Consider the following 60,948-nt stretch of genomic DNA (forward strand, 5'->3'; position numbering starts at 1 on the left):
CTGCCCCCTATATACAAGAATATAACTACTATAATACTGCCCCTATATACAAGAATATAACTACTATAATGTGAATTCGGGTAGAAAAACAGACATGGTGCACATCTACAATCTTGTATAATGATCTGATTGCTTCTCAGCATAATATCAAAAACTAACAGGTTGTTAGTATACATTTTTGATCAAAAAGTACAAGCCCACTCGCCACGTCAAGGCCACCTATTTTGAGTGGGTCCCTAACGTCCCTAGCATAAAATGGCGCAGCACCGAGCGGCGACCACCACCGCCGCAACACCAATGCCCACAGTGGGGAGCGACCCACCGGCTCTGCCGGTGGGTCGTTTCCCCCCGTGTGGGCATTGGCGTTGCGGCGGTGGTGGTCGCCGCCCGGTGCTGCGCCATTTTATGCTAGGGACGTTAGGGACCCACTCAAAATAGGTGGCCTTGACGTGGCGAGTGGGCTTGTACTTTTTGATCAAAAATGTATACTAACAACCTGTTAGTTTTTGATATTATGCTGAGAAGCAATCAGATCATTATACAAGATTGTAGATGTGCACCATGACAGCTCTTCTACCCGAATTCACACTAGAATTCTATCCCCTCCTTTTTCTTTGTTTTAACATGTGCTGCACTCTTCCCCACCCCCTCAGCCCAACCCTATATAAGCAGTAGTTAGCTGCACATGGGCCATTTCTTTCCTAGCTGCCTCCCAGTCTGACTGGGAGAGTATGGTAAGTGAGCTTTTACATCCCTGTTCACACTGGTGTGGTGCTGTGCGGTGTCCGTTGCTGCCGTGGCGCCTTGTCTGCGGGGGGGGGTGCGGCTCACAGACTGGTTTGAGTGGCATTGGGGCTGCTCTGCCGGTGGGTCGTTTCCCCCCGTGTGGGCATTGGCGTTGCGGCGGTGGTGGTCGCCGCCCGGTGCTGCGCCATTTTATGCTAGGGACGTTAGGGACCCACTCTGGATAGGTGGCCTTGACGTGGCGAGTGGGCTTGTACTTTTTGATCAAAATGTATACTAACAACCTGTTAGTTTTTGATATTATGCTGAGAAGCAATCAGATCATTATACAAGATTGTAGATGTGCACCATGACAGCTCTTCTACCCGAATTCATAACTACTATAATACTGCTCCTATATACAAGAATATAACTACTATAATACTGCTTCTATATACAAGAATATAACTACTATAATACTGCCTCCTATATACAAGAATATAACTACTATAATACTGCTCCTATATACAAGAATATAACTACTATAATATTGCTCCTATATACAAGAATATAACTACTATAATACTGCCCCTATCTACAAGAATAGAACTACTATAATACTGCTTCTATATACAAGAATATAACTACTATAACACTGCTCCCTATATACAAGAATATAACTACTATAATACTCCTCCTATATACAAGAATATAACTACTATAATACTGCTCCTATATACAAGAATATAACTACTATAATACTCCTCCTATATACAAGAATATAACTACTATAATACTGCCCCCTATATACAAGAATATAACTACTATAATACTGCCCCTATATACAAGAATATAACTACTATAATACTGCTCCTATATACAAGAATATAACTACTATAATACTGCTCCTATATACAAGAATATAACTACTATAATACTGCCTCCTATATACAAGAATATAACTACTATAATACTGCTCCTATATACAAGAATATAACTACTATAATACTGCCCCCTATATACAAGAATATAACTACTATAATACTGCCCCTATATACAAGAATATAACTACTATAATACTGCTCCTATATACAAGAATATAACTACTATAATACTGCTCCTATATACAAGAAGATAACTACTATAATACTGCTCCTATATACAAGAAGATAACTACTATAATACTGCTCCTATATACAAGAATATAACTACTATAATACTGCTCCTATATACAAGAATATAACTGCTATAATACTGCTCCTATATACAAGAATATAACTACTATAATACTGCTTCTATATACAAGAATATAACTACTATAATACTGCCTCCTATATAGAAGAATATAACTACTATAATACTGCCTCCTATGTACAAGAATATAACTACTATAATACTGCTCCTATATACAGGAATATACCTACTATAATACTGCTCCTATATACAAGAATATAACTACTATAATACTGCCCCCTATATACAAGAATATAACTACTATAATACTGCCCCTATATACAAGAATATAACTACTATAATCCTGCCTCCTATATACAAGAATATAACTACTATAATACTGCCTCCTATATACAAGAATATAACTACTATAATACTGCTCCTATATACAAGAATATAACTACTATAATACTGCTCCTATATACAAGAATATAACTGCTATAATACTGCCCCTCTATACAAGAATATAACTACTATAATACTGCTCCTGTATACAAGAATATAACTACTATAATACTGCTCCTATATACAAGAATATAACTACTATAATACTGCCTCCTATATACAAGAATATAACTACTATAATACTGCTCCTATATACAAGAATATAACTACTATAATACTGCTCCTATATACAAGAATATAACTACTATAATACTGCTCCTATATACAAGAATATAACTACTATAATACTGCCCCCTATGTATATAACTTACTCTGGAGACTTTCAGTCCCGGTTCGGGGGATATTCGGGACAGGTCGGCGGTGTCACTGAACACTTGTATGACCCCCATGGTGAGCAGAGCGTACTGCACGTTGATCTGCTGCTCTAGAGATATCTGGGGGATGTAGAGGTCCAGTAGGCTGAGGAGAGAGGGCGGTAGTTATGTTGTTATACAGGTAGGTGTCACTCTAGGTGGGATATAGTCTGTGGTCACTTACCTAGTTTTTGCCTTGGATAGGTAACACTGTACACGCTGTGCGGATAGGTTCTGCTCCACTTCATTGAGTTTTCCATCATTTGGCATAATAATAAGTAGAACCAGCTGGTCCGTGTACGGGACCTCGACAAAGACAAGTCCTCGGTCCTTGTAAGTCCTGTACTGACCCACTCGATGCATCATCGGGACTGCGACTGAATGTGACTTGGAAAGTTCCTGACGTGTCCCTTTGGTGAAAGGGTTCTGCCATTTTGCTGGTGAAATAAAAGGAGACATAATGTGACACGATATCAGAAGCCACGAATACGGCCTGGGGATTATGTAGGACACGAGTCAGCGCGGGGCAGTGGGGTAACATGGATTGTCAGCACCCAGGGCAAGGCAAGGTTCGGACCGTGGACCGGTAGTTCCCCCTATCCACGAAGAATTCAGATGTAAAACTGTCATGATTTTTTTTTACGACATTTCGATTCTTTTAGATCCACACTGTCCATGAAAGGTAAATCAAGGCTTCCATCTCATCTCATTGCTTTGTGTAATGGTCTTCACACCGCAGACCTCCAGATATTGCAAAACTTTAACTCCCAGCATGCGCGGACGGCTGAAAGCCTGTCTGCCTTCTCTTGAGGATCCACCCTTCCCCTGAAAGGTAAACTAAGGCTTCCATCTGATCTCATTCCTTTGTGTAGTTGTCTTAAACTGCAGTCCTCCAGATGTTGCAAAACTTCAACTCCTAGCATGCGCGGACAGCTGAAAACCTGTCTGCCTTCTCTTGAGGATCCACACTTCTCCTGAAAGGTAAATTAAGGCTTCCATCTGATCTCATTCCTTTGTGTAGTTGTCTTAAACTGCAGTCCTCCAGATGCTGCAAAACTTTAACTCCCAGCATGCCCGGACAGCCGTTGGCTGTCCGGGCATGCTGGGAGTTAAAGTTTTGCAGCATCTGCAGGACTGCAGTTTGAGGACCGCTGCACAAAGGAATGAGAGGGATGCCTTGATTTACCTTTCAGTGACAGTGTGCATCCTCATGAGAAGGCAGACAGGCTTTCGGCCGTCCGCGCATGCTGGGAGTTGAAGTTTTGCAACATCTGGAGGACTGCAGTTTAAAGACTACTGCACAATGGAATGAGAGGGAAGCCTTGATTTACCTTTCAGGTATAGTGTGGATCCTCTGGAGGCTGGGGTTATAGTTTTGCAACAGCTAGAGGCACACTGCTTGGGAAATACTGCCACACACCATCACATTAGCAGTTGGCATTTGATGAGCCCTTGTACTGGTCTTGCATGGGGACCCGTGGCATCACCATTCACCCACCATTGCTGGTCATTTCCTTTACAAGTCTATGGGTGCCCCCATGGGCGCCCCCTCTGTGACTCACCATTGAAGCTTGCATAGTCCAGCAGGACCATCTTGGTTTGGCCATCCAGGTCGCTGACCAAGTCTTCTATTTTGCCATCAGTCCGGCCACTGACTTGCTCGTTGATCTTCTGCTCGGCATTCTGGGGGTCCGTAAAGTCAATGCCCTGGACGGAGGACTTGTAGTAGTTGGCCACGTCCTGCTTGTATTGGGGTAAAACCTTAATGGAATCGTCTGGGAAGAACCAGTTGGAGATGGTGAATTCTGCGTCTCCGTTTTCCGTCCTCAGTTTGGCCAGGAAACTCTTGTAGTCCTCCTTCAGGATTCTGCTGCCTTGGGTGTCGTTGAGACACATGGCCCCCAGGATCTGCTGACGGGTGGAGGATCTCGCCCCGAGACCCAACATGGCCAGGGTGGTGTAGATGCTGATGGGGGAGATGAAGACGTTGGGTGGGGATCTGGCCGTCTTGGAGGACACCAGCTTATAGACTGAGATGGCGAAGGACATACTGGCCTCAGATAAGTCGTCTCCTTCCCATTGACCACCGGGATGGTCCTCCTTGGGTTTGGCCTCTGTGCCGGCGATGGTCATGGAGATGGAGAACACAAGGAGCAGAGGCGGCCACATCTTCTGTCTAGAGCAAAGAACAATGGTCCCTATGAGAGGAGAACAGGGATGTGGACAGACATTCTGAGGGGCAGGGGCTGAACTTAAAAAAAGGGGCACTTCTCATAAACATTTATATACAGCGATCCCTCAACTTACAATGGCCTCAACATACAATAGTTTCCACATACAATGATCTTTTCTGGACCATTGTAACCTGAAACCAGACTCAACATACAATGTACTTGGAAGAACTGACCGATCAGTATGGGCATTCACTGGTAAAACACCTGTATTACTGAAGTGTTTTAACACTGACTGGTGTCTGGTAGCGCCCCCTACAGTACAGGGAGGTATTACATGTTCTGTATTCTTTACCTGTATTACTGAAGCGTATGCACTGACTGGTGTCTGGTAGCGCCCCCTACAGTACAGGGAGGTATTATATGTTCTGTACTCTTTACCTGTATTACTGAAGTGTATGCACTGACTGGTGTCTGGTACCACCCCCTACAGTACAGGGATGTATTACATGTTCTGTACTCTTTACCTGTATTACTGAAGTGTATGCACTGACTGGTGTCTGGTAGCGCCCCCTACAGTACAGGGAGGTAGTACATGTTCTGTACTCTTTACCTGTATTACTGAAGCGTATGCACTGACTGATGTCTGGTATTGCCCCCTACAGTATAGGGAGGTATTACATGTTCTGTACTCTTTACCTGTATTACTGAAGCGTATGCACTGACTGATGTCTGGTAGTGCCCCCCTACAGTACAGGGAGGTATTACATGTCCTGTACTCTTTACCTGTATTAATGAAGTGTATGCACTGACTGGTGTCTGGTAGCGCCCCATACAGTACAGGGCGGTAGTACATGTTCTGTACTCTTTACCTGTATTACTGAAGCGTATGCACTGACTGATGTCTGGTAGCGCCCCGTACAGTACAGGGAGGTATTACATGTTCTGTACTCTTTACCTGTATTACTGAAGCGTATGCACTGACTGATGTCTGGTAGCGCCCCCTACAGTACAGGGAGGTATTATATGTTCTGTACTCTTTACCTGTATTACTGAAGCGTATGTACTGACTGGTGTCTGGTAGCGCCCCCTACAATACAGAGAGATATTACATGTTCTGCACTCTTTACCTGTATTACTGAAGTGTATGTACTCACTGGTGTCTGGTAGCGCCCCCTACAGTACAGGGAGGTATTACATGTTCTGTATTCTATACCTGTATTACTGAAGTGTATGTAATGACCGGTGTCTGGTAGCGCCCCCTACAGTACAGAGAGGTATTACATGTTCTGTACTCTTTACCTGTATTACTGAAGCGTATGCACTGACTGGTGTCTGGTAGCGCCCCCTACAGTACAGGGAGGTATTACATGTTCTGTACTCTTTACCTGTACCAGGGTTAGCTGCTCCTTTGGACACCAGTTGAGGGCGACTCTATTACTTTTTTAAGGACACTGTGTGTACTGTACAGGACCCTGAAGAAGCTCCTGTCCTCTACATAGACCAGTGTTTCCCAAGCAGGGTGCCCCCAGCTGTTGCAAAACTACAACTCCCAGCATGCCCGGACAGCCTTTGTACAGCTCCCAGCAGATCTTTCTTACTTTTATATATAAGGATTTGCTTTATCTGTATTAGTTATCTACTTATTTTTCTTTAATCCTCACTTTTTCCTATTTTTGGATGACATTTTGGGGCTTCAGAACCAATTACCAGGTTTCCATAGAGTTATGGTCTCAACATACAATGGTCGTCCTGGGACCAATTAATATTGTAACTTGAGGGACCACTGTAAATGCCCACGTAATGATGCCAGACTGCCCAGCACTGCCTAGGGCACTTTTAGGAGGAACATCAAAAGGGCAGGGGCTCGAGCCCCCATTATAGTCAACTTGTGCACGTCCCAGGATGAGAAGGTTGGAGCTCAAGGAAGGCCAAGAATGGACCTCCAAACCGTAGACCTCCAATTGTATGGACCACCATACTAATTCCTCCGTATAAAGGGAGCGCCACCTTAAAGGGGTACTCTGCTGGAAATTATATATATTTTTTTAAATCAATTGGTGCCAGAAAGTTAAACAGATTTGTAAATGACTTCTATTAAAAAATCTTAATCCTTCCAGTACTTATAAGCTTCTGTTATGATCCACAGGAAGTTCTTTTCTTTTTGAATTTCCTTTCTCACTGACCACAGTGCTCTCTGCTGACACCTCTGTCCATTTTAGGAACTGTCCACAGCAGGAGAGGATTTATATGGGGATTTACTCCTATTATGGACAGTTCCTGAGACAGACAGAGATGTAAGCAGAGAGCACTGTGGTCAGGCAGAAAGGGAATTAAAAAAGAAAAGAACTTCCTGTGGATCATATACCAGCTGATAAGTACAGGAAGGATTAAAAATTTTAAAAAGTAATTTACAAATCTGTTTCATTTTCTGTCACCAGTTGATAAATTTTTTTCCCCAGTGGAGTACCCCTTTAAAAGGATTTTCCAGTATAAAAAAAAACAACAACAAACAAAAGCTCCACCTCTGTCCTCAGGTTGCATATAGTATTGCAGTTTCATTTAAGTGCCAGGTTGCAATACCACACAACCTGAGGACAAGGAGTGGCACTGAAGTTTTTGTATAAAAAATATAATAATATTGTCAAAAAAATTATAAAAAATAAAATAAAGCCCTTACCGTTCTCTTCCAGCCGCGCTCTCAAGCAAAACTGAGAATGTGGATAAGTTTAATATTTATATTACTGGAAACATGGCCGCCTTATCAGACGTATACACATGTCATGACGACCTGACCCCCCCAAGGAAACTGTCACCACTGCCAGAGGGGGTTAATAAGTAACGTCAGGAGCGAGGGGATATTAAAGGCAAATACCCGACCGTATCATCACCACCTCTGTACGTTTTTATTTTGAGAAAATAGAGCAGTGTTTCCCAACCAGGGTGCCTCCAACTATTGCAAAACTACAACTCCCAGCATGCTGGGAGTTGTAGTTTTGCAACAGCTGGAGGCACCCTGGTTGGGAAACTCTGATCTAGGGGATGGTTGCTCCCATTTGAGCCCTTTGTGATGTTGTGGCAGCAAAGGTTCTCCATCAGATTCAGGTGTCTATGTCATAGCAAGCAGCACAGGTTCACCATCAGATTCAGGTGTCTATGTCATAGCAAGCAGCACAGGTTCACCATCAGATTCAGGTGGATATGTCATAGCAAGCAGCACAGGTTCTCCGTCAGATTCAGGTGTATATGTCATAGCAAGCAGCACAGGTTCTCTATCAGATTCAGGTGGATATGTCATAGCAAGCAGCACAGGTTCTCCGTCAGATTCAGGTGTCTATGTCATAGCAAGCAGCACAGGTTCAGCATCAGATTCAGGTGGATATGTCATAGCAAGCAGCACAGGTTCTCCGTCAGATTCAGGTGTATATGTCATAGCAAGCAGCACAGGTTCAGCATCAGATTCAGGTGTATATGTCATAGCAAGCAGCACAGGTTCTCTGTCAGATTCAGGTGTATATATCATAGCAAGCAGCACAGGTTCTCCATCAGATTCAGGTGTATATGTCATAGCAAGCAGCACAGGTTCTCCGTCAGATTCCGGTGTATATGTCATAGCAAGCAGCACAGGTTCTCTGTCAGATTCAGGTGGATATGTCATAGCAAGCAGCACAGGTTCTCCATCAGATTCAGGTGTATATGTCATAGCAAGCAGCACAGGTTCACCATCAGATTCAGGTGGATATGTCATAGCAAGCAGCACAGGTTCTCCGTCAGATTCAGGTGTATATGTCATGGCAAGCAGCACAGGTTCTCCGTCAGATTCAGGTGGATATGTCATAGCAAGCAGCACAGGTTCTCCGTCCGATTCAGGTGGATATGTCATAGCAAGCAGCACAGGTTCACCATCAGATTCAGGTGTATATGTCATAGCAAGCAGCACAGGTTCTCTGTCAGATTCAGGTGGATATGTCATAGCAAGCAGCACAGGTTCTCCGTCAGATTCAGGTGGATATGTCATAGCAAGCAGCACAGGTTCACCATCAGATTCGGGTGTATATGTCATAGCAAGCAGCACAGGCTCTCTGTCAGATTCAGGTGTATATGTCATAGCAAGCAGCACAGGTTCTCTGTCAGATTCAGGTGGATATGTCATAGCAAGCAGCACAGGTTCTCCATCAGATTCAGGTGTATATGTCATAGCAAGCAGCACAGGTTCACCATCAGATTCAGGTGTATATGTCATGGCAAGCAGCACAGGTTCTCCGTCAGATTCAGGTGGATATGTCATAGCAAGCAGCACAGGTTCTCCGTCAGATTCAGGCAGATATGTCGTGGCAATCAGCACAGGTTCTCCGTCAGATTCAGGTGTATATGTCATAGCAAGCAGCACACGTCCAGCGTCAGATTCAGGCAGGTATGTTGTGGCAATCAGCACAGGTTCTCCGTCAGATTCAGAATTATATGTTGTGGCAAGTAGCACCAGTTCAGCGTCAGATTAAAGGGGTACTCGACTGGAAAACCTTCTTTTTTTTTATTAACTGGTGCCAGAAAGTAAAACAGATTTGTAAATTACTTCTATTTAAAAATCTTAATCCTTCCAGTACTTATCAGCTGCTGTATGCTCCACAGGAAGTCCTCTTCTTTTTGAATTTCTCTCTGCTGACACCTCTGTCCATGCCAGAAACTGTCCAGAGTAGAAGCAAATCCCCATAGCAAACCTCTCCTGCTCTGGACAGTTCCTGACATGGACAGAGGTGTCAGAAGAGAGCACTGTGGTCAGACAGAAAAGAAATACAAAAAGAAGAGAACTTCCTGTGAAGCATACAGCAGCTGATAATCCTGCCAATACTTAAGATTTTTAAATAGAAGTCGTTTACAAATCTGTTTAACTTTCTGGCACCAGTTGGTTTAAAAAAAAAAAAAAAAAAAAAATTATAATAATAATAATAAGTTTTTTTGAGTGGAGTACCCCTTTCAGGCAGATAGGTTGTGGCAGGCGGCACAGGTTTAGTGTCAGGTTCAGGCAGATAGGAAGAAGAAAGGGAACTAGAGGAGGAAGGCCGGGGCACACGGGGGAAGATGGAGCACTGATTGCGGCCAAAGGCTGTCTGGGCATGCTGGGAGTTGTAGTTTTGCAACATCTGGAGGTCCACAATTTAAAAACCTTGGTTCTACAGCAGTGTTTCCCAACCAGAGTGACTCCAGCTGTTGCAAAACTACAACTCCCAGCATGCTCGGACAGCCAACGGCTGTCCGGGCATGCTGGGAGTTGTAGTTTTGCAACAGCTGGGGTCACTCTGGTTGGGAAACACTGCTGTATTGACACCTCAAGGCTCCTCAAATCAACCTGTCATAAAGGTTTTGGGAGCCTCGCTGAGCCCCACAGTCCCCCCCCCCCCCCGTGTTGTGGCCTCCAACAATGAGATTTCTCAACATAATAGGAATCAATAATAACGAATATTTCTAATTAGGGGCTTCACCAATTTATGTTTTCTTTTTGGAATAATCAATATTATTGAGGATCTTTCTGACTATGAAGGAGAATGAACATCCAATTCTACCTAAATCTTCTACCTTCTAGTAACCGTCCCCGATACCTATAAATATCACAGGCGCTTTTTTGCTTATTTGCTCGGTAAATGATACTTTGTAACCTGGAGATGAAGTAAACAGATAAGAGAACGTCGCTGCCGTCAGTTATGGACGAGGTAAAGGAGGAGAAGAAAAAGAGGACATAGTGTTATATAGAGAGGTGATAGCTGCAACTACAGCACACATGTGATAGGCTATCCTTCATATAAGATAGAGATAAGGCTATCCTTCATATAAGATAGAGATAGGTATAAGGCTATCCTGCATATAAGATAGAGATAGGTATAAGGCTATCCTTCATATAAGATAGGGATAGGTATAAGGCTATTCTTCATATAAGATAGAGATAGGTATAAGGCTATCCTTCATATAAGATAAGCATAAGGCTATCCTTCATATAAGATAGAGATAGGTATAAGGCTATCCTTCATATAAGATAAGCATAAGGCTATCCTTCATATAAGATAGAGATAGGTATAAGGCTATTCTCCATATAAGATAGAGATAGGTATAAGGCTATCCTTCATATAAGATAGAGATAGGTATAAGGCTATCCTGCATATAAGATAGAGATAGGTATAAGGCTATCCTTCATATAAGATAGAGATAGGTATAAGGCTATTCTCCATATAAGATAGGGATAGGTATAAGGCTATCCTTCATATAAGATAGGGATAGGTATGAGGCTATCCTTCATATAAGATAGGGATAGGTATAAGGCTATCCTTCATGTAAGATAGAGATAGACATAAGGCTATCCTTCATATAAGATAGAGATAGACATAAGGCTATCCTTCATATAAGATAGGGATAGGTGTAAGGCTATCCTTCATATAAGATAGAGATAGGTATAAGGCTATTCTCCATATAAGATAGAGATAGGTATAAGGCTATCCTTCATATAAGATAGAGATAAGGCTATCCTTCAATTAAGATAGAGATAGGTATAAGGCTATCCTTCATATAAGATAGATATAAGGCTATCCTTCAATTAAGATAGAGATAGGTATAAGGCTATCCTTCATATAAGATAGATATAAGGCTATCCTTCATATAAGATAGAGATAAGTATAAGGATATCCTTCATATAAGATAGGGATAGGTATAAGGCTATCCTTCATATAAGATAGGGATAGACAGAAGGCTATCCTTCATATAAGATAGGGATAGGTATAAGGCTATCCTTCATATAAGATAGAGATAGGTATAAGGCTATCCTTCATATAAGATAGATATAAGGCTATCCTTCATATAAGATAGGGGTAGACATAAGGCTATCCTTCATATAAGATAGGGATAGGTATAAGGCTATCCTTCATATAAGATAGGGATAGGTATAAGGCTATCCTTCATATAAGATAGGGACAGGTATAAGGCTATCCTTCATATAAGATAGGGATAGACATAAGGCTATCCTTCATATAAGATAGGGATAGGCATAAGGCTATCCTTCATATAAGATAGAGATAGGTATAAGGCTATCCTTCATATAAGATAGAGATAGGTATAAGGCTATCCTCCATATAAGATAGGGATAGGTATAAGGTTATCCTTCATATAAGATAGGGGTAGACATAAGGCTATCCTTCATATAAGATAGGGATAGGTATAAGGTTATCCTTCATATAAGATAGGGGTAGACATAAGGCTATCCTTCATATAAGATAGAGATAGGTATAAGTCTGTGAGACTATTCATAGTATTCTGAATATTGGGCAGACTAGATGGACAAAATGGTTCTTATCTGCCGCACATTTTATGTTTCTATAAACAATGGTTAAAGGAGAACTCCGGGATAGAAAAACCTATCGCTTATCCTAAGGGTCCAAGGGTTATCCTAAGTGTCAGATCATGGGGGACCAGCGGTCGGACCCCTTACAATGTCCTGTACAGGGCCCCTCCTGAATGCAGCATGTCGACCACCGCTCGAATTGGCCAAAACGCCCCCTCAATGTATCTCTATGGGAGAGTTGGATATTCCCGAGGACAGCGCTCCGGCACTTCCATAGAGATGCATTGAGGGGGCGTTTTGGCCAATTCGAGCGGTGGTCGACACACCGCATTCAGGAGGGGCCCTGTACAGGAGATTGTAAGGGGTCCGACCACTGGACCCCCGCCCCCCCCCCCTTATCCCTATTATTAGTATAGGGCATGCGTTTTTCAAGTGTACCTGTTGCTTTAAAAAGCTTTTTGTGCAAGAGGCCTGTCAGAAGTTTTGCTCAGTTGGGTTCATACTCCAACCGATGGCTAGAACGACTGGAAGAGAAGCGTGCAGCTGAATGCTTCTCTCCGATCTCTGTGCCGGCATACGAGATAATCACACCTTGGTGGGAAATACCGACATATCCGGTAATCATGTGATCCGGCTCCACCACAATACGGATACCGGATTAAATGAACCATTTCTAATTCTTCCAGCCTAGATGGTGGCCAAAGGATAATCCATTCATGGTTCTGATTCATGGAATTTATACAAAGACATTTAGTGACAAATGAATAAAAACAAAAGGAATTCAACATGGAAGGAAACACTTTATTGTGCAGAGAACAAGTCGGATCCATTCTGCTCCGAAACATTATATGAAGAAGAACCTAAACCTGGGTCGGATCCATAATTCTCCCCAATAACAGAACGGTCTTCACTTGTTTATTGTAAACCAAAGCAAAGAATGGCCGATCAATACGCAACTCCAGAGCTTTAGGGAGAGTAACGCCGCGTGTGACCTCAGCGCCGCTGGATTCTGTAGCATTCTCGGCAATCTTCACCTGAGTCTTGTGGTAAAGCTACAAAGAGTAAGAAGAGTCCAGTCATATATACCGTCCCTGTGTACAATGATATAACTACTATAATACTGCTCCTATATACAAGAATATAACTACTATAATACTGCTCCTATATACAAGAATATAACTACTATAATACTGCTCCTATATACAAGAATATAACTACTATAATACTGCCTCCTATATACAAGAATATAACTACTATAATACTGCTCCTATATACAAGAATATAACTACTATAATACTGCCTCCTATATACAAGAATATAACTACTATAATACTGCCTCCTATATACAAGAATATTACTACTATAATACTGCTCCTATATATAAGAATATAACTGCTATAATACTGTCTCCTATATACAAGAATATAACTACTATAATACTGCTCCTATATACAAGAATATAACTACTATAATACTGCCCCCTATATACAAGAATATAACTACTATAATACTGCCTCCTATATACAAGAATATAACTACTATAATACTGCTCCTGTATACAAGAATATAACTACTATAATACTGCCTCCTATATACAAGAATATAACTGCTATAATACTGCTCCTATATACAAGAATATAACTACTATAATACTGCTCCTATATACAAGAATATAACTACTATAATACTGCTCCTATATACAAGAATATAACTACTATAATACTGCTCCTATATACAAGAATATAACTACTATAATACTGCCTCCTATATACAAGAATATTACTACTATAATACTGCTCCTATATATAAGAATATAACTGCTATAATACTGTCTCCTATATACAAGAATATAACTACTATAATACTGCTCCTATATACAAGAATATAACTACTATAATACTGCCTCCTATATACAAGAATATAACTACTATAATACTGCTCCTGTATACAAGAATATAACTACTATAATACTGCCTCCTATATACAAGAATATAACTGCTATAATACAGCCTCCTATATACAAGAATATAACTACTATAATACTGCCTCCTATATACAAGAATATAACTACTATAATACTGCTCCTATATACAAGAATATAACTACTATAATACTGCCTCCTATATACAAGAATATAACTGCTATAATACTGCCTCCTATATACAAGAATATAACTACTATAATACTGCCCCCTATATACAAGAATATAACTACTATAATACTGCTCCTATATACAAGAATATAACTACTATAATACTGCTCCTATATACAAGAATATATCTACTATAATACTGCTCCTGTATACAAGAATATAACTACTATAATACTGCTCCTATATACAAGAATATAACTACTATAATACTGCCTCCTGTATACAAGAATATATCTACTATAATACTACTCCTATATACAAGAATATAACTACTATAATACTGCTCCTATATACAAGAATATAACTACTAGAATACTGCCCCTATATACAGGAATATAACTACTATAATACTGCTCCTATACACAAGAATATAACTACTATAATACTGTCCCCTATATACAAGAATATAACTACTATAATACTGTCTCCTATATACAAGAATATAACTACTATAATACTGCTCCTATATACAAGAATATAACTACTATAATACTGCCTCCTATATACAAGAATATAACTACTATAATACTGCTCCTATATACAAGAATATAACTACTATAATACTGCTCCTATATATAAGAATATAACTACTATAATACTGCCCCTTTCTTGGCCCCACCACTTACTATAGAAGCTTTCAGTCGGGGGTGTTTTGAGATCCCGGTTAGGTCTGCGGAGTCACTAAAGACGTCTGTGACCCCCATGCGAAGGAGACCATAGTGCACGTTGATCTGTTCTTCCAGTGATATCTTGGGGATGTAGAGATCCAGCAGACTGAGGATGGAGGATATAACACAGTAGTTGTAATACACAGGTCACTACTCCAGGCGGTAATGTAGCCTTCAGGTTGGTCACTCACCTTGTCCTCGCCTCGGACATGTAACTGTCTATAAGTTGTGCAGATAACTTTCTCTCCACTTCGTAAAGACTCACATTTTTCGGCACAATAATAAGTAGGACAATCTGGTCGGTGTATGGAACCTCCACCATGATGGTGGTGTCATCCTTGAAGGTCCGGTACTGACCCACTCGGTGCATCATTTCCACATTGATGGTGTTCATCTGGTTCACTATGAATGGTGCCCGACGTAGCCCTTGGGATGTGAAGGGGCTGTTCCATTTTGCTAGTGGAATAAAAGGAGAAATGATATAGAACAATGTCAGACGCCAAGATCCGGGGCCTGGAGATAAAGCCCCTTAGGACCGTCTACGGACGTGGTCTCAAACTGTGGCCCTCCAGATTTTGCAAAACCTTAAAGGAGAACTGTAGTGGAATATAACTTATCCCCTATCCGAGGAATAGAGGATGAGTTATAGATCACGGGGGACAGACAGCTGGGACCCCAGCGATCTCCTGTATGGGGCGGCGGCAGTCCACAGGAAGGGGGCGTTCCGTCCCCGCATGACGCGGCGGCCACACGACCCCTCCATTTATCCCATAGAGATACATGGAAGGGGCGTGTCTGCCCCATAAAGTGTCTGCCCCATAAAGGAGATCGCGGAGGTCACAGTGGTCGGACCCCAAGCGAACTATAACTTATCGCCTATCCTTCGGATAGGGGATAAGTTATATTGCACTACAGTACTCCTTTAACTCTCAGCATGCACGAACAACCGAAAGCCTGTCTGCCTTCTCCAGGGGATCCACACTGTCCCCGAAAGGTAAATCAAGGCTTCCCTTTTATCTTATCCGTTTGTGCTGTGGTCTTCAAACTGCACTCCTCCAGATGTTGCAAAACTTCAACTCCCAGCATGCCCGGACAGCCGTTGGCTGTCCGGGCATGCTGGGAATTGAAGTTTTGCAAGGTCTTGAAGGCTACAGTTTGAGACCACCGATCTAAAGGCGGGGCTACCAGACTATTCAGTAAGGGGAGTGGGGCAGGAATTGGTAAAGAGCATCAGGGGCATAGCTATAGAGGGTGCAAAGGTAGCAGTTGCAAGGGGGCCCCAAAGCACATCTGCCCCATAAGAGACACAGTATCATAATTGGCACCTGGGACCCTATTGCACATTTTCGGCGGTGAGCACACCATATGGACCATCATTGTTTTTGGATGGAAACCCCTGGCACTGATGATCACCCCACATCACGGCGCAGTTCCTACACATATCTATGTGTATCTAGAACTGAACCCCTATAATGGGTCCACAGAGGAGTCACAGAGGGAACTGAAGCTACTGGACCCATTATAGGGGTTTGGTTCTAGATACCCACAAATATAAGTAGGGACTGCCCCGTAATGTGGGGTCAACACCAGTGCAAGGGGTTTCCAGGGAAAAACAATGATGGTCCATGGGGTTGGTCCACCCCTAAGGCCATCAGACTCAATCGGGTGGATTGACACAGTATCCTACCTAGGAGATACACATTAGTGTGGTGACAGCGCCCCCCCCCCCCCCCCCCCCCCCGACATATGCATCTCTTTTACTTATGCTTATTTTGGGTCCAGTAGTTTTGGTCTCCCCTCACCATTGAACCTTGCATAGTCCAGCAGAACCATCTTTGTCTGGTCGTCCAGGTCGTTGATCAGATCTTCCATTTTGCCATCGGTTTGGCCATTGACTTCTTCGTTGATCTCCTGCTGGGCATTTTCTGGGTCTGTAAAGTCAATGCCCTGGAGGGAGACGTTGTAGTAGCGGGCCATGTCCTGCTTGTACTTGGAGGAAGGTTTGATGGATTTCTCCAAGAAGAACCAGTTTGAGATCCCGAATTCTGCATTTCCTTCTTCGGTTGTAAGTTCTGCAAGGAAGTTCTTGTAGTCCTCCTTCAGGATTTTGTTGGCTTGGCTATCGCTCAGACACATGGCCCTCAGAATCTGCTGGCGTGTGGAGGATCTCGCCCCAAGAGCCAACATGGCCAGGGTGGTGTAGGTGCTGATGGGGGAGATGAGGACATTGAGTGGGGGTCTCACAGGCATGGCGGACACAACTTTATAAAGTGTGATGGCGAACTGCATACTGGCCTCGGGTAAGTTGTCGCCTTCCCCTTGACCATTGCAGTAATCCTCCTTTAGATGGTCATGTGGGGAGGCGATGGTCATGGAAACGGACAGGAGGAGGAGCAGAGGCCACATCTTCTGTCTGAAACATAAGAACAGAGTCAGCGCGGTATGAGAAGGTTGGGGCTCAAGGAACTTTCTCCAGCTGCTGTTTCCCCATCTGGTCCTTCAAGCCTATGCCAATGAAATGTAACCATCGTATAATGGAACATTGGCAGCGGTGTACAACATGGGGCATGTATTGGGCACACATAGCAGCTGGACAGAATTTACTAACAGAGTCATATTAGTAAATTCCAACCAACTGTTATGTGCAACATTGCGCTGGCATTTGCCGCACAAAACTACTGGAATGCAGCGTGCTGGGCGCATGGAGTATATAAGTAGCAGTGCAAAGCAACCCTACTTATCTCCATGGTTGTACAGTACACATCGGGTCATAGGAGCTCAGAGTTCCCTCACTTCAGAGGAGTCCCTGCTCAGAACGGGTCTCAGAAAAGGCATACATTGCGTGGGGCGGGTACAGATGAACCCCTTACATGCCGTGGTCAGATCGTGAACACTGCATCTGAGGAGTCTCTGTGTGCACCATTAACTCCATTGACATGATCACCGGTGCCAGTTGGTTTCCATAGCAACTGGAGGCCTTGTGAAGACCTTGTGAAGACCCTCAGACCTGCCATGGGTGCCTGGTGGTTCCTGAGAGGCCGAATACACTGCACTATAGTATTAGTTCAGTGTATAATACCAGAGATCTGCTGATCGCTTATTAAAGGGGTACTCTGTAAATTACTTCTATATAAAAATCTTAATCCTTCCAGTACTTATCAGATGCTGTATGTTCCACAGGAATTTCTGTAATTATTTTCAGTCTGACTACAGTGCTCTCTGCTGCCACCTCTGTCCGTGTCAGGAACTGTCCAAAGTAGGAGCAAATCTCCATAGCAAACCTCTCCTGCTCTGGACAGTTCCTGACTTGGACAGAGGTGGCAGCAGAGAGCACTGTGGCCAGACTGGAAAGAACTACACAACTTCCTGTGGAACATACAGCATCTGATAAGTACTGGAAGGATTAAGATTTTTATATAGAAGTAATTTACAAATCTGTTTAACTTTCTGGCACCAGTTTATTTAAAAAAAATAGTTTTCCACCGGAGTACCCCTTTAAGTCCACTTGCGGGACTTGTAAAAAGTAAAAAAATAAAATATATATAATTTTTCAATGTAAATACAATAATATGTAATAAAAAATATATATTGTAACATATTTCTTATACATAAGACATAAAATATAATAATAATATATATAATAATAATACACATCCCTCCAAGCAATGAAATAATTGTATTATTTATCCCAAACATTGAACACTGTAAGAAAAAAAGACAGAAAAATTAATAAATAAAAAAAAGCCAGATTGTTTTTTTCTCAGAAAAACGGAAAAAGAAAGCCATGAAAAAGTAATTTGATTTTCCAAAATGGTACAAAATATAAAGTACGAAAAGAAAAAAAATTCTCTAAATTCTTGTACTGGCAACACTAAAATGTAAAAAAAAAAAAAAAAGAAAAAAAACCTCCATAATTTGCTAATTTGGTTTCATTGTCATCGTACTGACCCACAAAATAAACCTATCATGTGATTTTCTTTTTACCATTTGGCGAGCAGGATGAATTTAGAACTTAATTTTAAAAAAAAAATGAAAGCAGAAAATAAAAAAATAAATTAAAAAAAACGCTAAATTAATTTTTTCCCCATTTCCCCTGCAAAAAATAAAATAAAAATATTTAAAGGGTACCTCTCATCAAATAAACTTTTGATATATTTTAGATTAATGAATGTTGAATAACTTTCCAATAGCATGTTAATGAAAAATATCCTTCTTTCTATTGTATTTTTCCCGATCAGTCCTGGCAGCAAGCATTTCTGACTCATGCTGGAGTCCTAAACACTCAGAGCTGCCAGCCTGCTTTGTTCACAGCCAAACAGGCTGTGAACAAAGCAGGCTGGCAGCTCTGAGTGTTCTCCTTTGTGAACAAAGCAGACTGGCAGCTCGTAGTGTTTAGGACTCCAGCATGAGTCTGAAATGCTTGCTGCCAGGACTGGTAGGGAGACCCCTAGTGGTCATTTCTTCAAAGTGGCAAATTTAATAGAAAGAAGCATATTTTTTAATAACATGCAATTGTAAAGTTATTCTGCATACATTAATCTATAATATATCAAAAGTTTTTTTGATGAGAGGTACCCTTTAAAATAAATTTGCCTAATAAGATATATAAACTAAGTAGTGTCATTAAAAATAGTAAAACCTGTCCTGCGAAAAAGCGAAAAAAAGAACAAAATTTATTTTCCCCCATTTCCCCTGCAAAAAAAAAAAAGTTAAAATAAATTTGGTTAATAAGATAAATAAACTAGTGACATTAAAAATAGTAAAACCTGTCCTGTTAATATAATGTAATAATATTAATGTAAATGTAAACAAAAATAAACATATGTGGTATCACCACGTGCGTAAATGTCTGAACTATAAAAATATAATGTTAATGAAACCGCACGGTAAATGGCAAAAAATAATAATAAAAAGCAATCAAAAAGTCATATAAAAACTAAAATGGTACCGATAAAAACTTCAGATCATGGCACGAAAAATGAGCCCTTATACTGCCCCGTATGCAGAAACATAAAAAAGTTATAGGGGTCAGAAGAGGAGGATTTTAGGAATACTCATTTTCGTACAAAAAGTTATAATTTTTTTTTTTAAGTAGTAAAATAAAAGAAAACCTATAAAAATTGGGTATCCTTGTAATCGTCTGGACCTACAGAATAAAAATAAGGCATCATTTTTACCGAAAATTAGAAACGGAAGCTTGCAAAATTTGCTAAATTCATTTTTGACATTATAAGGTGTAATTAAAGGGGTATTCCAGGAAAAAAGTTTTTTTTATATATCAACTGGCTCCACAGAAAGTTAAACAGATTTGTAAATTACTTCTATTAAAAAATCTTAATCCTTTCAATACTTATGAGCTTCTGAAGTTAAGGTTGTTCTTTTCTGTCTAAGTCCTCTCTGATGACACGTGTCTCGGGAACCGCCCAGTTTAGAAGAGGTTTGCTATGGGGATTTTCTTCAAAACTGGGCGTTTCCTGAGACACGTGTCATCAGAGAGCACTTAGACAGAAAGGAACAACCTTAACTTCAGAAGCTCATAAGTACTGAAAGGATTAAGATTTTTTAATAGAAGTAATTTACAAATCTGTTTAACTTTCTGGAGCCAGTTGATATATAAAAAAAAGTTTTTTTTCCTGGAATACTCCTAAAGAAGTGTTTTTCAACCAGGGGGCCCCCAGCTGATGCAAAACTACAACTCCCAGCATGCCCGGACAGCCGTTGGCTGTCCGGGCATGCTGGGAGTTGTAGTTTTGCAACAGCTGGAGGCGAATTGGTTGGGAAACACTGCCTCAAAGTAAACATGTCTTTATTTAAAAACAATTAAAATAAAAAAAACCCTCTTTTGCCATGTTACAGAAATATGTTAAAAGTATGTTTTTTCCACAATGAATAACATAGAGTGATGTCATCCAGACCTTGATGACTTCATAAGCTGTGAAAAAGCCTAAAAGGACCAGAATGTAAATGTTAATTTATGATCCAAAAAAAATAAGTAAATTTCAGCGTATGTTAAAAAGGTTACAGAAGTTTTTTATTTTTATTTTTATTTTTTTTATTGTACAGGAATGACGTAGAATTTTTTTTTATAAATATAAATAAAAAAAATTGAAATTGTAAATAAAGAAATAAAAATATTTTTTAAATTAAATAAATAAATTAAAATAACTAAATTAATAAAAAAGAAATAAAGTACATTCAAATAAATAAACAATGAAAATAAATAGATACATCAATTAATATAAATGGATACATTTAAAATAAATAAATTAAAAGAAATAAATACCTAAATAAATAACATAAATAAATAAAAATATGTCAGCATAAAATATGCCCACACCATAAGTTAGCACTTATCATTAGCATGATGCCCCATGTTTTTAGTTTTTTTTTTTTATGTTTATGTTACGTTGGTATTTTTGTTAAAAAACCCAATAAAATTGTACTGACACTATTTGGCGTCTAAACCCTGGACTAAGACCATAGAATGAGAGTTCCCCTTTAATGAGCAAGAAGATAATTTTTTTGCATAAATAAAATTTATATTTTGTAAAATTTTGGCAAAAATTTTAAGTAGCAAAAAAACTAAAAAACAAACAAAAAAAAAACACAAATCACAAAGCAAATTAAACAAATATCTCACTTACTCCTCGTGTCGTCGTCTTCATAAAAACTGAGAATCTGGATATTTTTGATATTTATATTGCTGGTAAACATGGCCGCCTTATCTGACCTATAAATATATCATGACGACCTGACCCCACGAGGAGAGTGTTACCACCGCCAGAGAGGGTTAATAAGTAACGCCTGGAGCAATGGGATATTAACCCCATAAAGAATCATGCCAGGATATTTATTTATTTATTCATGTTTGCTTATATAGTGCTCCATAGGCTAATATTTAAGGATAATGTAGAGGTTCTTGTGTATACTTTGTGCTTACCTGTTTTACATCATGTGGCAGGCGTAAGTTTACCGCCATACTGATTCCTATGATAAAACAGAAATGACTACACTGCATACATTTCCCATGAATCCTCTGGCTTTGCAGAGAGAGGGGGTAGAGTCTCATCACTGCAATTCACCTAAGGAGACCAACCTAATCACCTGACTAGACTCCAGCAACTAGAAGCCTAAACTGCTGGGACTCATACATGGGTTGGGTACAGTTTGTGCAGTTTTGATGCGTTTTCTTATTCAAAGTGCGTTTTTTAGAGAAATGTTTAAAAAAAAAAAAAAGAAAGTGATTTGACCTATCATCATAATTGTGGTGTTTTATGAAGATTTGGAAACTGCAGATACAACTAGAGGGAAGGTATGTTACTACTATATATATATCCTGATCCCTTAGAGATAGCAGCAGTATACAGATAGAACCGGAGGAGAGGTGTATAACTACTATATATCCTGATCCCATATAGATAGCAGCAGCAGTATACAGATAGAGCTGGTCAGGAGGTGTATAAGTACTATATATCCTAATCCTATAGAGATAGCAGCAGTATACAGATTGAGCTGGAGGGGAGATGTATAACTACTATATATCCTGATCCCATATAGATAGCAGCAGCAGTATACAGATAGAGCTGGTCAGGAGGTGTATAAGTACTATATATCCTAATCCTATAGAGATAGCAGCAGTATACAGATTGAGCTGGAGGGGAGATGTATAACTACTATATATCCTGATCCCATAGAGATAACAGCAGTATACAGATAGAGCTGGAGGGGAGGTGTATAACTACTATATATCCTGATCCCATAGAGATAGCAGCAGCAGTATACAGATAGAGCTGGAGGGCATGTGTATAACTACTATATATCCTGATCCCATAGAGATAGCAGCAGCAGTATACAGATAGAGCTGGTCAGGAGGTGTATAAGTACTATATATCCTAATCCTATAGATATAGCAGCAGTATACAGATAGAGCTGAAGGAGAGATGTATAACCTCTATAATTCTGAACAGATAAAAACGTTTCTGCCTGTCAGTTTTTATGGGCGATGCTTAAAAAACAAACATAAATAACCATTTGTTTTCTTTTACCTGATGCAGTAGTACAGTTCTATGAATGATCTTTAAAGGGGTACTCCGGTGGAAAACATTTTACTTTTATTTAAATCAACTAATGCCAGAAAGTTAAACAGATTTGTAAATTACTTATATTAACAAATCTTAATCCTTCCAGTACTTATTGGCAGCTGTATACTACAGAGGAAATTCTTTTCTTTTTGGATTCCTTTTCTGTCATGACCCCAGTGCTCTCTACCGACACCTGATGCCCATATCAGGAACTGTCCAGAGTAGGAGAAAATCCCCATAGCAAACATATGCTGCTCTGGACAGTTCCTAAAATGGACAGAGGTGTCAGCAGAGAGCACTGTGGTCATGACAGAAAAGAAATCCCAAAAGAAAAGCATTTCCTCTGTAGTATACAGCCGCTAATAAGTACTGGAAGGATTAAGATTTTTAATAGAAGTAATTTACAAATCTGTTTAACTTTCTGGCACCTGATTAAAAAAAAAAGTTTTCCACCGGAGTACCCCTTTAAGTGTCCACACACCTTCATGGTGCCCTCCTCAAGGAGCCAACACCCTGCTGTGTACTGATGAGGGGCAAGAACACCAAAACAGCTGTCTACACACGGGTCACCTCTTCATGGAAAGTTATCTGACTTGGTTAATTAAATCCCAAGTCATGTTCCGAGGCTTCTTAAAGCAGCAAAAACATTGGCTTTAGGGGAAAGCTATCTCTAAAAGGTGGCACCAGAAAGTTGCTTTGCATATCCTTCTTCTCAGAGAAGCATTGTTGGTCTGTAAGTCTCTTCAGATATTTATGGTGCTCTCCTCAAGGAGTAACATTCCCCCTGTAGTTCTAAAGTTCACTCTAGACCGTCTCCGATTGGGGCAGAATAGAAAGTCAGAGGGTAGAAAAAATAAGATTTCACATCAGTATGAGACAGATTTATGTTGTAGACATTCTCTGGCTAACTTCACGTGTAACCCTTGGGATTACCGTACATTAACTGAAGTGTCCAGTAGATGGACCAACACATGAACTAAAGCTGGGAGGTGGAATTTTGTAATATGTGCTGGTCGCCATCTTGAAATGCTAAGTCTAGCAAGGGAAAGCAAAGTGAGCGGACGCAGAGGGAAGAGGTTACAAAGATCTGCCCCAAAGAGTGCAGCAGCAGCTGAGAGAGACTGGCTGGTGAGTTGGAGAGATCAGAACTGATTCCACTACAGCCTGTGTGAGCAGTAAGAGAAACTGCAGCTAGACAAACCAGATGACTGTTGGTGTAAGGGTAAACTCAAAGCCCTACTTCCCCGTCCCACAATAGGGCACCCTGTCTTCATACAAAAACTAAAGGCCTTGAGGTCTGATGATGGAAATTCACAGAGTTCAGCCTAATCTCAGTGATGCTGCAGAGCAGGAGTTGGAAGGGCCCCATCTCTTCTATGTGCACCAACAGCTGTTAGAGTGAAGATCAGGGTGCACCACAGGTGTGTGTGGGTAGGTGGGTAAGGGAACCATATATACACATTGCTTTGTTTGACTCTACATCATTCTATACTGTATTATGTCATGCGTGAGTCTTCCTTTTCTTCATGCAATATAAAGTTTGTTACATTGGGTTGTGTCAGTCTAAGATGTTCTCAGTGGGACCACAAGTCCCCACCCCTGACGCTGCGCTTGGTGGAGTCACTGCCGCAGACGTACGCAGCTCCCAGGAAGAGGAAGCTCAGGATCAGCACAGAGAGGTAACAAGGGTAAGGGACCCCAAAGACACATGGTGTTTGAAAGACAACAGCAAGTTTGATGTCATCAAAGAATGTTAAAAAGAGAAAGAAAAGAGGAAGCAAATAGGACAGAAAGGGAGGAGGAAGAAAGGAAACAATGAACGGATAAAAGAAGGAAGTGAGACGGAAAGAAAAGAGGGAGAAGAGAAGAAGAAGGGAATACAGGGAAGAAGAGTAGAGAGGAGGAAAGGAATACAGGGAAGAAGAGAAGAGGAAGGGAATACAGGAAAGAAGAGATGAGGAAGGGAATACAGGGAAGAAGAGATGAGGAAGGGAATACAGGGAAGAAGAGAAGAGGAAGGAAATACAGGGAAGAAGAGAAGAGGAAGGAAATACAGGAAAGAAGAGAATAAAGGAGGAAGGGAATGCAGGGAAGAAGAGAAGAGGAAGGGAATACAGGGAAGAAGAGAAGAGGAAGGGAATACAGGAAAGAAGAGATGAGGAAGGGAATACAGGGAAGAAGAGAAGAGGAAGGAAATACAGGGAAGAAGAGAAGAGGAAGGAAATACAGGAAAGAAGATAAGAGAGGAGGAAGGGAATACAGGGAAGAAGAGAAGAGAGGAGGAAGGGAATACAAGGAAGAAGAGAAGAGGAAGGGAATACAGGAAAAAAGAGATGAGGAAGGGAATACAGGGAAGAAGAGAAGAGGAAGGAAATACAGGGAAGAAGAGAAGAGGAAGGGAATACAGGGAGGAAGAGAAGAGATGAAGGGAATACAGGGAAGAAGAGAAGAGGAAGGAAATACAGGGAAGAAGAGAAGAGGAAGGAAATACAGGGAAGAAGAGAAGAGGAAGGAAATACAGGGAAGAAGAGTAGAGAGGAGGAAGGGAATACAGGGAAGAAGAGAAGAGGAAGGGAATACAGGAAAAAAGAGATGAGGAAGGGAATACAGGGAAGAAGAGAAGAGGAAGGAAATACAGGGAAGAAGATAAGAGGAAGGGAATACAGGGAGGAAGAGAAGAGATGAAGGGAATACAGGGAAGAAGAGAAGAGAGGAGGAAGGGAATGCAAGGAAGAAGAAAAGAGAGGAGGAAGGGAATACAGGGAAGAAGAGAAGAGAGGAGGAAGGGAATACAGGGAAGAAGAGAAGAGAGGAGGAAGGGAATACAGGGAAGAAGAGAAGAGAGGAGGAAGGGAATACAGGGAAGAAGAGAAGAGAGGAGGAAGGGAATACAGGGAAGAAGAGAAGAGAGGAGGAAGGGAAGAAGAGAATAGAGGAGGAAGGGAATACAGGAGAGATGAGGAAGGGAATACAGGGAAGAAGAGAAGAGAGGAGGAAGGGAAGAAGAGAATAGAGGAGGAAGGGAATACAGATGAGAAGGGAAGAGAGGAGGAAGGTAAAACAGGGAAGAAGAGAAGAGAGGAGGAAGGGAATACAGGGAAGAAGAGAAGATCGGAGGAAGGGAACAAGGGAATAGAGGAGGAAGGGAATACAGATGAGAAAAGAGAGGAGGAAGGTAAAACAGGAGAGATGAGGAAGGGAATACAGGGAAGAAGAGAAGAGAGGAGGAAGGGAATACAGGAAAGAAGAGAAGAGAGGAGGAAGGGAATACAGGAAAGAAGAGAAGAGAGGAGGAAGGGAATACAGGGAAGGAAAGAGAGGAGGAAGGGAATACAGGGAAGAAGAGAAGAGAGGAGGAATGGAATACAGGGAAGAAGAGAAGAGAGGAGGAAGGGAATACAGGGAAGAAGAGAAGAGAGGAGGAAGGGAAGAAGAGAATAGAGGAGGAAGGGAATACAGATGAGAAAAGAGAGGAGGAAGGTAAAACAGGAGAGATGAGGAAGGAAATACAGGGAAGAAGAGAAGAGAGGAAGAAAGGAAATACAGGACTTGAGAGGGAAGGAAAAGAGGAAGAATAACTCCACCTGTGCCATGTATGACATAGAATAACTCCATATGTAGAAGACAGGAGGTCTCCGGGGTTTATATTTGCCTCTTTATTATTTTGGGGAGAATTATTTATTTAAGCAGAAATCTTCCTATGGATAAGACTTATGGACAGAACTAATTCCCGGCTTGTGATTGGCTGCGGAGCTGATCGGGGTTTCTTCTTCTTTCCCGCACTCTATGGAAAGGTGACTGTGATTTTAGCTGCGAACTGTGAAACAGAAGAGAACACAGAGTGAGCGGCACTGATAGGGAAAGGAAGAATTGTCATCCATCATAAAGCTCCACTCTAACCCTATAGTGACTGCAGGTAACCCCTTCACTGCCTCCTCCTCATGAGATGATGATGGGACGTCCCCCCGTGCACCCTCCATCACCCTCAGATATCACATAACACCCGTCTGCTGTCCTGTTAGTAACGCCAAAGCTCTAACATATACTGCAGCGCTGTACACACAATTCTGTCCCCAAAATGTTTTCTCAGTCCTGAACAATACGGGAAAGATGTAACATAAGAGAAAATGTAATAACGTCACCTTATTTCCCCTCCTCTCATATCCGCCCATACGAGTTACTTCAGCAGTCAGGGCCGAGCAGACGTACACAGTGATCCGGGGGACATCGAGTTTAACCGTCCTACAAAATCACAGAACAAGATCATTAAATACAATTATATAAATATATATATATTACATAAACATGAGACTAAACAAGTGAGCAATCTCTGCATTAACCCCTTAGGGACTCAGCCCATTTTCACCTTAAGGACTTAGCCCCTTTTTGCAATCCTGACCACTCTCACTTTATGCATTAAAGGGGTTCTCCGGTGCTTACACATCTTTTCCCCTATCCAAAGGATAGGGGATAAGATGCCTGATCGAGGGAGTCCCGCAGCTGGGGACCCCCGGGATCTTGCACGCGGCACCCCGTTTGTAATCAGTCCCCGGAGCGTGGTCTCTCCGGGTCTGATTACCTACGACCACCGGGCCGGCGGCGTGTGACGTCACGCCTCTGCCCCCGTGTGACATCACGCTCCGCCCCTCAATGCAAGCCTATGGGAGGGGGCATGACAGCTCGTCTGTAATCAGACCCGGAGCGACCACGCTCCGGGGACTGATTACAAATGGGGTGCTGCGTGCAAGATCCCGGGGGTCCCCAGCGGCAGGACTCCCGCGATCAGGCATCTTATCCTTTGGATAGGGGAAAAGATGTGTAAGCACCGGAGAACCCCTTTAATAACTCTGAGATGCTTCAACCTTTTATTTTGATTCTGAGATAGTTTTTTCAGGACATATAATACTTTAAAATACTGGTTAAATTTTGGCGTTACTTGCATCCTTCATTGGTGAAAAATCCCAATATGTCATGAAAATGTTTAACATTTTTCATTTTTCTGACTTTGAAACTTTCTGCTTGTGAGGAAAATGGACATTCCAAATAATTGATATATTGACTCACAAATACACTGTGTCTACTTTGTGTTTGCATCATAAAGTTGACATATTTTTACTTTACTTTTTTTTATTTTTCAAAGTATAGCAGCAATTTTCAAAATTTTCACGCAAAATTCTAAATCTTAATTTTTCAGGGACCAGTTAGGTTGGAAGTGGATTTGAGGGGCTTTTCTGTGAGAAATACTCCATAAATTACCCTGTTCTAAAATCTGCACCCCTCAAAGCATTCAAAATGACATTCAGTTTGTTAACCCTTTAGGTGTTTCACAGGAATAGCAGCAAAGTGAAGGAGAAAATTTAAAATCTTCATTTTTTACACTCGCATGTTCTTGTAGAGCCATTTTTTAAATTTTTTAAAGGGGTAAAAGGAGTGATATCCCCCCAAAATGTGTAACCCAATTTCTCTTAAGTATTGAAATACCTCACATGTGAACGTAAAGTGCTCTGTGGGTGCAGTAGAGGGCTCAGAAGGGAAGGAGCGACATTTTGGGGAGTGAATTTTGCTTAAATGGTTTTTGGGGGGCATGTCAGATTTAGGAAGCCCCCATGGTGCCAGAACTGCAAAAAAACTAAAGAAAAAAAAAAAAAAACACATGGCATTCTATTTTGGAAACTACACCCTCAAGGAATGTAACAAGGGGTACAGTGAGCCTTAATACCCCACAGGTGTTTGACGACTTTTTGTTAAAGTTGCATGTGTAAATAAAAAAAAAATGTCACTGAAATGCTGGTTTTCCCCAAATTCTAAATTTTTACAAGCGGTAATTGGAGAAAATGACCCCCAAAATTTGCAACCCCATTTCTTCTGAGTATGGAAATTCCCCATGTGTGGACGTCAAGTGCTCTGCTGGTGAACTACAATGCTCAGAAGAGGAGGATTGAGCTTTTGGAGAGAGAATTTGTTTGGAATGGTAGTCAGGCCCCCCCCCCCCCCAAATGGAAATTACACCCCTCACAGAATTTAATAAGGGGTGCAGTGAGTATTTACACCCCATTGGCGTTTGACAGATCTTTGGAACAGTGGGCTGTGCAAATGAAAAATAAAATTTTTCATTTTCACAGACCACTGTTCCAAAAAATCTGTTAGACCCCTGTGGGGTGTAAATGGTCACTGCAACAGCTGGAGGCATACTACTAAAACTCCCAGCATGCCCTTTGGCTGCCCAAGCATGCTGGGGGTTGTAGTTATGCAACAGCAGGAGGCACACTGGTTGCAAAACACTGGGAGTTTGTTACTTAACTCAGTGTTTCGCAACCAGTGTGCCTCCAACTGTTGCAAAACTACAACTCCCAGCATGTACGGTCTATCATTGCATGCTGGGAGTTATAGTTTGCAACAGCTGGAGGCGCACTGGTTTTGAAACACTGAGTTAGGTAACAAACTCTGTGTTTTGCAACCACTGTGCCTTCAGCTGTTGCATAACTACAACCCCCAGCATGCACAAACTACCAAAGGGCATGCTGGGAGTTGTAGCTGTGTCTTCTGCTGTTGCATAAAAACAACTCCCAGCATGCCCTTTTGTGCATGCTGGGAGTTGTTGCTAAGCAACAGCAAGAGGCCAGCCTTACCTCCTGCTGCTGCGCTCTGATGATCTGCCTGCCGCCGACTCCGCTCCTGGGGCCCCGATCCCGCCGCTGATGCCGGGGATAAGGGGCCCAAGCCTCAGGTGAGGACTCCCGGCACCCGCTCTTGCTCTTCAAAACAGGGGCTGAGCGGGTGCCGTTAGGGCCACCTCACTCCTGCTGCTAAAGGATGATGGGTGCCATCTCAGACAGCACCTATCATCCTTTTTTTCCCGAGTCACCGTGGACCCAATTGATCCGAAATTGCCACAAATCGCCAATCTCAGGACCCCCCAGGCATTGTCACGTACAGGTATGCCCTGAGTCCGTAAGAGGTTAATGTATCTGCACCCCACTGGAACCCACTGGAATGGTCAAAAAAGGAAAGAATTATAGTAGTTATATGCTTGTATATAGGAACAGTATTATAGTAGTTATATTCTTGTATATGTTACGCCGAGCGCTCCGGGTCCCCGCTCCTCCCCGGAGCGCTCGCTTCACTCTCCCCGCGGCAGCGCTCCGGTCACGTCCTCTGACCCGGGGCGCTGCGATTCCGCTGCCAGCCGGGATGCGGTTCGCGATGCGGGTAGCGCCCGCTCGCGATGCGCACCCCGGCTCCCCTACCTGACTCGCTCTCCGTCTGTTCTGTCCCGGCGCGCGCGGCCCCGCTCCCTAGGGCGCGCGCGCGCCGGGTCTCTGCGATTTAAAGGGCCACTGCGCCGCTGATTGGCGCAGTGGTTCCAATTAGTGTGTTCACCTGTGCACTTCCCTATATCACCTCACTTCCCCTGCACTCCCTTGCCGGATCTTGTTGCCTTAGTGCCAGTGAAAGCGTTCCTTGTGTGTTCCTTGCCTGTGTTTCCAGACCTTCTGCCGTTGCCCCTGACTACGATCCTTGCTGCCTGCCCCGACCTTCTGCTACGTCCGACCTTGCTTCTGTCTACTCCCTTGTACCGCGCCTATCTTCAGCAGCCAGAGAGGTGAGCCGTTGCTAGTGGATACGACCTGGTCACTACCGCCGCAGCAAGACCATCCCGCTTTGCGGCGGGCTCTGGTGAAAACCAGTAGTGGCTTAGAACCGGTCCACTAGCACGGTCCACGCCAATCCCTCTCTGGCACAGAGGATCCACTACCTGCCAGCCGGCATCGTGACAGTATATAGGAGCAGTATTATAGTAGTTATATTCTTGTATATAGGAGCAGTATTATAGTAGTTATATTCTTGTATATAGGAGCAGCATTATAGTAGTTATATTCCTGTATATAGGAGCAGTATTATAGTAGTTATATTCTTGTATATAGGAGCAGTATTATAGTAGTTATATTCTTGTATATAGGAGCAGTATTATAGTAGTTATATTCTTGTATATAGGGGCAGTATTATAGTAGTTATATTCTTGTATGTAGGGGCAGTATTATAGTAGGTATATTCTTGTATATAGGAGCAGTATTATAGTAGTTATATTCTTGTATATAGGGGCAGTATTATAGTAGTTATATTCTTGTATATAGGGGCAGTATTATAGTAGTTATATTCTTGTATATAGGAGCAGTATTATAGTAGTTATATTCTTGTATATAGGAGGCAGTATTATAGTAGTTATATTCTTGTATATAGGGGCAGTATTATAGTAGTTATATTCTTGTATATAGGGGCAGTATTATAGTAGTTATATTCTTGTATATAGGGGTAGTATTATAGTAGTTATATTCTTGTATATAGGGGCAGTATTATAGTAGTTATATTCTTGTATATAGGAGGCAGTATTATAGTAGTTATATTATTGTATATAGGGGCAGTATTATAGTAGTATTATAGTAGTTATATTATAGCAGTATTATAGTAGTTATATTCTTGTATATGGGAGCAGTATTATAGTAGTTATATTCTTGTATATAGGAGCAGTATTATAGTAGTTATATTCTTGTATATAGGAGCAGTATTATAGTAGTTATATTCTTGTATATAGGAGGCAGTATTATAGTAGTTATATTCTTGTATATAGGGGCAGTATTATAGTAGGTATATTCTTGTATATAGGAGCAGTATTATAGTAGTTATATTCTTGCATATAGGGGCAGTATTATAGTAGTTATATTCTTGTATATAGGAGCAGTATTATAGTAGTATTATAGTAGTTATATTATAGAAGTATTATAGTAGTTATATTCCTGTATATAGGAGGCGGTATTATAGTAGTTATATTCTTGTATATAGGAGCAGTATTATAGTAGTTATATTGTTGTATATAGGAGCAGTATTATAGTAGTTATATTCTTGTATATAGGGGGCAGTATTATAGTAGTTATATTCTTGTATATAGGAGGCAGTATTATAGTAGTAATATTCTTGTATATAGGAGCAGTATTATAGGAGTTATATTCTTGTATATAGGGGCAGTATTATAGTAGTTATATTCTTGTATATAGGAGCAGTATTATAGTAGTTATATTGTTGTATATAGGAGCAGTATTATAGTAGTTATATTCTTGTATATAGGGGGCAGTATTATAGTAGTTATATTCTTGTATATAGGAGGCAGTATTATAGTAGTAATATTCTTGTATATAGGAGCAGTATTATAGGAGTTATATTCTTGTATATAGGGGCAGTATTATAGTAGTTATATTCTTGTATATAGGAGCAGTATTATAGTAGTTATATTCTTGTATATAGGGGGCAGTATTACAGTAGTTATATTCTTGTATATAGGAGCAGTATTATAGGAGTTATATTCTTGTATATAGGGGCAGTATTATAGTAGTTATATTCTTGTATATAGGAGCAGTATTATAGTAGTTATATTCTTGTATATATAGGAGGCAGTATTATAGTAGTTATATTCTTGTATATAGGAGCAGTATTATAGTAGTTATATTCTTGTATATAGGGGGCAGTATTATAGTAGTTATATTCTTGTATATAGGAGCAGTATTATAGTAGTTATATTCTTGTATATAGGGGGCAGTATTATTGTAGTTATATTCTTCCTTACTGTTTAGTCAATGACTTTCTCCACTTTGTCAGGTTGGCATCATTGACGGCTGCTGACACTGCTGCTTCCTTTCCTCCATCTGGTAAGATGATCAGGGCGCTCATATACTGGTTCCTTGGAATCTCCAGCATTGTGAATCCCAGATTCTTATCGACCATTACATTGTATTCTCCTTTTAGCTGGACCAGGTATTGACTGCCTTCACTGACAGGAACTTTCCACTTATCTAAAAAAATTAAAGAGAGTGAATAAATCACTAAACCATTGGCCGCAGACTGAGCACAACGTGTGGATTGATGGTGGTGACCGGATGTGCCCAGGGGTGGAACGAGTTGTAGAAATCACAGCCAATTCATAGAACTGGGGAGAAATATTTTCCCGTATTGGTTTGCTGCCCGGCTGGCAGCGCCTACTAACAATGCTTGGAGTGCCTGTCTGAGGGCAGCATTCTTCCTGTGACAGCACAGTGCTACCATCTTGCTAGGTAACTCTGGAGGGGACAGGGGAGTCTATGAGGGGTGACAAAGGAGTTGGGGGGGGGGGGGCACAGAGGTGTGAAGGGGGAAGCAGGAGCCGGTAAGGGGGACAGATGGCTCTAGGAGGGGGGACCAGAAGATTTTGAAGGGGACAGAGGGGTCTGGGGAAGGGCAGAGTTGTCTGGGGGGGGGGGGGGGCAGAGGGTCTGGAGGAGAAAACAGGGCTCAGTAAGGGGTGAAAAGGGATCTAGAAGAGAACAGTACAGGGATGGGATTCAGCCGAACTGAGAAAAAAACAGTATGTGTGGGTGAGGGGCTACAGTGTCAAGGTTGTAACAATTATTGTCTTTAAATATGGCTGAGGATCTGTTGACAAAGGGAGAAACTAATGATGTCTGGGCGTCAAACTCTGAAGATGGAAAAAGTAGCTGGAAGAGGTCATGAAGATGTAAAGGAAAGACTATACAGAAGACGTCACCTGTGAGTCAGTGATATCATAGTAGCAGCCACAGAGAGTTAGTCAGACGGTGCTATGGTACGTCACTCAAGGTGGTGAGATGTATCACTTTGTGACGCCAGGGCACTGTTAACCTACACTGTCTGAGAATAGGACAGCTTCTCCTGGGCCAGGCGCGGGGTTATAAATACACCGATGCCAGGTTACGGATAACTGTCTTTACTGAGGCAGGAGTAAGTGTTACAATCCTCACAGCGCAGATAAGAGTGGAGGAGATGTAGTGTAACCCTTGGGAGCCCTGTAGACTTGCTGTGACCTATAGTATTGTACTTGGGACTTTAGACTTAATGCGGATGCCTCCCTCACTAGGGTTCTGATAGTGTCTAATTTACTCTACAACGCCATGGTATGAACTATCACTGAGTGCCTCATTGACTCACCGGGTATTACGCGTGCAATAGGAATTTCGGAATCCTCCTGGGTGGGGATCAATTGCAGAATGGCGCGGTCGCTTGCTCAGAGATTTGTTTTAGGCTTCCCTTAGAACACCTCACACTCCTGCTGTCTCTTCTCCACACTGCAGCTTACACTGAGCTCGGCACACAGCTCTTGGACTAGGCCCAGACTAGACTGAATCTGAACTGAATAGCTCCTCCCCCCTACACTATATATGGCCTAGCTAGGGGGCCTACCATTGGGCAATCAGGGACATATGGGTACTTAGCATCATACTTCCTCACAAATATTCTGTACATTTCTTAAGGTTGAGTGCAAAACATAAATTAACAGGCAAAGACTATAACAAATATTAAAGGGGTACTCCGGTGGAATTTTTTTTTTTTAAATCAACTGGTGCCAGAAAGCTTAACAGATCTGTAAATTACTTCTATTAAAAAATAATTTACCCTTCCAGTACTTTTAAACAGCTGTATGCGACAGAGGAAATTCTTTTATTTTTGATTTTTTTTTTTTGTCTTGTCTACAGTGCTCTCTGCTGACACCTGTCTGTGTCAGGAACTGTCCAGAGCAGCATAGGTTTGCTATGGGGATTTTCTCCTGCTCTGGACAGTTCCTGATACGGACATCAGGTGTCAGCAGAGAGCACTATGGACAAGACAAAAAGAAATAAAAAAAGAAAAGAATTTCCTCTGTAGCATACAGCTGCTAAAAAGTACTGGAAGGGTAAATATTTTTAAATAGAAGTAATTTACAAATCTGTTTAACTTTCTGGCACCAGTTGATTTAAACATTTTCTTTTTCCACCGGAGTACCCCTTTAAAGCATCACCTGAGCAGCAGGGCCTAGCACAGGCACCTGAAGCAATGTTTACCTGACAGGACTTACTCCGGTACTGGGACACCACAATTGTGTATTCTCCTGACTGTCCCATCAGAGCTGCAGTAATGATGGGTCATACAACAAGTCCTAGCTTTCCCCTCCCATGGCTTAGATTATACTTGGTAATAACTTCATTAGCTCTTTACTCCTATTTGGAATTATATTTATTGAACTCTTATAGTCAAAATGGGGGACATTCGTCAAGGTATTTAGAGCCTTTTTTTTTTTTTGCTTACAAAAGTTGCACAAAGAGTCATACATGCGCCTAAGCACTTTTTTGTGCGACTTTTGTGGCTAAGCAAAAAGTTACAAACAGCCTTACCTAAGCAAATTTCAGTTTTCACTTTGCAGTGGTCAGGTATTTATGATCTGCTGAAGTCGCACATAGGCAAAAAAGGTTGCAAACCCCCTTCAAAAAGTCGCAAGTCTACGCCAGGTCTGACCTGGAGTACAAAACTCCCGTAAGTGAGCAAATCTAAAAAGTCACCGCGGCTCATCCCCCCCGCCGCTCATCTACCCACACCCCCCTCCGCTTTTGCTCATCCGCCGCGGGGGGAGATGAGCGGCAGAGGAGGGGATATGAGCGGCAGAGGGGAGAGATGAGCGGCGGAGGGGAGAGATGAGCGGCGGAGGGGAGAGATGAGCGGCAGAGGGGAGAGATGAGCGGCGGAGGGAAGAGATGAGCGGCAGAGGGGGGGATATGTGCGGCAGAGGGGGGATATGAGTGGCGGAGGGGAGAGATGAGCGGCAGAAGGGGGGATATGTGCGGCAGAGGGGAGAGATGAGCGGCAGAGGGGGGGATATGAGCGGCAGAGGGGGGGATATGAGCGGCGGAGGGGAGAGATGAGCGGCAGAGGGGGGATATGAGCGGCGGAGGGGAGAGATGAGCGGCGGTGGTGGAGGAGAGATGAGCAGCGGCGGCGGGGGGAGATGAGCGGCAGCGGCGGAGAAGAGATGAGCAGCGGCGGCGGGGCACGGATGAGCGGTGGCGGAGGAGAGATTAGCAGCGGCGGCGGGGGGACAGATGAGCGGCGGCAAGGGGGGGGACAGATGAGCGGCGGCAAGGGGGGACGACAGATGAGCGGCGGCAGTAGCAGAGTCGGCAGGCTCCTAGATATACAAAACTACACTGTAATTTCATATTTCCCGGCCTGGGATGTGTTTGGCTGGTCAAAGGGGCCCGAGCTCCCTACTTAAGGGGCTACTGATTTCTACCTAAGGGGGCTACTGATAACTACCTAACAGGGCTACTGTCATTACTACCTAAGGAGGCTGTTTCTGTTACTACCTAAAAGGGGCTGCCACTACTATTACCTAAAGGGGTGGGTACTACTGTATATGGGGGCCGCAACTATATACAGGGGGACCTACCTACAGGGAGTAACTATCTACAAGGGGCAGCTATCTACACAGGGACCTACCTACAGGTGGTACCTCCCTACTCTTGGCACCTGTGTAATGAGGGAAACTATGTGAAGGGACCTGTCCACTTTCTGGAGCGACCTAACTACCTAATGGGTGGGGGACGGACCTACCTACTCTTCCCCAACCCTCTTATCTAGCCTATTATTACTGTATGGAACGTTATAGGTGCAGGAAAAGTGCGGAGCCTAAAATGTTTATCTGGCAGGTTCTGTGGAGACAAGTTGTGAAAGGAAGAAGTCGTCATGACGGTCTGGGCCAGAAGGAGAAAAAAAAGGAAAGTGATCGACACCCGATCAGAGAAGACGTCACCTGTTGTAACTACGTAAACCCTTATATGGTCTGCAGAGCCTATGTACAGCTGATATGTATCACTATATGGTCACTGTATGGGGGGAATATTTCCTCCTTGTATACTGGGAACATTGGTCTCAGTACACAGGATTTGGTCAGTAACCCCCACATGATGGTAATATGTATAGTGATAATATTCCTCCTTGTATGCTGGTATTATTGGTACTATTGGTTTCAGTATACAGGATTTGGTTAGTAACAGTATGATGGTAATATGTATGTATGGTGATAATATTCCTCCTTCCCCATTGAACTAAAGGGCTCTTGTTTTTCTTGTCCTGTGGTTCAAATATTTTTTTTAAATTGATGATTGGGAAGATAGCGTGCAGGCCCGGGGGGGGGGGGGGGGTGGGATGGGTTGGGGGGGTGGTGGTAGGCCTTGAGCTGTTTAAGGGGCCCAAAAATTTCTGATGGCGGCCCTGCTGGTAGTTGCGGGCGGGCGGGAGGGTGGCAGAGGAGCAGAGCCGGTCGGCTTCCAGGGATATGAGACTACACTGTAATTCCTTATTTCCCAGCCTGGGCTGTGATTGGCCGAGACCAACCAGCCAATCACAGCCCAGGCCGGGAAATATGAAATTACAGTGTAGTTTCATATCCCTGGAAGCCGACCGCCTCTGCTCCCCGGCCACCCGCCCGCAACTGCGAGCCATTACAACTACAACACCCAGCATGTCCTCACTGAAAGGGCATGCTGGGAGTTGTAGTCCTGTAACAGCTCAGGTAGCCGGTGGGTGGGAGATGTGGAGAACGGGGGGGGGAGGACAGCAGCGGGGAACATGAGCGCAGGGGGGGTGGACATTAGCGGAGGGGGATATGAGCGGAGGGGAGGACATGAGAGGACGGGGACTTGAGCGGAGGGGGGGGGGGGGGATGAGGGGCCGGGTTGCGGAGCCGGCCGGCTCCCAGAAATACTAAACTACACTGTAATGTCATATTTCCCGGGCGGTGCCGTGATTGGCCGAGATCATGGCACCGCCTGGGAAATATGAAATTACAGTGTAGTTTCATATTCCTGGGAGGCGGCCAGCTCGGCAACCCGCCCACCCGCATGCACTACCACCACCAGCCCGCTAGCCATTGCGACTACAATTCCCAGCATGTCCTCACTGTTAGGGCATGCTGGGAGTTGTAGTCTTGCAACAGCTAGCGGGCGGGCTGTAGGTGCGGACGGGTGGCCGGTGAGCGGCTGGTGCCTCCAGCTGTTGCTAAACTACAACTCCCATGACGGGAGTTTTAGTTTAGGAACAGGGTTTCTCCAGCTGTTGTTAGACTACAACTCCCATGACGGGAATTGTAATTTAGAAACAGCGAGACTCCAGCTGTTGCTAAATTACAAGTTATATCTTTCCCAGACAGCCAAAGGCTGCCTGGAAATGATGGGAGTTGTGGTTTAGCAACAGCTGGAGGCTCACTGTTTGGAAACGCTGGTTTATCGTTTTCCCTAAGGGAGGGCACCATAAATGTACTAACTAATTTTCCATGTTTTTTTCTTCTCATTTCAGATCCGTGTATGCAGAGGACTCCTTCAGAATTGGTGGACTCCGTCAATGACCAGCATTTTTTTTGTAGAAAATTTATAAAATGGTTAACGAGGGCTTGTGGGGGAGTGTTTTTTGGAATTAAAGTTTTTAAAAAGCGTTAGTCACAAAAACAGCTAGCGCTAACCCCCAATTATTACCCTGGTACCCACCGCCACAGGGGTGCCGGAAAGAGGTGGTACCAACAGGCCCGGAGCCTCAAAAATGGCGCTCCTGGGCCTAGGCGGTAACAGGCTGGCGTTATTTAGGCTGGGGAGGGCCAGTAACAATGGTCCTCGCCCACCCTGGTAACGTCAGGCTGTTGCTGCTTGGTGATACTGAAAATAATGGGAACCCTATGCATTTTTTTATTATTTGTGCAAAATATGTGAGTGGTTCCCCATATTTTCATTCTCAGCCAGATACCAACCAAGCAGCAACAGCCTGACATTACCAGGGTGGGCGAGGACCATTTTTACTGGCCCTCCCCAGCCTAAATAACATCAGCCTGTTACCACCTAGGCCCAGGAGCGCCATTTTTGACGCCGCGGGCCTGTTGGTACTGGCTCTTCCCGGTACCCCTGTGGCAGTGGGTACTGGAGTAGTAATTGGGGGTTAGCGCTAGCTGTTTTTGGGGCTAACGTTAAGCCCCAGCTTAGTAATGGATTTTGGATCAGACAGCTTCCACTACTAAGCCTGTAAAGTAAATTTAAAAAAAACAACACTTTTTAAAAACTTTTATTCCGGAAAACACTCCCGCACAAGCCCTTGTTAACCATTTTATTAATATATTAAAAAAAACGCTGGTCATCGACATAGTCTACCGAATCCCAACCGATCTCTGCATACACGGATCTTAAATTATACGAAAAAAAAACATGGAAAATTGGTTAGTACATTTATGGTGCCCTCCCTTAGGGAAAACACCCATGAACCAGCATTTCCAAACAGGGAGCCTGCAGCTGTTGCTAAACTACAACCCCCATCATTTCCAGACAGCCTTTGGCTGTCTGGGAAAGATATAAGTTGTAATTTAGCAGCAGCTGGAGTCTCGCTGTTTCTAAACTACAACTCCTGTGATGAAAAAATTATCCCTTACACATCCCGTATACGGATAAATAAAAAGGTTAGAGGTGTCAGAAGAGGACAATTTTAAACGTGCTAATTTTCATATAAATAATTATATATATCTCACACATTTCTTACAGAGGAGAGGAGGTGGGGTTACAAAGTGGTGTTCTGGAGTCTTCTATTGGTTTTTGCTTATGTGAGCAAAATTTAGATAGTATGAAAAATATGTCACACGTAAGCAAAACCAAAAGCAAGAAAAAAAAGCCTACAGAACCCGCTTACAAAAGCAATGATGATAAATGTCCCCGAATGACTTTCTGCGGCACAGTATACGGCGGGCGTCCATCACGCCGAATAGGGAACCTGACATTTTATTCTCACCCCTGGACTTACCTGCACAACTCACAACAACAGCGTCTGTACTTTCAGCAAATCCACCGAAGAGATCATTGATTTTTTTGCTGGTTTTTGAAGTCACAAAGTCATTGAGTTTGGTTTTGGCATCAATTGTTTTTTTAAAATCTGTCGGTGTCACGTTTGCTTTTTTATTACCCGGCTTCCGACCACTAGAGAGAAATATGGAGACGGCATCAGTGAACTGAAACCTGCTCATAGGATCGTCCATCTCTTTATATGTGGAGACAAGGGATTCAAAGCTACATGCAACACTGAAAATGACAAAGTCTAAGGCATTCTTTGCTGGCAAATGTCGGGGGATTTGTAAAGTCAGATAGGAAACCTGCGGGACCACTAAGTGCAAAAGAGACATCCCCACACACAGGAACAGCAGGGTCTTCATTTTATGTCTTTTGTTTTCCTATAACAAAAAAATATATATAATTATATACCAGGTTATACCAGCATGGTCCATATCACTATATGCAGGAGATATATAACTTATACCAGCTGTACATATATATTATATACAGTATATACCAGGTTATACCAGCATGGTCCATATCACTATATACAGGAGATATATAACTTATACCAGCTGTACATATATATTATATACAGTATACACCAGGTTATACCAGCATGATCCTTATCACTATATACAGGAGATATATAACTTATACCAGCTGTACATATATATTATATACAGTATATACCAGGTTATACCAGCATGGTCCATATCACTATATACAGGAGATATATAACTTATACCAGCTGTACATATATATTATATACAGTATATACCAGGTTATACCAGCATGGTCCATATCACTATATACAGGAGATATATAACTTATACCAGCTGTACATATATATATTATATACAGTATATACCAGGCTATACCAGCATGGTCCATATCACTATATACAGGAGATATATAACTTATACCAGCTGTACATATATATTATATACAGTATATATAACTTATACCAGCTGTACATATATATATTATATACAGTATATACCAGGTTATACCAGCATGGTCCATATCACTATATACAGGAGATATATAACTTATACCAGCTGTACATATATATTATATACAGTATATACCAGGTTATACCAGCATGATCCTTATCACTATATACAGGAGATATATAACTTATACCAGCTGTACATATATATTATATACAGTATATACCAGGTTATACCAGCATGGTCCATATCACTATATACAGGAGATATATAACTTATACCAGCTGTACATATATATTATATACAGTATATACCAGGTTATACCAGCATGGTCCATATCACTATATACAGGAGATATATAACTTATACCAGCTGTACATATATATATTATATACAGTATATACCAGGTTATACCAGCATGGTCCATATCAATATATACAGGAGATATATAACTTATACCAGCTGTACATATATATTATATACAGTATATACCAGGTTATACCAGTATGGTCCATATCACTATATAAAGGAGATATATAACTTATACCAGCTGTACATATATATTATATACAGTATATACCAGGTTATACCAGCATGGTCCTTATCACTATATACAGGAGATATATAACTTATACCAGCTGTACATATATATTATATACAGTATATACCAGGTTATACCAGCATGGTCCATATCACTATATACAGGAGATATATAATTAATACCAGCTGTACATATATATTATATACAGTATATACCAGGTTATACCAGCATGGTCCATATCACTATATACAGGAGATACATAACTTATACCAGCTGTACATATATATTATATACAGTATATACCAGGTTATACCAGCATGGCCCATATCACTATACTGTATACAGGAGATATATAACTTATACCAGCTGTACATATATATTATATACAGTATATACCCAGGTTATACCAGCATGGTCCATATCACTATATACAGGAGATATATAACTTATACCAGCTGTGCGTATATATTATATACAGTATATACCAGGTTATACCAGCATGGTCCATATCACTATATACAGGAGATATATAACTTATACCAGCTGTACATATATATATTATATACAGTATATACCAGGTTATACCAGCATGGTCCATATCACTATATACAGGAGATATATAACTTATACCAGCTGTGCATATATATAATTATATACAGTATATACCAGGTTATACCAGCATGATCCTTATCGCTACATACAGGAGATATATAACTTATACCAGCTGTACATATATATTATATACAGTATATACCAGGTTATACCAGCATGGTCCATATCACTATATACAGGAGATATATAACTTATACCAGCTGTACATATATAATTATATACAGTATATACCCAGGTTATACCAGCATGGTCCATATAACTATATACAGGAGATATATAACTTATACCATCTGTACATATATATTATATACAGTATATACCAGGTTATACCAGCATGGTCCATATCACTATATACAGGAGATATATAACTTATACCAGCTGTACATATATATTATATACAGTATATACCAGGTTATACCAGCATGGTCCATATCACTATATACACGAGATATATAACTTATACCAGCTGTACATATATATTATATACAGTATATACCAGGTTATACATGGTCCATATCACTATATACAGGAGATATATAACTTATACCAGCTGTACATATATATTATATACAGTATATACCAGGTTATACCAGCATGGTCCATATCACTATATACAGGAGATATATAACTTATACCAGCTGTACATATATATTATATACAGTATATACCAGGTTATACATGGTCCATATCACTATATACAGGAGATATATAACTTATACCAGCTGTACATATATATTATATACAGTATATACCAGGTTATACCAGCATGGTCCATATCACTATATACAGGAGATATATAACTTATACCAGCTGTACATATATATTATATACAGTGTATACCCAGGTTATACCAGCATGGTCCATATCACTATATACAGGAGATATATAACTTATACCAGCTGTACATATATATTATATACAGTATATACCAGGTTATACATGGTCCATATCACTATATACAGGAGATATATAACTTATACCAGCTGTATATATATATATTATATACAGTATATACCAGGTTATACATGGTCCATATCACTATATACAGGAGATATATAACTTATACCAGCTGTACATATATATATTATATACAATATATACCAGGTTATACCAACATGGTCCATATCACTATATACAGGAGATATATAACTTATACCAGCTGTACATATATATTATATACAGTATATACCAGGTTATACCAGCATGGTCCATATCACTATATACAGGAGATATATAACTTATACCAGCTGTACATATATATATTATATACAGTATATACCAGGTTATACATGGTCCATATCACTATATACAGGAGATATATAACTTATACCAGCTGTACATATATATTATATACAGTATATACCAGGTTATACCAGCATGGTCCATATCACTATATACAGGAGATATATAACTTATACCAGCTGTACATATATATTATATACAGTGTATACCCAGGTTATACCAGCATGGTCCATATCACTATATACAGGAGATATATAACTTATACCAGCTGTACATATATATTATATACAGTATATACCAGGTTATACATGGTCCATATCACTATATACAGGAGATATATAACTTATACCAGCTGTATATATATATATTATATACAGTATATACCAGGTTATACATGGTCCATATCACTATATACAGGAGATATATAACTTATACCAGCTGTACATATATATTATATACAATATATACCAGGTTATACCAACATGGTCCATATCACTATATACAGGAGATATATAACTTATGCCAGCTGTACATATATATTATATAGAGTATATACCAGGTTATACCAGCATGGTCCATATCACTATATACAGGAGATATATATAACATACCAGCTGTACATATATTATATATAACTTATAGCAGCTGTACATATATATTATATACAGTATATACCCAGGTTATACCAGCATGGTCCATATCACTATATACAGGAGATATATAACTTATACCAGCTGTACATATATATTATATACAGTGTATACCCAGGTTATACCAGCATGGTCCATATCACTATATACAGGAGATATATAACTTATACCAGCTGTACATATATATTATATACAGTATATACCAGGTTATACCAGCATGGTCCATATCACTATATACAGGAGATATATAACTTATACCAGCTGTACACATATATTATATACAGTATATACCCCGGTTATACATGGTCCATATCACTATATACAGGAGATATATAACTTATACCAGCTGTACATATATATTATATACAGTATATACCAGGTTATACCAGCATGGTCCATATCACTATATACAGGAGATATATAACTTATACCAGCTGTACATATATAATTATATACAGTATATACCAGCATGGTCCATATCACTATATACAGGAGATATATAACTTATACCAGCTGTACATATATAATTATATACAGTATATATAAACTCTGTCTCCCCTATAACACCCTGTATTACCTGACTCAGCTGTATATGACTGGACCTCAGTATAACGTGCACTGTGGTTATATAGCCTTCATGTCATCAATGTCCAGTGAGCAAGAACTGCAGCCAAGCCCTGTAGATTTATGTTCCTTTGTTATAATTTGGTTATGTGTATAAAGACTGGGATCTAGTTTTTATTTTAACCTCTTTATGACCACTGATCCATCTTTTTACATTGCACGGTGGTTATTGTATATGAAGGTGCTGAGCCCACTATATGTGCGGAGGATGGCGGTTTGGTTTTATATATAATATATAGTTTATGTATAATATATAGTTTATGTATAATATATGGTTTATGTATAATATATAGTTTATGTATAATATATAGTTTATGTATAATATATGGTTTATGTATAATATATAGTTTATGTATAATATATGGTTTATGTATAATATATGGTTTATGTCTAATATATGGTTTATGTATAATATATAGTTTATGTATAATATATGGTTTATGTATAATATATAGTTTATGTATAATATATAATATATAGTTTATGTATAATATATAGTTTATGTATAATATATGGTTTATGTATAATATCTGGTTTATATATAATATATAGTTTATGTATAATATATAGTTTATGTATAATATATGGTTTATGTATAATGTATAATATATTGTTTATGTATACTATATGGATTATGTACAGTATAATATATTATTTATGTATAATTTATAGTTTATGTATAATATATCATTTATGTATACTATATGGTTCATGTATCGTATATAATTTATGTATAATATATAAATTATGTATAATATATGGATTATGTACAGTATAATATATAATTTATGTATAATATATAATTTATGTATAATATATGGATTATGTACAGTATAATATATAATTTATAGTTTATGTATACTATATGGATTATGTACAGTATAATATATCATTTATGTATAATATATAATTTATGTATAATATATGGATTATGTACAGTATAATATATCATTTATGTATAATATATAGTTTATGTATAATATATGGATTATGTACAGTATAATATATCATTTATGTATAATATATAGTTTATGTATAATATATAATTTATGTATAATATATAGTTTATGTATAATATATGGTTTATGTACAGTATAATATATAATTTATGTATAATATATAGTTTATGTATAATATATAATTTATGTATAATATATAGTTTATGTATAATATATGGTTTATGTATAATATATGGATTATGTACAGTATAATATATAATTTATGTATAATATATGGTTTATGTATAATATATGGATTATGTACAGTATAATATATCATTTATGTATAATATATTATTTATGTTTGCTATATAATTTATGTATAATATATGGATTATGTAAAGTATAATATATTATTTATGTATAATATATAGTTTATGTATAATATATAGTTTATGTATAATATATAGTTTATGTATAATATATAGTTTATGTATAATATATAGTTTATGTATAATGTATAATATATAGTTTATGTATAATATATAGTTTATGTATAATATATAGTTTATGTATAATATATGGTTTATGTATAATGTATAATATATAATTTATGTATAATATATGGATTATGTACAGTATAATATATAATTTATGTATAATATATAGTTTATGTATAATATATGGTTTATGTATAATATATGGATTATGTACAGTATAATATATCATTTATGTATAATATATAATGTATGTTTACTATATGGTTTATGTATCATATATTTATATTTATTTATATCTTATCGATTAGGACCCTTCACAGTCTTTCCACCAAGCCAACAGATCCATAAAGGCCGGTGACCCCGTTCTGTAATCTTTGCTTTATTGTAATAATTCACAGATAACAATAAGTTCCGCTTGTATCATGTGATAGAACAGAATCCCACAGTCTTTTTGGTACAGTGTGTCAGTATCCATCACATTCCAGACAAGCTGCTTTCCTTCAGGGTCGCTCCTCTCTGGGTCACTTACCTGTCAGATCAGGATCAGGACTGCAACACAACACAGAACTGGCGTATGAAAGTGACTTTAGGGCGAAGTTGTTAAAGGGGTACTCCGCTGCTCAGCATTTGGAACAAACTGTTGCGAACGCTGGAGCCGGCGTCGAAGCTCGTGATGTCATAGCCCCGCCCCCTCAATGCAAGTCTGCGGGAGGGGCGTGACAACTCTCACGCCCCTCCCGCAGAATTGCATTGAGGGGGCGGGGCTATGACATTAGGAGCTCCGTTGCTGGCTCTAGCATTTAGAACAGTTTGTTCCAATCGCTGAGCAGCAGAGTACCCCTTTAAGCTATTTGGATGGCTTTTATGGCTGTCATTCATTTCAATTGTTAGGCTCCTTCACTTTTTATGCTTTTTTTGGTGCGCTAAATGAAATAGATCAGAAATCAAAGTCTTTTAGGTAAATGTCCCTTTTTGAGACTTAAAGGATTACTCCGCTGGAAAACTTTTTTTTTATTTATTTATTTTTTTTTAAATCAACTGGTGCCAGAAAGTTAAACATACAGATTTGTAAATTACTTCTATTTAAAAAAAAAAAAAATCTTAATCCTTCCAGTACTTATCAGCTGTTATATGCTCCACAGGAAGTTCTTTTCTTTTCTTTTAACTTCCTTTCTGTCTGACCACAGTGCTCTCTGCTGACACCTCTGTCCTTTTTAGGAACTGTCCAGAGCAGGAGAGGTTTGCTGTGGGGTTTTGCTCCTGCTCTGGACAGTTACTAAAAAAGGACAGAGATGTCAGCAGAGAGCACTGAGGTCAGACAGAAAGGAAATTCAAAAAGAAAAGAACTTCCTGTTGAGCATATAGCAGCTGATAAGTACTGGAAGGATTAAGATTTTTTTTTATAGAAGTAATTTACAAATCTGTTTAACTTTCTGGCACCAGTTAATTAAAAAAAAAAAAAAAAAAGTTTTCCAGTGGAGTACCCCTTTAAGGACTCCAACTCTCATCAGAGATTCCTTACAGCCTCCCATTGCAGACTGAGCTCACCTAGTCTAAAACCCAGTGATGAGCCGCCTTCAGCACCTGTGATGATCTGGGCTGGACTGATACCCTGAGTGGCCCAGGAAGGGTATGAAAGACCCCACTACCATACCTGCCTTTCATCCCATAAAAATCCATATTAAGCCTCGTGTCGCCAGGGATTTTAACTATTTCCTGGATTCCCTATGTTTCACTAAGGAGGAGACATTCCTTAAGCCTGGTGTCCCGGTACCTTTGACGCCCAGTAAATACACAGTACATTGAGTTTTATGGGTGTGAGGTATTTGATCACTTCTGTGCAGAGAATCATGGGTGAATATAAAGCCGACTTCCCTGGAACCCTATCAGGATCTGAGGCGCTCATAAGGAAGTCCTCATACCGGGGGCAGAGAACAGATCGCACGCTGCGCCCTGGCACATGTCGTGTTTACTTTCTTATAAAACAATGAAGAAGATGAAGATAAACCTGATCCCTCTCCTGTTACCTCTTCATATAAAGGATCAATGTCTCGTATTTTCTGTCACTTTCTGTTTGTATTACGGATGATGTCCTGATATCAGTTATGCGTGACTGATGCTTTATGCCGGTGTTAAAGGGGTACTCCGCTGGCTAGGGCTTTGAACGAAATGTTCCGAACGCTGTTTTCACATTGCGGGGGTCGGCCACGCCCCTCGTGACATCACAGCCATACCACCTCAATGCAAGTCTATGGAAGGGGGCGTGACGACCGTCACGCCCCCTCCCGTAGACTTGCATTGAGGGGGCATGGTCGTGACATCACGTGGCTGATCCACGCAGCGCGAAAACAGCGTTCGAAACATTTAGCTCCAAAAACTGTTCAGTGGAGTACCCCTTTAATGCATTTTTAAATATTGCTGCTTTTTTTTGTTTTCAAAATAACTGAGATCACATTGGCGGTGGCGCTGTTGCAGTGAGGTGTATGGGAAAATGTGCGCTGATAGGACGGAGGTGACAAGTGGTACTGCAAGGGGAATTTTTTGGGGGGTAACAATTCATAAGAGTGCCTAATGTGTGACACATATATTCTGCTCATAAAATTATTCTCAAGAGACATTTACAACCTAATGTTTTTGTGATTTGGGTTTCACATAAAATATCCAGAAGTAGAAAAAAGCTCCTGTTTTTGTTCTCTTTATACCTGTGTTTGGTCTTAAAGGGGTTATCCAGGCAAAAAATGTTTTTTTATATATCAACTGGTTCCAGAAAGTTAAACAGATTTGTAAATTACTTCGATTAAAAAATCTTAATCCTTTCAGTACTTATGAGCTTCTGAAGTTAAGGTTGTTCTTTTCTGTCTAAGTGCTCTCTGATGACACATGTCTCGGGAACCGCCCAGTTTAGAAGAGGTTTGCTATGGGGATTTGCTTCTAAACTGGGCGTTTCCCGAGACACGTGTCATCAGAGAGCACTTAGACAGAAAAGAACAACCTTAACTTCAGAAGCTCATAAGTACTGAAAGGATTAAGATTTTTTAATAGAAGTAATTTACAAATCTGTTTAACTTTCTGGAGCCAGTTGATATATAAAAACATTTGTTTTCCTGGATAACCCCTTTAAAGTGTTATCATAGGGACAGAACCCATACTGTACGTTTTCTGGCACAGAATTGATATGTTACAGTTTTTTGTGGTTAAAGGGGTACTCCGGTGTAAAACTATTTTGTTTTTAAATCAACTGGTGCCAAAAAATTATACAGGTTAGTAAATTCCTTCTGTAAAAAAAAAATCTTAATCCTTCCAGTACTTATCAGCTGCTGCATGTTCCACAGAAAGTTGTGTAGTTCTTTTCTGTCTGATCACAGTGCTCTCTGCTGACACCTCTGTCCGTATCAGGAATTGTCCGGAGCAGGAGAGGTTTGCTATGGGGATTTTCTCCTACTCTGGACAGATTCCTGACATGGACAGAGGTGGCAGCAGAGAGCACTGCGGTCAGACCGGAAAGAACTACACAACTTCCTCTGGAGCATATAGCAGCTGATAGGTACTGGAAGGATTAAGATTTTTTTTATAGAAGTAATTTACAAATCTGTTTAACTTTCTGGCACCAGTTAATTAAAAAAAAAAAAAAAAAGTTTTCCAGTGGAGTACCCCTTTAAGGACTCCAACTCTCATCAGAGATTCCTTACAGCCTCCCATTGCAGACTGAGCTCACCTAGTCTAACACCCAGTGATGAGCCGCCTTCAGCACCTGTGATGATCTGGGCTGGACTGATACCCTGAGTGGCCCAGGAAGGGTATGAAAGACCCCACTACCATACCTGCCTTTCATCCCATAAAAATCCATATTAAGCCACGTGTCGCCAGGGATTTTAACTATTTCCTGGATTCCCTATGTTTCACTAAGGAGGAGACATTCCTTAAGCCTGGTGTCCCGGTACCTTTGACACCCAGTAAATACACAGTACATTGAGTTTTATGGGTGTGAGGTATTTGATCACTTCTGTGCAGAGAATCATGGGTGAATATAATGACGACTTCCCTGGAACCCTATCAGGATCTGAGGCGCTCATAAGGAAGTCCTCATACCGGGGGCAGAGAACAGATCGCACGCTGCGCCCTGGCACATGTCGTGTTTACTTTCTTATAAAACAATGAAGAAGATGAAGATAAACCTGATCCCTCTCCTGTTACCTCTTCATATAAAGGATCAATGTCTCGTATTTTCTGTCGCTTTCTGTTTGTATTACGGATGATGTCCTGATATCAGTTATGCGTGACTGATGCTTTATTTCGGTGTTAAAGGGGTACTCCGCTGGCTAGGGCTTTGAACGAAATGTTCCTAACGCTGTTTTCACATTGCGGGGGTCGGCCACGCCCCTCGTGACATCACAGCCATACCACCTCAATGCAAGTCTATGGAAGGGGGCGTGACGACCGTCACGCCCCCTCCCATAGACTTGCATTGAGGGGGCATGGTCGTGACATCACGTGGCTGATCCACGCAGCGCGAAAACAGCGTTCGAAACACTTAGCTCCAAAAACTGTTCAGTGGAGTACCCCTTTAATGCATTTTTAAATATTGCTGCTTTTTTTTGTTTTCAAAATAACTGAGATCACATTGGCGGTGGCGCTGTTGCAGTGAGGTGTATGGGAAAATGTGCGCTGATAGGACGGAGGTGACAAGTGGTACTGCAAGGGGAATTTTTTTGGGGGTAACAATTCATAAGAGTGCCTAATGTGTGACACATATATTCTGCTCATAAAATTATTCTCAAGAGACATTTAAAACCTAATGTTTTTTTGTGATTTGGGTTTCACATAAAATATCCAGAAGTAGAAAAAAGCTCCTGTTTTTGTTCTCTTTATACCTGTGTTTGATCTTAAAGGGGTTTTCCAGGAAAAAAATTTTTTTTATATATCAACTGGCTCCAGAAAGTTAAACAGATTTGTAAATTACTTCTATTAAAAAATCTTAATCCTTTCAGTACTTATGAGCTTCTGAAGTTAAGGTTGTTCTTTTCTGTCTAAGTGCTCTCTGATGACACATGTCTCGGGAACCGCCCAGTTTAGAAGAGGTTTGCTATGGGGATTTGCTTCTAAACTGGGTGTTTCCCGAGACACGTGTCACCAGAGAGCACTTAGACAGAAAAGAACAACCTTAACTTCAGAAGCTCATAAGTACTGAAAGGATTAAGATTTTTTAATAGAAGTAATTTACAAATCTGTTTAACTTTCTTGCACCAGTTGATTTAAAAAAAAATAAAAGTTTTCCTCGGGAGTACCCCTTTAAGGAAGAAGAGGAAAGAAGGAAGGAAGTGGAGGAAGAAGGGAAAGAAGCAATAAAGCAGTGGTCTCCAACCTGCGGACCTCCAGATGTTGCAAAACTACAACTCCCAGCATGCCCGGACAGCCGTTGGCTGTCCGGGCATGCTGGGAGTTGTAGTTTTGCAACATCTGGAGGTCCACAGGTTGGAGACCACTGCAATAAAGGATGGAAGAATAAGAAGGAGGATCAATGCACTTGATGGGGTTTATATTTGCATCTTTATTATTTTGGGGAGAATTCTTTATTCTTAAGCAGAAATCTTCCTATGGATAAGACTTATAGACAGAACTAATTCCCGGCTTGTGATTGGCTGCGGAGCTGATCGGGGTTTCTTCTTCTTTCCCGCACTCTATGGAAAGGTGACTGCGATTTTAGCTGCGAACTGTGAAACAGAAGAGAACACAGAGTGAGCGGCACTGATAGGGAAAGGAAGAATTGTCATCCATCATAAAGCTCCACTCTAACCCTATAGTGACTGCAGGTAACCCCTTCACTGCCTCCTCCTCATGAGATGATGATGGGACGTCCCCCCGTGCACCCTCCATCACCCTCAGATATCACATAACACCCGTCTGCTGTCCTGTTAGTAACGCCAAAGCTCTAACATATACTGCAGCGCTGTACACACAATTCTGTCCCCAAAATGTTTTCTCAGTCCTGAACAATACGGGGAAAATGTAACATAAGAGAAAATGTAATAACGTCACCTTATTTGTCTTGTACTCAGATTCATCGAAGAGAACTATTTCAGTGGTCAGGGCCGAGCAGACGTACAGAGTAGCCCGGGGGACCTCCAGATCCACCACCCTACAAAATCACACAACAATCATATATATATATATATATATGTAGTTATATTCTTGTATATAGGAGCAGTATTATAGTAGTTATATTCCTGTATATAGGGGGCAGTATTATAGTAGTTATATTCTTGTATATAGGGCAGTATTATAGTAGTTATATTCTTGTATATAGGAGCAGTATTATAGTAGTTATATTCCTGTGTATAGGGGGCAGTATTATAGTAGTTATATTCTTGTATATAGGAGGCAGTATTATAGTTGTTATATTCTTGTATATAGGGGGCAGTATTATAGTAGTTATATTCTTGTATATAGGAGCAGTATTATAGTAATTATATTCTTGTATATAGGAGCAGTATTATAGTAGTTATATTCTTGTATATAGGAGGCAGTATTATAGTAGTTATATTCTTGTATATAGGAGGCAGTATTATAGTGGTTATATTCTTGTATATAGGAGGCAGTATTATAGTAGTTATATTCTTGTATATAGGAGCAGTATTATAGTAGGTATATTCTTGTATATAGGAGGCAGTATTATAGTAGTTATATTCTTGTATATAGGAGCAGTATTATAGTAGTTATATTCTTGTATATAGGAGCAGTATTATAGTAGTTATATTCTTGTATATAGGAGCAGTATTATAGTAGTTATATTCTTGTATATAGGAGCAGTATTATAGTAGATATATTCTTGTATAGAGGAGCAGTATTATATTAGTTATATTCTTGTATGTAGGAGCAGTATTATAGTAGTTATATTCTTGTATATAGGAGGCAGTATTATAGTAGTTATATTCTTGTATATAGGAGCAGTATTATAGTAGTTATATTCTTGTATATAGGGGGCAGTATTATAGTAGTTATATTCTTGTATATAGGAGCAGTATTATAGTAGATATATTCTTGTATAGAGGAGCAGTATTATATTAGTTATATTCTTGTATATAGGAGCAGTATTATAGTAGTTATATTCCTGTATATAGGAGCAGTATTATAGTAGTTATATTCTTGTATATAGGAGCAGTATTATAGTAGTTATATTCCTGTATATAGGAGCAGTATTATAGTAGTTATATTCTTGTATATAGGAGCAGTATTATAGTAGTTATATTCTTGTATATAGGAGCAGTATTATAGTAGTTATATTCTTGTATATAGGGGCAGTATTATAGTAGTTATATTCTTGTACATAGGAGCAGGATTCTAGTAGTTATATTCTTGTATATAGGAGGCAGTATTATAGTAGTTATATTCTTGTATATAGGGGCAGTATTATAGTAGTTATATTCTTGTATATAGGAGCAGTATTCTAGTAGTTATATTCTTGTATATAGGAGCAGTATTATAGTAGTTATATTCTTGTATATAGGGGCAGTATTATAGTAGTTATATTCTTGTATATAGGAGCAGTATTATAGTAGTTACATTCTTGTATATAGGAGAAGTATTATAGTAGTTATATTCTTGTATATAGGGAGCAGTATTATAGTAGTTACATTCTTGTATATAAGGGGCAGTATTATAGTAGTTATATTCTTGTATATAGGAGCAGTATTATAGTAGTTATATTCTTGTATATAGGAGCAGTATTATAGTAGTTATATTCTTGTATATAGGAGCAGTATTATAGTAGTAATATTCTTGTATATAGGAGGCAGTATTATATTAGTTATATTCTTGTATATAGGGAGCAGTATTATAGTAGTTATATTCTTGTATATAGGAGCAGTATTATAGTAGTTATATTCTTGTATATAGGGGCAGTATTATAGTAGTTATATTCTTGTATATAGGAGCAGTATTATAGTAGTTATATTCTTGTATATAGGAGGCAGCATTATAGTAGTTATATTCTTGTATATAGGGGCAGTATTATAGTAGTTATATTCTTGTATATAGGAGCAGTATTATAGTAGTTATATTCTTGTATATAGGGGCAGCAGTATTATAGTAGTTATATTCTTGTATATAGGGGCAGTATGATAGTAATTATATTCTTGTACATAGGGGGCAGTATTATTGTAGTTATATTCTTCCTTACTGTTTAGTCAATGACTTTCTCCACTTTGCCAGGTTGGCATCATTGACGGCTGCTGACACTGCTGCTTCCTTTCCTCCATCTGGTAAGATGATCAGGGCGCTTACATACTGGTTCCTTGGAATCTCCAGCATTGTGAATCCCAGATTCTTATCGACCATTACATTGTATTCTCCTTTTAGCTGAACCGGGTATTGACTGCCTTCACTGACAGGAACTTTCCACTTATCTAAAAAACAGTAGAGGAGATAAATGATTCACTTAAAGTGGCTCTGACATCAGTATCACCCGCACTGACCTGTTATATAGGCTTGTAGTGTGGGTGACACTGATCAAAGCGATACCTACCTTGTCCCAATCCGTCATTGCATTCCGTCATTATTCCAATCTTTTGAGGTATGCTAATGAGCTGCTTGGGGCAGTGGTTGAGCTCTGCTCCCTTCTCCAAGCATAATGACGTCACTGCTACCGGGTCGGTGCTCCGCCCAGCTCATCAATATTCATATTCCCCCCTCTCTGCTTGCAGGGACGGAGCACCGACCCTGTAGTCATGACGTCAGCATGCCCGGGTAAGCAAATGTAGCTGCACCCATGCGTCATGCGGAAGGCAGCAGCGGATCGGGGCGAGGTAAATGTTTTTTTATCAGTGTCACCCTGTCTATAAGCCCGTATAACAGGTTAGTGCAGGTGATACTGCTGACAGAGCCCCTTTAACCATGGGCCACAGACTGAGCACAACGTGTAGACTGTGCTGGTCCTGAGCAAACGTACCTGCACAACTTACAACAACTGCGTCTGTACTTTCCTGAAATCCACTGAAGAGATCTTTGATTTTTCCGCTGGTTTTTAGAGTCACATGACTGTTGAGTTGGGTTTTGGCTTCACTGGGATTTTTAAAATTTGTTGCTATCACCTGAGCGTCTTCATTACCAGGACTGCGATCACTGGAGAGGAAAATGGAGACTCCATCCGTGGACTGAAACGTGCTCATAGGATTGTCCAGATCTTTATAGGTGGAGACAAGGGACTGATAATCACATTCAACACTTATGAATGCAAAGTCAAGGGAATTCTTTGGCGGCAAATGTCGGGGGGCTTTTATAGTCATATAGGAAACCTTCGGGACCACCAAGTGCACAAGAGACACCCCCACACACAGGAACAGCAGGGTCTTCATTTTGTGTCTTTTAGTTCCCTATAACAAAGAATATATATAGTATACCAGTATGGTCCGCAAGATAAATGTCCCCTGATTGAGGGACTACAACTCTCATCAGAATTTCCTCACAGCCCCCCAGTGCAGACTGACTCTTATAGAGTACCTGTCATGATCTTGTTAAATGTTATAATCCTCCCAGGTCACAGCCCCCATCATGATAAACCACCCCCGGCCTTTATTTTTATTATTTCTTAGTTTTCTACCTTGATATTCCTCTGTATTTTCTGCTCAGTCAAATTCACAGACTGGGAAGGGGCGTTCCCCAGCAGGTGTGACATCATCTGAAGCCATACAGGGGAGAACTTCCTCCCTCACTCTACTACACACAGCCCAGAGCAGTTCAGTGTGAGATGAGCTATGATTGGCTAAGGCTGCACAAATCCCCTCAGCATTTCCTGATTTTGGACTTCTGCCAGGCCAGTAGGAGTGGCAGCTTTTTTAAACACAAATAAAACATAGAAAACAATTATTTTTTTTAAACAAAGTACATTAAAATTTCGTTTTAATGACAGTGCCCATTTAACTAGTCTTTCTTCAGCACCTGGGCTGATCTGGGCAAAACTGAAACCCTGCAGTGGCCCAGAAAGGGGATGAAGGACCCCACTACCACATCTGCATGTCATAAAAAAATAAAAAAAATTATTCCAGGCCAGATAACAGGATCTACAAAATTCCCTAGCTAGCCAAGTCTCGATTTTAACTATTTCCTGGATTCCCTATGTTTCACTAAGGAGGAGACATTCCTTAAGCCTGGTGTCCCGGTACCTTTGACGCCCAGTAAATACACAGTACATTGAGTTTTATGGGTGTGAGGTATTTGATCACTTCTGTGCAGAGACTCATGGGTGAATATAATGACGACTTCCCTGGAACCCTATCAGGATCTGAGGCGCTCATAAGGAAGTCCTCATACCGGGGGCAGAGAACAGAACGCACGCTGCGCCCTGGCACATGTCGTGTTTACTTTCTTATAAAACAATGAAGAAGATGAAGATAAACCTGATCCCTCTCCTGTTACCTCTTCATATAAAGGATCAATGTCTCGTATTTTCTGTCGCTTTCTGTTTGTATTACGGATGATGTCCTGATATCAGTTATGCGTGACTGATGCTTTATTTCGGTGTTAAAGGGGTACTCCGCTGCCCCAGCGTTCGGAACATTTTGTGCCATGCCCCCTCCCATAGAGTTGCATTGAGGGGAGCGTGGCGTGATGTCACGAGGGGGCGTGACCGTGATATCACGACCCCACCGCCCCCTCTAAACGAACACCAGGTGCTGCACAGAGATCGCGGGGGTCCCGGCAGCAGGACCCCCATGATCACACATCTTATCCCCTGTCCTTTGGATAGGGGATACGATGTCTAGGGGCGGAGTACCCCTTTAATGCATATGAAAGATTCATACAGCGATGTGTATGAGGAAATGTGCGCTGACAGAACAGAGGTGACAAGTGGTACTGCAAGGGGGAGTTCATGGTAACAACAAAGTGACTTATACATAACAAATAAATTCTTCTCTGATCATGTGATTCTTTTCTAGAGATGTTTAAAACATATTGGGGGAGATTTATCCAAACCTGTGTAGAGGAAGAGTTGCCCAGTTGCCCACAGCAACCAATCAGATCGCTTCTTTCATTTTTAACAATTGATTGATCTGATCTGATTGGTTGCTATGGGCAACTGCACCGCTCTTCCTCTACACAGGTTTTGATAAATCTCCCCCGATGTTTTTGTGATTTCATTTTCACATAAAAATTTCCAGAAATAAAGAGAAGTATTGTTCCAGGACCGGCATCACTCATGGCTATAATACCAGGCAGGGTCATGGGGTACGAGCGCATTGATTAAAAAGAAAAGCAGATCCTATTTTCTAGTCATGGACGATCATTCACCTTCATGAACAAAAGATCTAAAGAAAAGTCCGTCTATATGTAGAAAAACTCCACTTATGTGTGTATGTATCTTTATGCATGTGTATATGTATCTATATATGTGTGTATATATGTGTGTATGTGTGTATATATGTGTGTATGTGTGTATATATGTGTGTATGTATGTATATATGTGTGTGTGTATCTTTATGCATGTGTATATATGTGTGTATGTATCTATATGTATGTATATATGTGTATATGTATGTATATATGTATGTGTGTATGTATGTATGTATATATGTGTGTATGTATATATGTGTATATGTATGTATATATGTATGTGTGTATGTATGTATGTATACATGTGTGTATGTATATATGTATCTATATGTATGTATATATGTGTATATGTATACATGTGTGTATATATGTGTGTATGTATCTATATGTATGTATATGTATGTATATATATATATATATATGTGTATATATGTGTGTATGTATGTATATATGTGTGTATGTATATATGTGTGTATATATGTGTGTATGTATCTATATGTATGTATATGTATGTATATATGTGTATATATATGTATGTATATATATATATGTGTGTATATATGTGTGTATGTGTGTATATATGTGTGTATGTATGTATATATGTGTATATGTATTTATGTATGTATGTATGTATATATGTGTGTATGTATCTATATGTATGTGTATATGTATATGAATGTGTATATATGTGTATATGTATGTATATGTGCATATGTAGGTATGTGTATATAAATATGTATATATAAGTATGTATGTGTGTTTGTATGTATCTTTATATATGTATATATGTATGTATGTGATAGTGTAGGTATGGGTATATAAATATGTATATGTATGTGTGTGTTCTTGGTTAAACTTAGTAAACATCTTTCTTATATGTCAAATAAAAATATAATAGAGTTTAGAGATGACTAAATACTTAAATCTCTGCAGCCCGAGAGTAAAACAGCAGTGCCTGGATAGTTAAATCTTACTTTACCATGACGGTAATGAAGTCCTATGCAGGTCTACAGATCTCCCAGTACATCTCCTGATCATGTTATACTTGGGCTGCCGAGATTGCTCGGGAGTTTTAGACATCCTACCTCTGGACCGATGTAATGATAAAGTATGATTTTACTGTCAGACAGGCAGGTCCAGAAAACAGTAAGTGCAGGGGCAGATTGGGAAGAGAAGATTTATTCAGGGCAGGAAAAATGAGGGGAGAGAGAAGACATTAGTGCGGGGGCAAGAAGAATGCAGGGAAAATGAGCAGCCTATCACTGTTGGGGCCTCAGGAAATTGGTGGGATCTAGGTGGGATCTAGTATACGTGCCACCCAGCTTTCTCAGTCCTCCTGAAGAGTTCCAATACTAGACATACAGATAGTAGGTGTTGGGTTAGATACACTAGACATACAACTAGTAGGTGATGGGTTAGATACACTAGACATACAACTAGTAGGTGATGGGTTAGATACACTACACATACAACTAGTAGGTGATGGGTTAGATACACTAGACATACAACTAGTAGGTGATGGGTTAGATACACTAGACAAATATATAGTAGTTGTTGGTTTAGATAGACTAGACAGATATATAGTAGGTATTGGGTATGATACACTAGACATACAGAGAGTAGATGTTGGGATAGATACACTAGATAGATAAATAGATCGATAGATAGATAGATAGATAGTAGGTAATGGGTTAGATACACTAGACAGACAGATAGAAGGTATTGGGTTAGATACACTAGACAGATATATGATAGGTGGTGGGTTAGATACACTAGACAGATATACAGTATGATAGGTGATGGGTTAGATACACTAGACAGATATATGATAGGTGGTGGGTTAGATACACTAGAGAGATGGTAGCTGTTTGGTTAGATACACTAGACAGGCATAGAGTATGTGTCGAGTTTGATACACCAGATAGACATAGAGTAGGAATTGGTTTAGATACACCAGATAGACATAGAGTAGGCATTGGTTTAGATACACCAGATAGACACAGAGTAGGCAATGGTTTAGATACACCAGTTAGACATAGAGTAGGCATTGGTTTAGATACACCAGATAGACATAGAGTAGGAATTGGTTTAAATACACCAGATAGACATAGAGTAGGCATTGGTTTAGATACACCAGATAGACATAGAGTAGGCAATGGTTTAGATACACCAGATAGACATAGAGTAGGCATTGGTTTAGATACACCAGATAGACATAGAGTAGGCAATGGTTTAGATACACCAGATAGACATAGAGTAGGCATTGGTTTAGATACACCAGATAGACATAGAGTAGGCAATGGTTTAGATACACCAGATAGACATAGAGTAGACAATGGTTTAGATACACCAGATAGACATAGAGTAGAAAATGGTTTAGATACACCAGATAGACATAGAGTAAACAATGGTTTAGATACACCAGATAGACATAGAGTAGGCAATGGTTTAGATACACCAGATAGACATAGAGTAGGCATTGGTTTAGATACACCAGATAGACATAGAGTAGGCAATGGTTTAGATACACCAGATAGACATAGAGTAGGCATTGGTTTAAATACACCAGATAGACATAGAGTAGGCAATGGTTTAGATACACCAGATAGACATAGAGTAGACAATGGTTTAGATACACCAGATAGACATAGAGTAGGCAATTGTTTAGATACACCAGATAGACACAGAGTAGGCAATGGTTTAGATACACCAGATAGACACAGAGTAGGCAATGGTTTAGATACACCAGATAGACATAGAGTAGGCAATGGTTTAGATACACCAGATAGACATAGAGTAGGCAATTGTTTAGATACACCAGATAGACACAGAGTAGGCAATGGTTTAGATACACCAGATAGACACAGAGTAGGCAATGGTTTAGATACACCAGATAGACACAGAGTAGGCAATGGTTTAGATACACCAGATAGACATAGAGTAGGCAATGCTTTAGATACACCAGATAGACATAGAGTAGGCAATTGTTTAGATACACCAGATAGACACAGAGTAGGCAATGGTTTAGATACACCAGATAGACACAGAGTAGGCATTGGTTTAGATACACCAGATAGACATAGAGTAGGTAATGGTTTAGATACACCAGATAGACATAGAGTAGGCAATGGTTTAGATACACCAGATAGACATAGAGTAGGCATTGGTTTAGATACACCAGATAGACATAGAGTAGGCAATGGTTTAGATACACCAGATAGACACAGAGTAGGCAATGGTTTAGATACACCAGATAGACATAGAGTAGGCATTGGTTTAGATACACCAGATAGACATAGAGTAGGCAATGGTTTAGATACACCAGATAGACACAGAGTAGGCAATGGTTTAGATACACCAGATAGACATAGAGTAGGAATTGGTTTAGATACACCAGATAGACATAGAGTAGGAATTGGTTTAGATACACCAGATAGACATAGAGTAGGCAATGGTTTAGATACACCAGATAGACATAGAGTAGGAATTGGTTTAGATACACCAGATAGACATAGAGTAGGCAATGGTTTAGATACACCAGATAGACATAGAGTAGGCAATGGTTTAGATACACCAGATAGACATAGAGTAGGAATTGGTTTAGATACACCAGATAGACATAGAGTAGGCAATGGTTTAGATACACTGGCCTTGGTATTGCTCACCTTTAGTGTCTGGAGGAGTTGCGGTAGAATCTGATAGCGACGTCCTATAAATCCTCTATATATTGACTACTGAGGCGTCATGGGAAACATTTAGGTAAACTGTATCTTCTGCCAA

The 60,948-nt window shown here is 40.1% G+C and overlaps 4 protein-coding genes across 4 annotated transcripts in view; all 4 read right to left on the minus strand.

Moving 5' to 3' along the window:
• LOC130294837 (serine protease inhibitor A6-like) overlaps positions 1–4,883 on the minus strand; it is a 6,398-nt gene extending 1,515 nt beyond the window's left edge. Inside the window, exons 1-3 of the mRNA XM_056544903.1 lie at positions 4,277–4,883; positions 2,899–3,151; positions 2,673–2,820 (exon numbers count right to left, since the gene is read on the minus strand). Of these exons, the coding sequence (XP_056400878.1) occupies positions 2,673–2,820; positions 2,899–3,151; positions 4,277–4,883 (1,008 nt within the window). The remainder of the gene's footprint in view (positions 1–2,672; positions 2,821–2,898; positions 3,152–4,276) is intronic.
• An 8,126-nt stretch (positions 4,884–13,009) lies between these two features.
• LOC130295742 (serine protease inhibitor A6-like) lies at positions 13,010–17,973 on the minus strand. Its single transcript, XM_056546805.1, has 5 exons — positions 17,900–17,973; positions 16,832–17,442; positions 15,221–15,485; positions 14,988–15,135; positions 13,010–13,261 (listed from the first exon to the last, which is right to left on the minus strand). The coding sequence occupies exons 1-5, from the start codon at positions 17,965–17,967 to the stop codon at positions 13,070–13,072; spliced, it is 1,284 nt and encodes a 427-aa protein (XP_056402780.1). The 5' UTR covers positions 17,968–17,973; the 3' UTR covers positions 13,010–13,069.
• An 8,780-nt stretch (positions 17,974–26,753) lies between these two features.
• On the minus strand, positions 26,754–44,564 carry LOC130295639 (serpin A3-6-like). Its single transcript, XM_056546560.1, has 5 exons — positions 44,359–44,564; positions 39,758–40,181; positions 32,730–32,955; positions 27,253–27,352; positions 26,754–26,927 (listed from the first exon to the last, which is right to left on the minus strand). Exons 2-5 carry the CDS (start codon positions 40,161–40,163, stop codon positions 26,895–26,897), a joined length of 765 nt encoding a protein of 254 aa, XP_056402535.1. The 5' UTR covers positions 40,164–40,181; positions 44,359–44,564; the 3' UTR covers positions 26,754–26,894.
• Positions 44,565–51,377: 6,813 nt separating this feature from the next.
• Positions 51,378–58,163, minus strand: LOC130295601 (serine protease inhibitor A3L-like). The gene is made up of 5 exons (XM_056546462.1): positions 58,143–58,163; positions 54,788–55,211; positions 54,020–54,245; positions 51,880–51,979; positions 51,378–51,554 (listed from the first exon to the last, which is right to left on the minus strand). The coding sequence occupies exons 2-5, from the start codon at positions 55,191–55,193 to the stop codon at positions 51,522–51,524; spliced, it is 765 nt and encodes a 254-aa protein (XP_056402437.1). The 5' UTR covers positions 55,194–55,211; positions 58,143–58,163; the 3' UTR covers positions 51,378–51,521.
• Between the last annotated feature and the right edge of the window lie 2,785 nt (positions 58,164–60,948).

The sequence above is a fragment of the Hyla sarda genome, chromosome 11 (genome assembly GCF_029499605.1).
Source record: "Hyla sarda isolate aHylSar1 chromosome 11, aHylSar1.hap1, whole genome shotgun sequence".
Lineage (NCBI taxonomy): Eukaryota > Metazoa > Chordata > Amphibia > Anura > Hylidae > Hyla > Hyla sarda.

Bases quoted from the DNA above. Each gene is read 5' to 3' on its own strand.
- LOC130295601 (XM_056546462.1), bottom strand. From the start codon at position 55,193: ATGAAGACCCTGCTGTTCCTGTGTGTGGGGGTGTCTCTTGTGCACTTG. The intron at 54,246-54,787 runs GTACGTTTGCTC...ACTGTTTTTTAG, and splicing joins AGTTGTTGTAAGTTGTGCAG to ATAAGTGGAAAGTTCCTGTC. The intron at 51,980-54,019 runs GTAAGGAAGAAT...GTGATTTTGTAG, and splicing joins AGAAAGTCATTGACTAAACA to GGTGGTGGATCTGGAGGTCC.
- LOC130295742 (XM_056546805.1), bottom strand. From the start codon at position 17,967: ATGTCAATGGAGTTAATGGTGCACACAGAGACTCCTCAGATGCAGTGT. The intron at 15,136-15,220 runs GTGAGTGACCAA...CTCCATCCTCAG, and splicing joins ATGTCCGAGGCGAGGACAAG to TCTGCTGGATCTCTACATCC. The intron at 13,262-14,987 runs GTAAGTGGTGGG...TACTCTTTGTAG, and splicing joins CCCGACTGAAAGCTTCTATA to CTTTACCACAAGACTCAGGT.
- LOC130295639 (XM_056546560.1), bottom strand. From the start codon at position 40,163: ATGAAGACCCTGCTGTTCCTGTGTGTGGGGATGTCTCTTTTGCACTTA. The intron at 27,353-32,729 runs GTAAGGAAGAAT...GTGATTTTGTAG, and splicing joins AGAAAGTCATTGACTAAACA to GACGGTTAAACTCGATGTCC. The intron at 26,928-27,252 runs GTGACGTTATTA...TCTGTTTCACAG, and splicing joins ATGAGAGGAGGGGAAATAAG to TTCGCAGCTAAAATCACAGT.